General features: G+C 55.0%; 1 protein-coding gene across 1 annotated transcript; it reads right to left on the bottom strand.

Moving 5' to 3' along the window:
* Nucleotides 1-18,450: 18,450 nt before the first annotated feature.
* LOC140406273 (transgelin-2-like) lies at nucleotides 18,451-70,378 on the bottom strand (the record flags this gene model as incomplete). Its single annotated transcript, XM_072494383.1, has 3 exons — nucleotides 18,451-18,690; nucleotides 41,260-41,362; nucleotides 70,204-70,378. Coding segments are annotated over 3 exons (426 nt in total), but the record flags the coding sequence as incomplete, so codon positions are not given.
* Nucleotides 70,379-71,736: the final 1,358 nt, after the last annotated feature.

Here is a 71,736-nt window from a genome sequence, read left to right as displayed (position 1 = left end):
CTCTCTCTCTCAGGGAGATATCTGTACACTGACTGGTGTCTCTCAGTCCCTCTCTCTCAGGGAGATATCTGTACACTGACTGGTGTCTCTCAGTCCCTCTCTCAGGGAGATATCTGTACACTGACTGGTGTCTCTCAGTCCCTCTCTCAGGCAGATATCTGTACACTGACTGGTGTCTCTCAGTCCCTCTCTCTCAGGGCGATATCTGTACCCTGACTGGTGTCTCTCAGTCCCTCTTTCAGGGAGATATCTGTACACTGACTGGTGTCTCTCAGTCCCTCTCTCAGGGAGATATCCGTACACTGACTGGTGTCTCTCAGTCCCTCTCTCTCAGGGAGATATCGGTACACTGACTGGTGTCTCTCAGTCCCTCTCTCAGGGAGATATCTGTACACTGACTGGTGTCTCTCAGTCCCTCACTCTCAGGGAGATATCTGTACACTGACTGGTGTCTCTCAGTCCCTCTCTCTCAGGGAGATATCTGTACACTGACTGGTGTCTCTCAGTCTCTCTCTCTCAGTGAGATATCTGTACACTGACTGGAGTCTCTCAGTCCCTCTCTCAGGGAGATATCTGTACACTGACTGGTGTCTCTCAGTCCCTCTCTCTCAGGGAGATATCTGTACACTGACTGGTGTCTCTCAGTCCCTCTCTCAGGGAGATATCTGTACACTGACTGGTGTCTCTCAGTCTCTCTCTCAGGGTGATATCTGTACACTGACTGTTGTCTCTCCGTCTCTCTCTCAGGGTGATATCTGTACACTGACTGGTGTCTCTCTGTCTGTCTCTCTCTCAGGGAGATATCTGTACACTGACTGGTGTCTCTCAGTCCAACTCTCTCAGGGAGATATCTGTACACTGACTGTTGTCTCTCCGTCTCTCTCTCAGGGTGATATCTGTACACTGACTGGTGTCTCTCTGTCTGTCTCTCTCTCAGGGAGATATCTGTACACTGACTGGTGTCTCTCCGTCTCTCTCTCAGGGTGATATCTGTACACTGACTGGTGTCTCTCAGTCCCTCTCTCTCAGGGAGATATCTGTACACTGACTGGTGTCTCTCAGTCCCTCTCTCTCAGGGAGATATCTGTACACTGACTGGTGTCTCTCAGTCTCTCTCACAGGGAGATATCTGTACACTGACTGGTGTCTCTCAGTCCCTCTCTCTCAGGGAGATATCTGTGCACTGACTGGTGTCTCTCAGTCCCTCTCTCTCAGGGAGATATCTGTACACTGACTGGTGTCTCTCAGTCTCACTCTCAGGCAGCTATCTGTACACTTACTGGTGTCTCTCAGTCACTCTCTCTCAGGGAGATATCTGTACACTGACTGGTGTCTCTCAGTCTCACTCTCAGGGAGATATCTGTACACTGACTGGTGTCTCGCAGTCCCTCTCTCTCAGGGAGATATCTGCACACTGACTGTTGTCTCTCAGTCCCTCTCTCAGGGAGATATCTGTACACTGACTGGTGTCTCTCAGTCCCTCTCTCAGGCAGATATCTGTACACTGACTGGTGTCTCTCAGTCCCTCTCTCTCAGGGAGATATCTGTACACTGACTGGTGTCTCTCAGTCCCTCTCTCAGGGAGATATCTGTACACTGACTGGTGTCTCTCAGTCCCTCTCTCAGGGAGATATCTGTACACTGACTGGTGTCTCTCAGTCCCTCTCTCTCAGGGAGATATCCGTACACTGACTGGTGTCTCTCAGTCCCTCTCTCTCAGGGAGATATCTGTACACTGACTGGTGTCTCTCAGTCCCTCTCTCAGGGAGATATCTGTACACTGACTGGCGTCTCTCAGTCCCTCACTCTCAGGGAGATATCTGTACACTGACTGGTGTCTCTCAGTCCCTCTCTCTCAGGGAGATATCTGTACACTGACTGGTGTCTCTCAGTCTCTCTCTCTCAGGGAGATATCTGTACACTGACTGGTGTCTCTCAGTCCCTCTCTCAGGGAGATATCTGTACACTGACACGTGTCTCTCAGTCCCTCTCTCTCAGGGAGATATCTGTACACTGACTGGTGACTCTCAGTCTCTCTCTCTCAGGGAGATATCTGTACACTGACTGGTGTCTCTCAGTCGCTCTCACAGGGAGATATCTGTACACTGACTGGTGTCTCTCAGTTCCTCTCTCTCAGGGAGATAACTGTACACTGACTGGTGTCTCTCAGTCCCTCTCTCTCAGGGAGATAACTGTACACTGACTGGTGTCTCTCTCTCGCTCTCTCAGGGAGATAACTGTACACTGACTGGTGTCTCTCAGTTCCTCTCTCTCAGGGAGATATCTGTACACTGACTGGTGTCTCTCAGTCCCTCTCTCTCAGGGAGATAACTGTACACTGACTGGTGTCTCTCAGTCCCTCTCAGGGAGATAACTGTACGCTGACTGGTGTCTCTCAGTCCCTCTCTCTCAGGGAGATATCTGTACACTGACTGGTGTTTCTCAGTTCCTCTCTCAGGGAGATAACTGTGCACTGACTGGTGTCTCTCAGTCCCTCACTCTCAGGGAGATATCTGTACACTGACTGGTGTCTCTCAGTCTCTCTCTCAGGAAGATATCTGTACACTGACTGGTCTCTCTCAGTCCCTCTCTCTCAGGGAGATATCCGTACACTGACTGGTGTCTCTCAGTCCTTCTCTCAGGGAGATATCTGTACTCTGACTGGTGTCTCTCATTCCCCCTCTCTCACGGAGATATCTGTACACTGACTGGTGTCTCTCAGTCCCTCTCTCTCAGGGAGATATCTGTACACTGACTGCTGTCTCTCAGTCTCTCTCTCAGGGAGATATCTGCACTCTGACTGGTGTCTCTCATTCCCCCTCTCTCACGGAGATATCTGTACACTGACTGGTGTCTCTCAGTCACTCTCTCAGGGAGATATCTGTACACTGACTGCTGTCTCTCAGTCTCTCTCTCAGGAAGATATCTGCACTCTGACTGGTGTCTCTCATTCCCCCTCTCTCACGGAGATATCTGTACACTGACTGGTGTCTCTCAGTCCCTCTCTCTCAGGGAGATATCTGTACAGTGACTGGTGTCTCTCAGTCACTCTCTCAGGGAGATATCTGTACACTGACTGCTGTCTCTCAGTCTCTCTCTCAGGGAGATATCTGTACTCTGACTGGTGTCTCTCATTCCCTCTCTCAGGGAGATATCTGTACACTGACTGCTGTCTCTCAGTCTCTCTCTCAGGGAGATATCTGCACTCTGACTGGTGTCTCTCATTCCCCCTCTCTCACGGAGATATCTGTACACTGACTGGTGTCTCTCAGTTCCTCTCTCAGGGAGATAACTGTGCACTGACTGGTGTCTCTCAGTCCCTCACTCTCAGGGAGATATCTGTACACTGACTGGTGTCTCTCAGTCTCTCTCTCAGGAAGATATCTGTACACTGACTGGTCTCTCTCAGTCCCTCTCTCTCAGGGAGATATCCGTACACTGACTGGTGTCTCTCAGTCCTTCTCTCAGGGAGATATCTGTACTCTGACTGGTGTCTCTCATTCCCCCTCTCTCACGGAGATATCTGTACACTGACTGGTGTCTCTCAGTCCCTCTCTCTCAATGAGATATCTGTACACTGACTGCTGTCTCTCAGTCTCTCTCTCAGGGAGATATCTGCACTCTGACTGGTGTCTCTCATTCCCCCTCTCTCACGGAGATATCTGTACACTGACTGGTGTCTCTCAGTCACTCTCTCAGGGAGATATCTGTACACTGACTGCTGTCTCTCAGTCTCTCTCTCAGGGAGATATCTGCACTCTGACTGGTGTCTCTCATTCCCCCTCTCTCACGGAGATATCTGTACACTGACTGGTGTCTCTCAGTCCCTCTCTCTCAGGGAGATATCTGTACAGTGACTGGTGTCTCTCAGTCACTCTCTCAGGGAGATATCTGTACACTGACTGCTGTCTCTCAGTCTCTCTCTCAGGGAGATATCTGTACTCTGACTGGTGTCTCTCATTCCCCCTCTCTCACGGAGATATCTGTACACTGACTGCTGTCTCTCAGTCTCTCTCTCAGGGAGATGTCAGTACACTGACTGGTGTCTCTCATTCCCCCTCTCTCAGGGAGATATCTGTACACTGACTGGTGTCTCTCAGTCCCTCTCTCAGGGAGATATCTGTACACTGACTGCTGTCTCTCAGTCCCTCTCTCAGGGAGATATCTGTACACTGACTGGTGTCTCTCAGTCTCTCTCTCTCAGGGAGATATCTGTACACTGACTGGTGTCCCTCAGTCCCTCTCTCTCAGGGAGATATCCGTACACTGACTGGTGTCTCTCAGTCCCTCTCTCTCAGGGAGATATCTGTACACTGACTGGTGTCTCTCAGTCCCTCTCTCAGGGAGATATCTGTACACTGACTGGTGTCTCTCAGTCCCTCTCTCTCAGGGAGATATCTGTACACTGACTGGTGTCTCTCAGTCCCTCTCTCAGGGAGATATCTGTACACTGACTGGTGTCTCTCAGTCTCTCTCTCAGGGTGATATCTGTACACTGACTGTTGTCTCTCCGTCTCTCTCTCAGGGTGATATCTGTACACTGACTGGTGTCTCTCTGTCTGTCTCTCTCTCTCTCTCAGGGAGATATCTGTACACTGACTGGTGTCTCTCAGTCCCTCTCTCTCAGGGAGATATCTGTACACTGACTGGTGTCTCTCAGTCCCTCTCTCAGGGAGATATCTGTACACTGACTGGTGTCTCTCAGTCCCTCTCTCAGGCAGATATCTGTACACTGACTGGTGTCTCTCAGTCCCTCTCTCTCAGGGCGATATCTGTACCCTGACTGGTGTCTCTCAGTCCCTCTTTCAGGGAGATATCTGTACACTGACTGGTGTCTCTCAGTCCCTCTCTCTCAGGGAGATATCGGTACACTGACTGGTGTCTCTCAGTCCCTCTCTCAGGGAGATATCTGTACACTGACTGGTGTCTCTCAGTCCCATCTCTCAGGGAGATATCTGTACACTGACTGGTGTCTCTCAGTCCCTCTCTCTCAGGGAGATATCTGTACACTGACTGGTGTCTCTCAGTCTCTCTCTCTCAGTGAGATATCTGTACACTGACTGGAGTCTCTCAGTCCCTCTCTCAGGGAGATATCTGTACACTGACTGGTGTCTCTCAGTCCCTCTCTCTCAGGGAGATATCTGTACACTGACTGGAGTCTCTCAATCCCTCTCTCAGGGAGATATCTGTACACTGACTGGTGTCTCTCAGTCTCTCTCTCAGGGTGATATCTGTACACTGACTGTTGTCTCTCCGTCTCTCTCTCAGGGTGATATCTGTACACTGACTGGTGTCTCTCTGTCTGTCTCTCTCTCAGGGAGATATCTGTACACTGACTGGTGTCTCTCAGTCCAACTCTCTCAGGGAGATATCTGTACACTGACTGTTGTCTCTCCGTCTCTCTCTCAGGGTGATATCTGTACACTGACTGGTGTCTCTCTGTCTGTCTCTCTCTCAGGGAGATATCTGTACACTGACTGGTGTCTCTCCGTCTCTCTCTCAGGGTGATATCTGTACACTGACTGGTGTCTCTCAGTCCCTCTCTCTCAGGGAGATATCTGTACACTGACTGGTGTCTCTCAGTCCCTCTCTCTCAGGGAGATATCTGTACACTGACTGGTGTCTCTCAGTCTCTCTCACAGGGAGATATCTGTACACTGACTGGTGTCTCTCAGTCCCTCTCTCTCAGGGAGATATCTGTGCACTGACTGGTGTCTCTCAGTCCCTCTCTCTCAGGGAGATATCTGTACACTGACTGGTGTCTCTCAGTCTCACTCTCAGGCAGCTATCTGTACACTTACTGGTGTCTCTCAGTCACTCTCTCTCAGGGAGATATCTGTACACTGACTGGTGTCTCTCAGTCTCACTCTCAGGGAGATATCTGTACACTGACTGGTGTCTCGCAGTCCCTCTCTCTCAGGGAGATATCTGTACACTGACTGTTGTCTCTCAGTCCCTCTCTCAGGGAGATATCTGTACACTGACTGGTGTCTCTCAGTCCCTCTCTCAGGCAGATATCTGTACACTGACTGGTGTCTCTCAGTCCCTCTCTCTCAGGGAGATATCTGTACACTGACTGGTGTCTCTCAGTCCCTCTCTCAGGGAGATATCTGTACACTGACTGGTGTCTCTCAGTCCCTCTCTCAGGGAGATATCTGTACACTGACTGGTGTCTCTCAGTCCCTCTCTCTCAGGGAGATATCCGTACACTGACTGGTGTCTCTCAGTCCCTCTCTCTCAGGGAGATATCTGTACACTGACTGGTGTCTCTCAGTCCCTCTCTCAGGGAGATATCAGTACACTGACTGGCGTCTCTCAGTCCCTCACTCTCAGGGAGATATCTGTACACTGACTGGTGTCTCTCAGTCCCTCTCTCTCAGGGAGATATCTGTACACTGACTGGTGTCTCTCAGTCTCTCTCTCTCAGGGAGATATCTGTACACTGACTGGTGTCTCTCAGTCCCTCTCTCAGGGAGATATCTGTACACTGACACGTGTCTCTCAGTCCCTCTCTCTCAGGGAGATATCTGTACACTGACTGGTGACTCTCAGTCTCTCTCTCTCAGGGAGATATCTGTACACTGACTGCTGTCTCTCAGTCTCTCTCTCAGGGAGATATCTGCACTCTGACTGGTGTCTGTCATTCCCCCTCTCTCACGGAGATATCTGTACACTGACTGGTGTCTCTCAGTTCCTCTCTCAGGGAGATAACTGTGCACTGACTGGTGTCTCTCAGTCCCTCACTCTCAGGGAGATATCTGTACACTGACTGGTGTCTCTCAGTCTCTCTCTCAGGAAGATATCTGTACACTGACTGGTCTCTCTCAGTCCCTCTCTCTCAGGGAGATATCCGTACACTGACTGGTGTCTCTCAGTCCTTCTCTCAGGGAGATATCTGTACTCTGACTGGTGTCTCTCATTCCCCCTCTCTCACGGAGATATCTGTACACTGACTGGTGTCTCTCAGTCCCTCTCTCTCAATGAGATATCTGTACACTGACTGCTGTCTCTCAGTCTCTCTCTCAGGGAGATATCTGCACTCTGACTGGTGTCTCTCATTCCCCCTCTCTCACGGAGATATCTGTACACAGACTGGTGTCTCTCAGTCACTCTCTCAGGGAGATATCTGTACACTGACTGCTGTCTCTCAGTCTCTCTCTCAGGGAGATATCTGCACTCTGACTGGTGTCTCTCATTCCCCCTCTCTCACGGAGATATCTGTACACTGACTGGTGTCTCTCAGTCCCTCTCTCTCAGGGAGATATCTGTACAGTGACTGGTGTCTCTCAGTCACTCTCTCAGGGAGATATCTGTACACTGACTGCTGTCTCTCAGTCTCTCTCTCAGGGAGATATCTGTACTCTGACTGGTGTCTCTCATTCCCCCTCTCTCACGGAGATATCTGTACACTGACTGCTGTCTCTCAGTCTCTCTCTCAGGGAGATGTCAGTACACTGACTGGTGTCTCTCATTCCCCCTCTCTCAGGGAGATATCTGTACACTGACTGATGTCTCTCAGTCCCTCTCTCAGGGAGATATCTGTACACTGACTGCTGTCTCTCAGTCCCTCTCTCAGGGAGATATCTGTACACTGACTGGTGTCTCTCAGTCTCTCTCTCTCAGGGAGATATCTGTACACTGACTGGTGTCCCTCAGTCCCTCTCTCTCAGGGAGATATCCGTACACTGACTGGTGTCTCTCAGTCCCTCTCTCTCAGGGAGATATCTGTACACTGACTGGTGTCTCTCAGTCCCTCTCTCAGGGAGATATCTGTACACTGACTGGTGTCTCTCAGTCCCTCTCTCTCAGGGAGATATCTGTACACTGACTGGTGTCTCTCAGTCCCTCTCTCAGGGAGATATCTGTACACTGACTGGTGTCTCTCAGTCTCTCTCTCAGGGTGATATCTGTACACTGACTGTTGTCTCTCCGTCTCTCTCTCAGGGTGATATCTGTACACTGACTGGTGTCTCTCTGTCTGTCTCTCTCTCTCTCTCAGGGAGATATCTGTACACTGACTGGTGTCTCTCAGTCCCTCTCTCTCAGGGAGATATCTGTACACTGACTGGTGTCTCTCAGTCCCTCTCTCAGGGAGATATCTGTACACTGACTGGTGTCTCTCAGTCCCTCTCTCAGGCAGATATCTGTACACTGACTGGTGTCTCTCAGTCCCTCTCTCTCAGGGCGATATCTGTACCCTGACTGGTGTCTCTCAGTCCCTCTTTCAGGGAGATATCTGTACACTGACTGGTGTCTCTCAGTCCCTCTCTCAGGGAGATATCTGTACACTGACTGGTGTCTCTCAGTCCCTCTCTCTCAGGGAGATATCCGTACACTGACTGGTGTCTCTCAGTCCCTCTCTCTCAGGGAGATATCGGTACACTGACTGGTGTCTCTCAGTCCCTCTCTCAGGGAGATATCTGTACACTGACTGGTGTCTCTCAGTCCCTCACTCTCAGGGAGATATCTGTACACTGACTGGTGTCTCTCAGTCCCTCTCTCTCAGGGAGATATCTGTACACTGACTGGTGTCTCTCAGTCTCTCTCTCTCAGTGAGATATCTGTACACTGACTGGAGTCTCTCAGTCCCTCTCTCAGGGAGATATCTGTACACTGACTGGTGTCTCTCAGTCCCTCTCTCTCAGGGAGATATCTGTACACTGACTGGAGTCTCTCAGTCCCTCTCTCAGGGAGATATCTGTACACTGACTGGTGTCTCTCAGTCTCTCTCTCTTAGGGTGATATCTGTACACTGACTGTTGTCTCTCCGTCTCTCTCTCAGGGTGATATCTGTACACTGACTGGTGTCTCTCTGTCTGTCTCTCTCTCAGGGAGATATCTGTACACTGACTGGTGTCTCTCAGTCCAACTCTCTCAGGGAGATATCTGTACACTGACTGTTGTCTCTCCGTCTCTCTCTCAGGGTGATATCTGTACACTGACTGGTGTCTCTCTGTCTGTCTCTCTCTCAGGGAGATATCTGTACACTGACTGGTGTCACTCCGTCTCTCTCTCAGGGTGATATCTGTACACTGACTGGTGTCTCTCAGTCCCTCTCTCTCAGGGAGATATCTGTACACTGACTGGTGTCTCTCAGTCCCTCTCTCTCAGGGAGATATCTGTACACTGACTGGTGTCTCTCAGTCTCTCTCACAGGGAGATATCTGTACACTGACTGGTGTCTCTCAGTCCCTCTCTCTCAGGGAGATATCTGTGCACTGACTGGTGTCTCTCAGTCCCTCTCTCTCAGGGAGATATCTGTACACTGACTGGTGTCTCTCAGTCTCACTCTCAGGCAGCTATCTGTACACTTACTGGTGTCTCTCAGTCACTCTCTCTCAGGGAGATATCTGTACACTGACTGGTGTCTCTCAGTCTCACTCTCAGGGAGATATCTGTACACTGACTGGTGTCTCGCAGTCCCTCTCTCTCAGGGAGATATCTGTACACTGACTGTTGTCTCTCAGTCCCTCTCTCAGGGAGATATCTGTACACTGACTGGTGTCTCTCAGTCCCTCTCTCAGGCAGATATCTGTACACTGACTGGTGTCTCTCAGTCCCTCTCTCTCAGGGAGATATCTGTACACTGACTGGTGTCTCTCAGTCCCTCTCTCAGGGAGATATCTGTACACTGACTGGTGTCTCTCAGTCCCTCTCTCAGGGAGATATCTGTACACTGACTGGTGTCTCTCAGTCCCTCTCTCTCAGGGAGATATCCGTACACTGACTGGTGTCTCTCAGTCCCTCTCTCTCAGGGAGATATCTGTACACTGACTGGTGTCTCTCAGTCCCTCTCTCAGGGAGATATCTGTACACTGACTGGCGTCTCTCAGTCCCTCACTCTCAGGGAGATATCTGTACACTGACTGGTGTCTCTCAGTCCCTCTCTCTCAGGGAGATATCTGTACACTGACTGGTGTCTCTCAGTCTCTCTCTCTCAGGGAGATATCTGTACACTGACTGGTGTCTCTCAGTCCCTCTCTCAGGGAGATATCTGTACACTGACACGTGTCTCTCAGTCCCTCTCTCTCAGGGAGATATCTGTACACTGACTGGTGACTCTCAGTCTCTCTCTCTCAGGGAGATATCTGTACACTGACTGGTGTCTCTCAGTCGCTCTCACAGGGAGATATCTGTACACTGACTGGTGTCTCTCAGTTCCTCTCTCTCAGGGAGATAACTGTACACTGACTGGTGTCTCTCAGTCCCTCTCTCTCAGGGAGATAACTGTACACTGACTGGTGTCTCTCTCTCGCTCTCTCAGGGAGATAACTGTACACTGACTGGTGTCTCTCAGTTCCTCTCTCTCAGGGAGATATCTGTACACTGACTGGTGTCTCTCAGTCCCTCTCTCTCAGGGAGATAACTGTACACTGACTGGTGTCTCTCAGTCCCTCTCTCTCAGGGAGATAACTGTACGCTGACTGGTGTCTCTCAGTCCCTCTCTCTCAGGGAGATATCTGTACACTGACTGGTGTTTCTCAGTTCCTCTCTCAGGGAGATAACTGTGCACTGACTGGTGTCTCTCAGTCCCTCACTCTCAGGGAGATATCTGTACACTGACTGGTGTCTCTCAGTCTCTCTCTCAGGAAGATATCTGTACACTGACTGGTCTCTCTCAGTCCCTCTCTCTCAGGGAGATATCCGTACACTGACTGGTGTCTCTCAGTCCTTCTCTCAGGGAGATATCTGTACTCTGACTGGTGTCTCTCATTCCCCCTCTCTCACGGAGATATCTGTACACTGACTGGTGTCTCTCAGTCCCTCTCTCTCAGGGAGATATCTGTACACTGACTGCTGTCTCTCAGTCTCTCTCTCAGGGAGATATCTGCACTCTGACTGGTGTCTCTCATTCCCCCTCTCTCACGGAGATATCTGTACACTGACTGGTGTCTCTCAGTCACTCTCTCAGGGAGATATCTGTACACTGACTGCTGTCTCTCAGTCTCTCTCAGGGAGATATCTGCACTCTGACTGGTGTCTCTCATTCCCCCTCTCTCACGGAGATATCTGTACACTGACTGGTGTCTCTCAGTCCCTCTCTCTCAGGGAGATATCTGTACAGTGACTGGTGTCTCTCAGTCACTCTCTCAGGGAGATATCTGTACACTGACTGCTGTCTCTCAGTCTCTCTCTCAGGGAGATATCTGTACTCTGACTGGTGTCTCTCATTCCCTCTCTCAGGGAGATATCTGTACACTGACTGCTGTCTCTCAGTCTCTCTCTCAGGGAGATATCTGCACTCTGACTGGTGTCTCTCATTCCCCCTCTCTCACGGAGATATCTGTACACTGACTGGTGTCTCTCAGTCCCTCTCTCTCAGGGAGATAACTGTACACTGACTGGTGTCTCTCAGTCCCTCTCTCTCAGGGAGATAACTGTACGCTGACTGGTGTCTCTCAGTCCCTCTCTCTCAGGGAGATATCTGTACACTGACTGGTGTCTCTCAGTCACTCTCTCAGGGAGATATCTGTACACTGACTGCTGTCTCTCAGTCTCTCTCTCAGGGAGATATCTGCACTCTGACTGGTGTCTCTCATTCCCCCTCTCTCACGGAGATATCTGTACACTGACTGGTGTCTCTCAGTCCCACTCTCTCAGGGAGATATCTGTACACTGACTGCTGTCTCTCAGTCTCTCTCTCAGGGAGATATCTGTACACTGACTGGTGTCTCTCAGTCCCTCTCTCTCAGGGAGATATCTGTACACTGACTGCTGTCTCTCAGTCCCTCTCTCTCAGGGAGATATCTGTACACTGACTGGTGTCTCTCAGTCCCTCTCTCTCAGTGAGATATCTGTACACTGACTGCTGTCTCTCAGTCTCTCTCTCAGGGAGATGTCAGTACACTGACTGGTGTCTCTCATTCCCCCTCTCTCAGGGAGATATCTGTACACTGACTGATGTCTCTCAGTCCCTCTCTCAGGGAGATATCTGTACACTGACTGCTGTCTCTCAGTCCCTCTCTCAGGGAGATATCTGTACACTGACTGGTGTCTCTCAGTCTCTCTCTCTCAGGGAGATATCTGTACACTGACTGGTGTCCCTCAGTCCCTCTCTCTCAGGGAGATATCCGTACACTGACTGGTGTCTCTCAGTCCCTCTCTCTCAGGGAGATATCTGTACACTGACTGGTGTCTCTCAGTCCCTCTCTCAGGGAGATATCTGTACACTGACTGGTGTCTCTCAGTCCCTCTCTCTCAGGGAGATATCTGTACACTGACTGGTGTCTCTCAGTCCCTCTCTCAGGGAGATATCTGTACACTGACTGGTGTCTCTCAGTCTCTCTCTCAGGGTGATATCTGTACACTGACTGTTGTCTCTCCGTCTCTCTCTCAGGGTGATATCTGTACACTGACTGGTGTCTCTCTGTCTGTCTCTCTCTCTCTCTCAGGGAGATATCTGTACACTGACTGGTGTCTCTCAGTCCCTCTCTCTCAGGGAGATATCTGTACACTGACTGGTGTCTCTCAGTCCCTCTCTCAGGGAGATATCTGTACACTGACTGGTGTCTCTCAGTCCCTCTCTCAGGCAGATATCTGTACACTGACTGGTGTCTCTCAGTCCCTCTCTCTCAGGGCGATATCTGTACCCTGACTGGTGTCTCTCAGTCCCTCTTTCAGGGAGATATCTGTACACTGACTGGTGTCTCTCAGTCCCTCTCTCAGGGAGATATCTGTACACTGACTGGTGTCTCTCAGTCCCTCTCTCTCAGGGAGATATCCGTACACTGACTGGTGTCTCTCAGTCCCTCTCTCTCAGGGAGATATCGGTACACTGACTGGTGTCTCTCAGTCCCTCTCTCAGGGAGATATCTGTACACTGACTGGTGTCTCTCAGTCCCTCACTCTCAGGGAGATATCTGTACACTGACTGGTGTCTCTCAGTCCCTCTCTCTCAGGGAGATATCTGTACACTGACTGGTGTCTCTCAGTCTCTCTCTCTCAGTGAGATATCTGTACACTGACTGGAGTCTCTCAGTCCCTCTCTCAGGGAGATATCTGTACACTGACTGGTGTCTCTCAGTCCCTCTCTCTCAGGGAGATATCTGTACACTGACTGGAGTCTCTCAGTCCCTCTCTCAGGGAGATATCTGTACACTGACTGGTGTCTCTCAGTCTCTCTCTCTTAGGGTGATATCTGTACACTGACTGTTGTCTCTCCGTCTCTCTCTCAGGGTGATATCTGTACACTGACTGGTGTCTCTCTGTCTGTCTCTCTCTCAGGGAGATATCTGTACACTGACTGGTGTCTCTCAGTCCAACTCTCTCAGGGAGATATCTGTACACTGACTGTTGTCTCTCCGTCTCTCTCTCAGGGTGATATCTGTACACTGACTGGTGTCTCTCTGTCTGTCTCTCTCTCAGGGAGATATCTGTACACTGACTGGTGTCACTCCGTCTCTCTCTCAGGGTGATATCTGTACACTGACTGGTGTCTCTCAGTCCCTCTCTCTCAGGGAGATATCTGTACACTGACTGGTGTCTCTCAGTCCCTCTCTCTCAGGGAGATATCTGTACACTGACTGGTGTCTCTCAGTCTCTCTCACAGGGAGATATCTGTACACTGACTGGTGTCTCTCAGTCCCTCTCTCTCAGGGAGATATCTGTGCACTGACTGGTGTCTCTCAGTCCCTCTCTCTCAGGGAGATATCTGTACACTGACTGGTGTCTCTCAGTCTCACTCTCAGGCAGCTATCTGTACACTTACTGGTGTCTCTCAGTCACTCTCTCTCAGGGAGATATCTGTACACTGACTGGTGTCTCTCAGTCTCACTCTCAGGGAGATATCTGTACACTGACTGGTGTCTCGCAGTCCCTCTCTCTCAGGGAGATATCTGTACACTGACTGTTGTCTCTCAGTCCCTCTCTCAGGGAGATATCTGTACACTGACTGGTGTCTCTCAGTCCCTCTCTCAGGCAGATATCTGTACACTGACTGGTGTCTCTCAGTCCCTCTCTCTCAGGGAGATATCTGTACACTGACTGGTGTCTCTCAGTCCCTCTCTCAGGGAGATATCTGTACACTGACTGGTGTCTCTCAGTCCCTCTCTCAGGGAGATATCTGTACACTGACTGGTGTCTCTCAGTCCCTCTCTCTCAGGGAGATATCCGTACACTGACTGGTGTCTCTCAGTCCCTCTCTCTCAGGGAGATATCTGTACACTGACTGGTGTCTCTCAGTCCCTCTCTCAGGGAGATATCTGTACACTGACTGGCGTCTCTCAGTCCCTCACTCTCAGGGAGATATCTGTACACTGACTGGTGTCTCTCAGTCCCTCTCTCTCAGGGAGATATCTGTACACTGACTGGTGTCTCTCAGTCTCTCTCTCTCAGGGAGATATCTGTACACTGACTGGTGTCTCTCAGTCCCTCTCTCAGGGAGATATCTGTACACTGACACGTGTCTCTCAGTCCCTCTCTCTCAGGGAGATATCTGTACACTGACTGGTGACTCTCAGTCTCTCTCTCTCAGGGAGATATCTGTACACTGACTGGTGTCTCTCAGTCGCTCTCACAGGGAGATATCTGTACACTGACTGGTGTCTCTCAGTTCCTCTCTCTCAGGGAGATAACTGTACACTGACTGGTGTCTCTCAGTCCCTCTCTCTCAGGGAGATAACTGTACACTGACTGGTGTCTCTCTCTCGCTCTCTCAGGGAGATAACTGTACACTGACTGGTGTCTCTCAGTTCCTCTCTCTCAGGGAGATATCTGTACACTGACTGGTGTCTCTCAGTCCCTCTCTCTCAGGGAGATAACTGTACACTGACTGGTGTCTCTCAGTCCCTCTCTCTCAGGGAGATAACTGTACGCTGACTGGTGTCTCTCAGTCCCTCTCTCTCAGGGAGATATCTGTACACTGACTGGTGTTTCTCAGTTCCTCTCTCAGGGAGATAACTGTGCACTGACTGGTGTCTCTCAGTCCCTCACTCTCAGGGAGATATCTGTACACTGACTGGTGTCTCTCAGTCTCTCTCTCAGGAAGATATCTGTACACTGACTGGTCTCTCTCAGTCCCTCTCTCTCAGGGAGATATCCGTACACTGACTGGTGTCTCTCAGTCCTTCTCTCAGGGAGATATCTGTACTCTGACTGGTGTCTCTCATTCCCCCTCTCTCACGGAGATATCTGTACACTGACTGGTGTCTCTCAGTCCCTCTCTCTCAGGGAGATATCTGTACACTGACTGCTGTCTCTCAGTCTCTCTCTCAGGGAGATATCTGCACTCTGACTGGTGTCTCTCATTCCCCCTCTCTCACGGAGATATCTGTACACTGACTGGTGTCTCTCAGTCACTCTCTCAGGGAGATATCTGTACACTGACTGCTGTCTCTCAGTCTCTCTCAGGGAGATATCTGCACTCTGACTGGTGTCTCTCATTCCCCCTCTCTCACGGAGATATCTGTACACTGACTGGTGTCTCTCAGTCCCTCTCTCTCAGGGAGATATCTGTACAGTGACTGGTGTCTCTCAGTCACTCTCTCAGGGAGATATCTGTACACTGACTGCTGTCTCTCAGTCTCTCTCTCAGGGAGATATCTGTACTCTGACTGGTGTCTCTCATTCCCTCTCTCAGGGAGATATCTGTACACTGACTGCTGTCTCTCAGTCTCTCTCTCAGGGAGATATCTGCACTCTGACTGGTGTCTCTCATTCCCCCTCTCTCACGGAGATATCTGTACACTGACTGGTGTCTCTCAGTCCCTCTCTCTCAGGGAGATAACTGTACACTGACTGGTGTCTCTCAGTCCCTCTCTCTCAGGGAGATAACTGTACGCTGACTGGTGTCTCTCAGTCCCTCTCTCTCAGGGAGATATCTGTACACTGACTGGTGTCTCTCAGTCACTCTCTCAGGGAGATATCTGTACACTGACTGCTGTCTCTCAGTCTCTCTCTCAGGGAGATATCTGCACTCTGACTGGTGTCTCTCATTCCCCCTCTCTCACGGAGATATCTGTACACTGACTGGTGTCTCTCAGTCCCACTCTCTCAGGGAGATATCTGTACACTGACTGCTGTCTCTCAGTCTCTCTCTCAGGGAGATATCTGTACACTGACTGGTGTCTCTCAGTCCCTCTCTCTCAGGGAGATATCTGTACACTGACTGCTGTCTCTCAGTCCCTCTCTCTCAGGGAGATATCTGTACACTGACTGGTGTCTCTCAGTCCCTCTCTCTCAGTGAGATATCTGTACACTGACTGGTGTCTCTCAGTCCCTCTCTCTCAGTGAGCTATCTGTACACCGACTGGTGTCTCTCAGTCTCCCTCTCTCAGGGAGATATCTGTACACTGACTGGTGTCTCTCAGTCTCTCTCTCAGGGAGATATCTGCACACTGACTGGTGTCTCTCAGTCCTTCTCTCTCAGGGAGATATCTGTACACTGACTGGTGTCTGTCAGTCACTCTCTCTCTCAGGGAGATATCTGTAACTGACTGGTGTCTCTCAGTCCCTCTCTCTCAGGGAGATATCTGTACACTGACTGGTGTCTCTCAGTCCCTCTCCCTCAGGGAGATATCTGTACACTGACTGGTGTCTCTCAGTCCCTCTCTCTCAGGGAGATATCTGTACACTGACTGGTGTCTCTCAGTCCCTCTCTCTCAGGGAGATATCTGTACACTGACTGGTGTCTCTCAGTCTCTCTCGCTCAGGGAGTTATCTGTGCACTGACTGGTGTCTCTCAGTCCCATCTCTCAGGGAGATATCTGTACACTGACTGGTGTCTCTCAGTCCCTCTCTCTCAGGGAGATATCTGTACACTGACTGGTGTCTCTCAGTCCCTCTCTCTCAGGGAGATATCTGTACACTGACTGGTGTCTCTCAGTCCCTCTCTCTCAGGGAGATATCTGTACACTGACTGGGGTCTCTCAGTCCCTCTCTCTCAGGGAGATATCTGTACACTGACTGGTGTCTCTCAGTCCCTCTCTCTCAGGGAGATATCTGTACACTGACAGGTGTCTCTCGGTCCCTCTCTCTCGCTCAGGGAGATATCTGTACACTGACTGGTGTCTCTCAGACCCTCTCTCTCAGGGAGATATCTGTACACTGACTGGTGTCTCTCAGTCCCTCTCTCAGGGAGATATCTGTACACTGACTGGTGTCTCTCAGTCCCTCTCTCTCAGGGAGATATCTGTACACTGACTGGTGTCTCTCAGTCCCTCTCTCTCAGGGAGATATCTCTACACTGACTGGTGTCTCTCAGTCCCCCTCTCAGGGAGATATCTGTGCACTGACTGGTGTCTCTCAGTCCCTCTCCCTCAGGGAGATATCTGTACACTGACTGGTGTCTCTCAGTCCCTCTCTCTCAGGGAGATATCTGTACACTGACTGGTGTCTCTCAGTCCCTCTCTCTCAGGGAGATATCTGTACACTGACTGGGGTCTCTCAGTCCCTCTCTCTCAGGGAGATATCTGTACACTGACTGGTGTCTCTCAGTCCCTCTCTCTCAGGGAGATATCTGTACACTGACAGGTGTCTCTCGGTCCCTCTCTCTCGCTCAGGGAGATATCTGTACACTGACAGGTGTCTCTCGGTCCCTCTCTCTCGCTCAGGGGGATATCTGTACACTGACTGGTGTCTCTCAGTCCCATCTCTCAGGGAGATATCTGTACACTGACTGGTGTCTCTCAGTCTCTCTCTCTCTGGGAGATATCTGTACACTGACTGGTGTCTCTCAGTCCCTCTCTCAGGGAGATATCTGTACACTGACTGGTGTCTCTCAGTCCCTCTCTCTCAGGGAGATATCTGTACACTGACTGCTGTCTCTCAGTCTCTATCTCAGGGAGTTATCTGTACACTGACTGGTGCCTCTCAGTCTCTCTCTCAGGGTGATATCTGTACACTGACTGGTGTCTCTCAGTCCCTCTCTCTCAGGGAGATATCTGTACACTGACTGGTGCCTCTCAGTCTCTCTCTCAGGGTGATATCTGTACACTGACTGGTGTCTCTCAGTCTCTCTCTCAGGGTGATATCTGTACACTGACTGGTGTCTCTCAGTCCCTCTCTCAGGGAGATATCTGTACGCTGACTGGTGTCTCTCAGTCTCGCTCTCTCAGGGAGATATCTGTACACTGACTGGTGTCTCTCAGTCCCTCTCACTCAGAGAGATATCTGTACACTGACTGGTGTCTCTCAGTCCCTCTCTCTCAGGGAGATATCTGTACGCTGACTGGTGTCTCTCAGTCTCGCTCTCTCAGGGAGATATCTGTACACTGACTGGTGTCTCTCAGTCTCACTCTCAGGGAGATATCTGTACACTGACTGGTGTCCCTCAGTTCCTCTCTCTCTGGGAGATATCTGTACACTGACTGGTGTCTCTCAGTCCCTCTCTCTCAGGGAGATATCTGTACACTGACTGGTGTCTCTCAGTCCCTCTCTCTCAGGGAGATATCTGTACACTGACTGGTGTCTCTCAGTCCCTCTCTCTCAGAAAACAAGCACACAGATGCAGAATCAATACAGAAGGTTTTTGTTTAATGAAAAGATCTTGTGCCATCCCCCATTCACAAACCACACAATTGTCATGGAGTCCGTGACGGCCGCATCTAATTTCTCTTGATCTGTCGGCTTAGTCCAGCGGGGGTCATGCCCGCCTGCGAGGCTCCCTGATTCGTTCCCATCTGCAGCCCAATGATGGACTGCCCCTGCCGCATCTGTTCGTCGGTGAAGGAGCGAGGGTTCTGTGCAGCTTTCCTGGTTTAAAAGCAAAGTGAGCCAACTGGTGTCAGATAAAATTACCCGTCTCTCTCAAACCCCCCCCCCCCCCGGCTTTGCACAGTGCCCATCGCCCAAGACAGGTACAGCACAGTGTTAGATACAGAGTAAAGCTCCCTCTACACTGTCCCCATCAAACACTCCCAGGACAGGTACAGCACGGGGTTAGATACAGAGTAAAGCTCCCTCTACACTGTCCCCATCAAACACTCCCAGGACAGGTACAGCACGGGGTTAGATACAGAGTAAAGCTCCCTCTACACTGTCCCCATCAAACACTCCAAGGACAGGTACAGCACGGGGTTAGATACAGAGTAAAGCTCCCTCTACACTGTCCCCATCAAACACTCCCAGGACAGGTACAGCACGGGGTTAGATACAGAGTAAAGCTCCCTCTACACTGTCCCCATCAAACACTCCCAGGACAGGTACAGCATGGGTTAGATACAGAGTAAAGCTCCCTCTACACTGTCCCCATCAAACACTCCAAGGACAGGTACAGCACGGGGTTAGATACAGAGTAAAGCTCCCTCTACACTGTCCCCATCAAACACTCCCAGGACAGGTACAGCATGGGTTAGATACAGAGTAAAGCTCCCTCTACACTGTCCCCATCAAACACTCCCAGGACAGGTACAGCACAGGGTTAGATACAGAGTAAAGCTCCCTCTACACTGTCCCCATCAAACACTCCCAGGACAGGTACAGCACGGGGTTAGACACAGAGTAAAGCTCCCTCTACACTGTCCCCTTCAAACATTCCCAGGACAGGTACAGCACGGAGTTAGATACAGAGTAAAGCTCCCACTACGCTGTCCCCATCAAACACTCCCAGGACAGGTACAGCACGGGGCTAGATACGGAGTAAAGCTTCCACTACACTGTCCCCATCAAACACTCCCGGGACAGGTACAGCACTGGGTTAGATACAAAGTAAAGCTCCCACTACACTGTCCCCATTCAAACACTCCCGGGACAGGTACAGCACGGGGTTAGATACAGAGTCAAGCTCTCACTACGCTGTCCCCATCAAACACTCCCAGGACAGGTACAGCACGGGGTTAGATACAGAGTAAAGCTCCCTCTACACTGTCCCCATCAAACACTCCCAGGACAGGTACAGCACGGGGTTAGATACAGAGTAAAGCTCCCACTATGCTGTCCCCAACAAACGCTCCCAGGACAGGTACAGCACGGGGTTAGATACAGAGTAAAGCTCCCTCTAAACTCTCCCCATCAAACACTCCCAGGACAGGTACTGCACAGGGTTAGATACAGAGTCAAGCTCCCACTACGCTGTCCCCATCAAACACTCCCAGGACAGGTACAGCACGGGGTTAGATACAGAGTAAAGCACCCTCTACACTGTCCCCATCAAACACTCCCAGGACAGGTACAGCACGGGGTTAGATACAGAGTAAAGCTCCCACTATGCTGTCCCCAACAAACGCTCCCAGGACAGGTACAGCACGGGGTTAGATACAGAGTAAAGCTCCCTCTACACTGTCCTCATCAAACACTCCCAGGATAAGTACAGCACGGGGTTAGATACAGAGTAAATCTCCCTCTACAGTGTCCTCATCAAACAGTCCCAGGTCAGGTACAGCACATGGTTAGATACAGAGTAAAGCTTCCTCTACACTGTCCCCATCAAACACTCCCAGGACAGGTACTGCACTGGGTTAGATACAGAGTAAAGCTCCGTCTACAATGTCCCCATCAAACACTCCCAGGACAGGTACAGCACAGGGTTAGATACAGAGTAAAGCTCCCTCTACACTGTCCCCATCAAACACTCCCAGGACAGGTGCAGCACAGGGTTAGGTACAGAGTAAAGCTCCCTCTCCACTGTCCCCATCAAACACTCCCAGGACAGCTACAGCACGGGGTTAGATACAAAGAAAAGCTCCCACTACGCTGTCCCCATCAAACACTCCCAGGACAGGTACAGCACCGGGTTAGACACAGAGTAAAGCACTCTCTACACTGTCCCCACCAAACACTCCCAGGACAGGTATAGTACGGGGTTAAATACAGAGTAAAGCCTCCTCTATACTGTCCCCATCAAACACTCCCAGTACAGGTACAGTACATGGTTAGATACAGAGTATAGCTCCCTCTGCACTTTCCCCATCAAACACTCCCAGGACAGGTACAGCACGGGGTTAGATACAGAGTAAATCTCCCTCTACACTGTCCTCATCAAACAGTCCCAAGTCAGGTACAGCACATGGTTAGATACAGAGTAAAGCTTCCTCTACTCTGTCCCCATCAAACACTCCCAGGACAGGTACAGCATGGGGTTTGATACAGTGTAAGGCTCCCTCTACACTCCCCATCAAACAATCCCAGGACAGGGACAGTACGGGGTTAGATACAGAGTAAAACTCCCTCTACACTGTCCCCATCAAACACTCCCAGGACAGGTACTGCACAGGGTTAGATACAGAGTAAAGCTCCGTCTACAATGTCCCCATCAAACACTCCCAGGACAGGTACAGCACAGGGTTAGATACAGAGTAAAGCTCCCTCTACACTGACCCCATCAAACACTCCCAGGACAGGTGCAGCACAGGGTTAGGTACAGAGTAAAGCTCCCTCTCCACTGTCCCCATCAAACACTCCCAGGACAGCTACAGCACGGGGTTAGATACAAAGAAAAGCTCCCACTACGCTGTCCCCATCAAACACTCCCAGGACAGGTACAGCACCGGGTTAGACACAGAGTAAAGCACTCTCTACACTGTCCCCATCAAACACTCCCAGGACAGGTACAGCACACAGTTAGAAACAGAGTAAAGCTCCCTCTACACTGTCCCCATCAAACACTCCCAGGACAGGTACAGCACGGGTTTAGACACAGAGTAAAGCACTCTCTACACTGTCCCCATCAAACATTCTCAGTACAGGTACAGTACATGGTTAGATACAGAGTAAAGCTCCCTCAACACTGTCCCCACCAAACACTCCCAGGACAGGTATAGCACGGGGTTAAATACAGAGTAAAGCCTCCTCTACACTGTCCCCATCAAACACTCCCAGTACAGGTACAGTACATGGTTAGATGCAGAGTATAGCTCCCTCTGCACTTTCCCCATCAAACACTCCCAGGACAGGTACAGCACGGGGTTAGATACAGAGTAAAGCTCCCTCAACACTGTCCCCATCAAACACTCCCAGGACAGGTACAGCATGGGGTTAGATACAGAGTAAAGCTCCCTCTACACTGTCCCCATCAAACACTCCCAGGACAGGTACAGCACGGGGTTAGATACAGAGTAAGGCTCCCTCTACACTGTTGCCATCAAACAATCCCAGGACAGGTACAGCACGGTGTTGGATACAGAGTAAAGCTCCCTCTACACTGTCCCCATCAAACACTCCCAGGACAGGTACAGCACGAGGTTAGATACAGAGTAAAGCTCCCTCTACCCGGTCCCCTTCAAACACTCCCAGGACAGGTACAGCATGGGTTAGATACAGAGTAAAGCTCCCTCTACACTGTCCTCATCAAACACTCCCAGGACAGGTACAGCACAGTGTTAGATACAGAGTAAAGCTCCCTCTACACTGTCCCCATCAAACACTCCCAGGATAGGTACAGCACAGGGTTAGATACAGAGTAAACCTCCCAATACACTGTCCCTATCAAACACTCCCAGGACAGGTACAGCACGGAGTTAGATACAGAGTAAAGCTCCCTCTACACTGACCCCATCAAACACTCCCAGGATAGGTACAGCACAGGGTTAGATACAGAGTAAAGCTCCCTCTACACTGTCCCCATCAAACACTCCCAGGACAGGTACAGCACGGGTTAGATACAGAGTAAAGCTCCCTCTATACTGTCCCCATCAAACACTCCGAGGAAAGGTACAGCACGAGGTTAGATACAGAGTAAAGCTACCTCTGCACTGACCCCATCAAACACTCCCAGTACAGGTACAACACAGGGTTACATACAGAGTAAAGCTCCCACTACGCTGTCCCCATCAAACACTCCCAGGACAGGTACAGCACGGGGCTAGATACGGAGTAAAGCTTCCACTACACTGTCCCCATCAAACACTCCCGGGACAGGTACAGCACTGGGTTAGATACAAAGTAAAGCTCCCACTACACTGTCCCCATTCAAACACTCCCAGGACTGGTACAGCACGGGGTTAGATACAGAGTCAAGCTCGCACTACGCTGTCCCCATCAAACACTCCCGGGACAGGTACAGCACGGGGTTAGATACAAAGTAAAGCTCCCACTACACTGTCTCCATCAAACACTCCCAGGACTGGTCCAGCACAGGGTTAGATACAGAGTCAAGCTCCCACTACGCTGTCCCCATCAAACACTCCCAGGACAGGTACAGCACGGGGTTAGAGACAGAGTAAAGCTCCCTCTACACTGTCCCCATCAAACACTCCCAGGACAGGTACAGCACGGGGTTAGATACAGAGTAAAGCTCCCACTATGCTGTCCCCAACAAACGCTCCCAGGACAGGTACAGCACGGGGTTAGATACAGAGTAAAGCTCCCTCTATACTATCCCAATCAAACACTCCCAGGGCAGGTACAGCACGGGGTTAGATACAGAGTAAATCTCCCTCTAAACTCTCCCCATCAAACACTCCCAGGACAGGTACTGCACAGGGTTAGATACACAGTAAAGTTCCCTCTACAATGTCTCCATCAAACACTCGCAGGACAGGTACAGCATGGGTTAGATACAGAGTAAAGCTCCCTCTACACTGTCCTCATCAAACACTCCCAGGACAGGTACAGCACAGGGTTAGATACAGAGTAAATCACCCTCTGCACTGTCCCCATCAAACACTCCCAGGATAAGTACAGCACGGGGTTAGATACAGAGCAAATCTCCCTCTACACTGTCCCCATCAAACACTCCCAGGACAGGTGCAGCACAGGGTTAGGTACAGAGTAAAGCTCCGTCTACAATGTCCCCATCAAACACTCCCAGGACAGGTACAGCACAGGGTTAGATACAGAGTGAAGCTCCCTCTACACTGTCCCCATCAAACACTCCCAGGACAGGTGCAGCACAGGGTTAGATACAGAGTAAAGCTCCCTCTCCACTGTCCCCATCAAACAATCCCAGGACAGCTACAGCACGGGGTTAGATACAAAGAAAAGCTCCCACTACGCTGTCCCCATCAAACACTCCCAGGACAGGTACAGCACCGGGTTTGACACAGAGTAAAGCACTCTCTACACTGTCCCCATCAAACATTCTCAGGACAGGTACAGTACATGGTTTAGATACAGAGTAAAGCTCCCTGAACACTGTTCCCACCAAACACTCCCAGGACAGGTATAGCACGGGGTTAAATACAGAGTAAAGCCTCCGCTACACTGTCCCCATCAAACACTCCCAGTACAGGTACAGTACATGGTTAGATACAGAGTATAGCTCCCTCTGTACTTTCCCCATCAAACACTCCCAGGACAGGTACAGCACGGGGTTAGATACACAGTAAAGTTTCCTCTACACTGTCCCCATCAAACACTCCCAGGACAGGTACAGCATGGGGTTTGATACAGTGTAAGGCTCCCTCTACACTCCCCATCAAACAATCCCAGGACAGGGACAGTACGGGGTTAGATACAGAGTAAAACTCCCTCTACACTGTCCCCATCAAACACTCCCAGGACAGGTACTGCACAGGGTTAGATACAGAGTAAAGCTCCGTCTACAATGTCCCCATCAAACACTCCCAGGACAGGTACAGCACAGGGTTAGATACAGAGTAAAGCTCCCTCTACACTGTCCCCATCAAACACTCCCAGGTCAGGTACAGCACACAGTTAGAAACAGAGTAAAACTCCCTCTACACTGTCCCCATCAAACACTCCCAGGACAGGTACAGCACGGGGTTAGATACAGATTAAAGCTCCCTCTACACTGTCCCCATCAAACATTCTCAGTACAGGTACAGTACATGGTTAGATACAGAGTAAAGCTCCCTCAACACTGTCCCCACCAAACACTCCCAGGACAGGTATAGCACGGGGTTAAATACAGAGTAAAGCCTCCTCTACACTGTCCCCATCAAACACTCCCAGTACAGGTACAGTACATGGTTAGATACAGAGTATAGCTCCCTCTGCACTTTGCCCATCAAACACTCCCAGGACAGGTACAGCACGGGGTTAGATACAGAGTAAAGCTCTCTCAACACTGTCCCCATCAAACACTCCCAGGACAGGTACAGCACGGGGTTAGATACAAAGTAAAGCTCCCTCAACACTGAACCCATCAAACAATCCCAGGACAGGTACAGCACGGTGTTGGATACAGAGTAAAGCTCCCTCTACACTGTCCCCGTCAAACAATCCCAGGACAGCTACAGCACCGGGTTAGATACAGAGTAAAGCTCCCTCGACACGGTCCCCATCAAAACTCCCAGAACAGGTACAGCATAGGGTTAGATACAGAATAAAGCTCCCTCGACACTGTCCCCGTCAAACAATCCCAGGATAGGTACAGCACGGGGTTAGATACAGAGTAAAGCTCTCTCTTCACTGTTCCCATCAAACACTCCCAGGACAGGTACAGCACGGGGTTAGATACAGAGTAAAGCTCCCTCAACACTATGCCCATCAAACACTCCCAGGACAGGTACAGCACAGGGTTAGATACAGAGTAAAACTCACTCGACACTGTCCCCATCGAACAATCCCAGGACAGGTACAGTACAGGGTTAGATACAGAGTAATGCTCCCTTCACACTGTCCCCATCAAACACTCCCAGGACAGGTACAGCACGGGGTTGATGCAGCGTAAAGCTCCCTCTACACTGTCCCCATCAAACACTCCCAGGACAGGGTCAGTACGGGGTTAGATACAGAGTAAAACTCCCTCTACACTGTCCCCATCAAACACTCCCAGGACAGGTACAGCACAGGGTTAGATACAGAGTAAAGCTCCCTCTACAATGTCTCCATCAAACACTCGCAGGACACGTACAGCATGGGTTAGATACTGAGTAAAGCTCCCTCTACACTGTCCTCATCAAACACTCCCAGGACAGGTACAGCACAGGGTTAGATACAGAGTAAATCTCCCTCTACACTGTCCCCATCAAACACTCCCAGGACAAGTGCAGCACAGGGTTAGACACAGAGTAAAGGTCCCTCTACACTTATTCCATCAAACACTCCCAGGACAGGTACAGCATGGGTTCGATACAGAGTAAAGCTCCCTCTACACTGTCCCCATCAAAACTCCAAGGACAGGTACAGCATGGGTTAGATACAGAGTAAAGCTGCCTCTACACTGTCCCCATCAAACAATCTCAGGACAGGTACAGTACAGGGTTAGATACAGAGTAAAGCTCCCTCAACACTGTCCCCATCAAACACTCCCAGGACAGGTACAGCATGGGGTTAGACACAGGGTAAAGCTCCTTCGACACTGTCCATATCAAACACTCCCAGGACAGGTACAGCATGGGGTTAGATACAGAGTAAAGCTCCCTCTAAACTGTCCCCATCAAACACTCCCAACACAGGAACAGCACGGGGTTACATACACCGGAAAGCTCCCTCTAAACTGTCCCAATCAAACACTCCCAGGACAGGTACAGCACCGGGTTAGATACAGAGTAAAGCTCCCTCTAAACTCTCCCCATCAAACAATCCCAGGACAGGTACAGCACGGGGTAGAAGCAGCGTAAAGCTCCCTCTACACTGTCCCCATCAAACACTCCCAGGACAGGTACAGCACGGGGTTAGATACAGAGTAAAGCTCCCACTATGCTCTCCCCAACAAACGCTCCCAGGACAGGTACAGCACGGGTTTAGATACAGAGTAAAGCTCCCTCTATACTCTCCCAATCAAACACTCCCAGGGCAGGTACAGCACGGGGTTAGATACAGAGTAAAGCTCCCTCTAAACTCTCCCCATCAAACACTCCCAGGACAGGTACTGCACAGGGTTAGATACACAGTAAAGTTCCCTCTACAATGTCTCCATCAAACACTCGCAGGACAGGTACAGCATGGGTTAGATACAGAGTAAAGCTCCCTCTACACTGTCCTCATCAAACACTCCCAGGACAGGTACAGCACAGGGTTAGATACAGAGTAAATCACCCTCTACACTGTCCCCATCAAACACTCGCAGGATAAGTACAGCACGGGGTTAGATACAGAGTAAATCTCCCTCTACACTGTCCTCATCAAACAGTCCCAGGTCAGGTACAGCACATGGTTAGATACAGAGTAAAGCTTCCTCTACACTGTCCCCATCAAACACTCCCAGGACAGGTACTGCACAGGGTTAGATACAGATTAAAGCTCCGTCTACAATGTCCCCATCAAACACTCCCAGGACAGGTACAGCACAGGGTTAGATACTGAGTAAAGCTCCCTCAACACTATGCCCATCAAACACTCCCAGGACAGGTACAGCACGGGGTTAGATACAGAGTAAAGCTCCCTCAACACTATGCCCATCAAACACTCCCAGGACAGGTACAGCACGGGGTTCGATACAGAGTAAAGCTCCCTCTACACGGTCCCCATCAAACACTCCCAGGACAGGTACAGCACAGGGTTAGATACAGAGTAAAACTCACTCGACACTGTCCCCATCGAACAATCCCAGGACAGGTACAGTACAGGGTTAGATACAGAGTAATGCTCCCTTCACACTGTCCCCATCAAACACTCCCAGGACAGGTACAGCACGGGGTTGATGCAGCGTAAAGCTCCCTCTACACTGTCCCCATCAAACACTCCCAGGACAGGGTCAGTACGGGGTTAGATACAGAGTAAAACTCCCTCTACACTGTCCCCATCAAACACTCCCAGGACAGGTACAGCACAGGGTTAGATACAGAGTAAAGCTCCCTCTACAATGTCTCCATCAAACACTCGCAGGACACGTACAGCATGGGTTAGATACAGAGTAAATCTCCCTCTACACTGTCCCCATCAAACACTCCCAGGACAAGTGCAGCACAGGGTTAGACACAGAGTAAAGGTCCCTCTACACTTATTCCATCAAACACTCCCAGGACAGGTACAGCATGGGTTCGATACAGAGTAAAGCTCCCTCTACACTGTCCCCATCAAAACTCCAAGGACAGGTACAGCATGGGTTAGATACAGAGTAAAGCTGCCTCTACACTGTCCGCATCAAACAATCTCAGGACAGGTACAGTACAGGGTTAGATACAGAGTAAAGCTCCCTCGACACTGTCCCCATCAAACACTCCCAGGACAGGTACAGCATGGGGTTAGACACAGGGTAAAGCTCCTTCGACACTGTCCCCATCAAACACTCCCAGGACAGGTACAGCATGGGGTTAGATACAGAGTAAAGCTCCCTCTAAACTGTCCCCATCAAACACTCCCAACACAGGAACAGCACGGGGTTACATACACCGGAAAGCTCCCTCTAAACTGTCCCAATCAAACACTCCCAGGACAGGTACAGCACGGGGTTAGATACAGAGTAAAGCTCCCTCTAAACTCTCCCCATCAAACAATCCCAGGACAGGTACAGCACGGGGTAGAAGCAGCGTAAAGCTCCCTCTACACTGTCCCCATCAAACACTCCCAGGACAGGTACAGCACGGGGTTAGATACAGAGTAAAGCTCCCACTATGCTCTCCCCAACAAACGCTCCCAGGACAGGTACAGCACGGGGTTAGATACAGAGTAAAGCTCCCTCTATACTCTCCCAATCAAACACTCCCAGGGCAGGTACAGCACGGGGTTAGATACAGAGTAAAGCTCCCTCTAAACTCTCCCCATCAAACACTCCCAGGACAGGTACTGCACAGGGTTAGATACACAGTAAAGTTCCCTCTACAATGTCTCCATCAAACACTCGCAGGACAGGTACAGCATGGGTTAGATACAGAGTAAAGCTCCCTCTACACTGTCCTCATCAAACACTCCCAGGACAGGTACAGCACAGGGTTAGATACAGAGTAAATCACCCTCTACACTGTCCCCATCAAACACTCCCAGGATAAGTACAGCACGGGGTTAGATACAGAGTAAATCTCCCTCTACACTGTCCTCATCAAACAGTCCCAGGTCAGGTACAGCACATGGTTAGATACAGAGTAAAGCTTCCTCTACACTGTCCCCATCAAACATTCCCAGGACAGGTACTGCACAGGGTTAGATACAGAGTAAAGCTCCCTCAACACTATGCCCATCAAACACTCCCAGGACAGGTACAGCACGGGGTTAGATACAGAGTAAAGCTCCCTCAACACTATGCCCAGCAAACACTCCCAGGACAGGTACAGCACGGGGTTCGATACAGAGTAAAGCTCCCTCTACACGGTCCCCATCAAACACTCCCAGGACAGGTACAGCACAGGGTTAGATACAGAGTAAAACTCACTCGACACTGTCCCCATCGAACAATCCCAGGACAGGTACAGTACAGGGTTAGATACAGAGTAATGCTCCCTTCACACTGTCCCCATCAAACACTCCCAGGACAGGTACAGCACGGGGTTGATGCAGCGTAAAGCTCCCTCTACACTGTCCCCATCAAACACTCCCAGGACAGGGTCAGTACGGGGTTAGATACAGAGTAAAACTCCCTCTACACTGTCCCCATCAAACACTCCCAGGACAGGTACAGCACAGGGTTAGATACAGAGTAAAGCTCCCTCTACAATGTCTCCATCAAACACTCGCAGGACACGTACAGCATGGGTTAGATACAGAGTAAATCTCCCTCTACACTGTCCCCATCAAACACTCCCAGGACAAGTGCAGCACAGGGTTAGACACAGAGTAAAGGTCCCTCTACACTTATTCCATCAAACACTCCCAGGACAGGTACAGCATGGGTTCGATACAGAGTAAAGCTCCCTCTACACTGTCCCCATCAAAACTCCAAGGACAGGTACAGCATGGGTTAGATACAGAGTAAAGCTGCCTCTACACTGTCCCCATCAAACACTCCCAGGACAGGTACAGCATGGGGTTAGACACAGGGTAAAGCTCCTTCGACACTGTCCCCATCAAACACTCCCAGGACAGGTACAGCATGGGGTTAGATACAGAGTAAAGCTCCCTCTAAACTGTCCCCATCAAACACTCCCAACACAGGAACAGCACGGGGTTACATACACCGGTAAGCTCCCTCTAAACTGTCCCAATCAAACACTCCCAGGACAGGTACAGCACGGGGTTAGATACAGAGTAAAGCTCCCTCTAAACTCTCCCCATCAAACAATCCCAGGACAGGTACAGCACGGGGTAGAAGCAGCGTAAAGCTCCCTCTACACTGTCCCCATCAAACACTCCCAGGACAGGTACAGCACGGGGTTAGATACAGAGTAAAGCTCCCACTATGCTCTCCCCATCAAACACTCCCAGGACAGGTACTGCACAGGGTTAGATACACAGTAAAGTTCCCTCTACAATGTCTCCATCAAACACTCGCAGGACAGGTACAGCATGGTTTAGATACAGAGTAAAGCTCCCTCTACACTGTCCTCATCAAACACTCCCAGGACAGGTACAGCACAGGGTTAGATACAGAGTAAATCACCCTCTACACTGTCCCCATCAAACACTCCCAGGATAAGTACAGCACGGGGTTAGATACAGAGTAAATCTCCCTCTACACTGTCCCCATCAAACACTCCCAGGACAGGTGCAGCACAGGGTTAGGTACAGAGTAAAGCTCCCTCTCCACTGTCCCCATCAAACACTCCCAGGACAGCTACAGCACGGGGTTAGATACAAAGAAAAGCTCCCACTACGCTGTCCCCATCAAACACTCCCTGGACAGGTACAGCACCAGGTTTGACACAGCGTAAAGCTCCCTCTACACTGTCCCCATCAAACACTCCCAGGACAGGGTCAGTACGGGGTTAGATACAGAGTAAAACTCCCTCTACACTGTCCCCATCAAACACTCCCAGGACAGGTACAGCACAGGGTTAGATACAGAGTAAAGCTCCCTCTACAATGTCTCCATCAAACACTCGCAGGACACGTACAGCATGGGTTAGATACTGAGTAAAGCTCCCTCTACACTGTCCTCATCAAACACTCCCAGGACAGGTACAGCACAGGGTTAGATACAGAGTAAATCTCCCTCTACACTGTCCCCATCAAACACTCCCAGGACAAGTGCAGCACAGGGTTAGACACAGAGTAAAGGTCCCTCTACACTTATTCCATCAAACACTCCCAGGACAGGTACAGCATGGGTTCGATACAGAGTAAAGCTCCCTCTACACTGTCCCCATCAAAACTCCAAGGACAGGTACAGCATGGGTTAGATACAGAGTAAAGCTGCCTCTACACTGTCCCCATCAAACAATCTCAGGACAGGTACAGTACAGGGTTAGATACAGAGTAAAGCTCCCTCAACACTGTCCCCATCAAACACTCCCAGGACAGGTACAGCATGGGGTTAGACACAGGGTAAAGCTCCTTCGACACTGTCCATATCAAACACTCCCAGGACAGGTACAGCATGGGGTTAGATACAGAGTAAAGCTCCCTCTAAACTGTCCCCATCAAACACTCCCAACACAGGAACAGCACGGGGTTACATACACCGGAAAGCTCCCTCTAAACTGTCCCAATCAAACACTCCCAGGACAGGTACAGCACCGGGTTAGATACAGAGTAAAGCTCCCTCTAAACTCTCCCCATCAAACAATCCCAGGACAGGTACAGCACGGGGTAGAAGCAGCGTAAAGCTCCCTCTACACTGTCCCCATCAAACACTCCCAGGACAGGTACAGCACGGGGTTAGATACAGAGTAAAGCTCCCACTATGCTCTCCCCAACAAACGCTCCCAGGACAGGTACAGCACGGGTTTAGATACAGAGTAAAGCTCCCTCTATACTCTCCCAATCAAACACTCCCAGGGCAGGTACAGCACGGGGTTAGATACAGAGTAAAGCTCCCTCTAAACTCTCCCCATCAAACACTCCCAGGACAGGTACTGCACAGGGTTAGATACACAGTAAAGTTCCCTCTACAATGTCTCCATCAAACACTCGCAGGACAGGTACAGCATGGGTTAGATACAGAGTAAAGCTCCCTCTACACTGTCCTCATCAAACACTCCCAGGACAGGTACAGCACAGGGTTAGATACAGAGTAAATCACCCTCTACACTGTCCCCATCAAACACTCCCAGGATAAGTACAGCACGGGGTTAGATACAGAGTAAATCTCCCTCTACACTGTCCTCATCAAACAGTCCCAGGTCAGGTACAGCACATGGTTAGATACAGAGTAAAGCTTCCTCTACACTGTCCCCATCAAACACTCCCAGGACAGGTACTGCACAGGGTTAGATACAGATTAAAGCTCCGTCTACAATGTCCCCATCAAACACTCCCAGGACAGGTACAGCACAGGGTTAGATACTGAGTAAAGCTCCCTCAACACTATGCCCATCAAACACTCCCAGGACAGGTACAGCACGGGGTTAGATACAGAGTAAAGCTCCCTCAACACTATGCCCATCAAACACTCCCAGGACAGGTACAGCACGGGGTTCGATACAGAGTAAAGCTCCCTCTACACGGTCCCCATCAAACACTCCCAGGACAGGTACAGCACAGGGTTAGATACAGAGTAAAACTCACTCGACACTGTCCCCATCGAACAATCCCAGGACAGGTACAGTACAGGGTTAGATACAGAGTAATGCTCCCTTCACACTGTCCCCATCAAACACTCCCAGGACAGGTACAGCACGGGGTTGATGCAGCGTAAAGCTCCCTCTACACTGTCCCCATCAAACACTCCCAGGACAGGGTCAGTACGGGGTTAGATACAGAGTAAAACTCCCTCTACACTGTCCCCATCAAACACTCCCAGGACAGGTACAGCACAGGGTTAGATACAGAGTAAAGCTCCCTCTACAATGTCTCCATCAAACACTCGCAGGACACGTACAGCATGGGTTAGATACAGAGTAAATCTCCCTCTACACTGTCCCCATCAAACACTCCCAGGACAAGTGCAGCACAGGGTTAGACACAGAGTAAAGGTCCCTCTACACTTATTCCATCAAACACTCCCAGGACAGGTACAGCATGGGTTCGATACAGAGTAAAGCTCCCTCTACACTGTCCCCATCAAAACTCCAAGGACAGGTACAGCATGGGTTAGATACAGAGTAAAGCTGCCTCTACACTGTCCGCATCAAACAATCTCAGGACAGGTACAGTACAGGGTTAGATACAGAGTAAAGCTCCCTCGACACTGTCCCCATCAAACACTCCCAGGACAGGTACAGCATGGGGTTAGACACAGGGTAAAGCTCCTTCGACACTGTCCCCATCAAACACTCCCAGGACAGGTACAGCATGGGGTTAGATACAGAGTAAAGCTCCCTCTAAACTGTCCCCATCAAACACTCCCAACACAGGAACAGCACGGGGTTACATACACCGGAAAGCTCCCTCTAAACTGTCCCAATCAAACACTCCCAGGACAGGTACAGCACGGGGTTAGATACAGAGTAAAGCTCCCTCTAAACTCTCCCCATCAAACAATCCCAGGACAGGTACAGCACGGGGTAGAAGCAGCGTAAAGCTCCCTCTACACTGTCCCCATCAAACACTCCCAGGACAGGTACAGCACGGGGTTAGATACAGAGTAAAGCTCCCACTATGCTCTCCCCAACAAACGCTCCCAGGACAGGTACAGCACGGGGTTAGATACAGAGTAAAGCTCCCTCTATACTCTCCCAATCAAACACTCCCAGGGCAGGTACAGCACGGGGTTAGATACAGAGTAAAGCTCCCTCTAAACTCTCCCCATCAAACACTCCCAGGACAGGTACTGCACAGGGTTAGATACACAGTAAAGTTCCCTCTACAATGTCTCCATCAAACACTCGCAGGACAGGTACAGCATGGGTTAGATACAGAGTAAAGCTCCCTCTACACTGTCCTCATCAAACACTCCCAGGACAGGTACAGCACAGGGTTAGATACAGAGTAAATCACCCTCTACACTGTCCCCATCAAACACTCCCAGGATAAGTACAGCACGGGGTTAGATACAGAGTAAATCTCCCTCTACACTGTCCTCATCAAACAGTCCCAGGTCAGGTACAGCACATGGTTAGATACAGAGTAAAGCTTCCTCTACACTGTCCCCATCAAACACTCCCAGGACAGGTACTGCACAGGGTTAGATACAGAGTAAAGCTCCCTCAACACTATGCCCATCAAACACTCCCAGGACAGGTACAGCACGGGGTTAGATACAGAGTAAAGCTCCCTCAACACTATGCCCAGCAAACACTCCCAGGACAGGTACAGCACGGGGTTCGATACAGAGTAAAGCTCCCTCTACACGGTCCCCATCAAACACTCCCAGGACAGGTACAGCACAGGGTTAGATACAGAGTAAAACTCACTCGACACTGTCCCCATCGAACAATCCCAGGACAGGTACAGTACAGGGTTAGATACAGAGTAATGCTCCCTTCACACTGTCCCCATCAAACACTCCCAGGACAGGTACAGCACGGGGTTGATGCAGCGTAAAGCTCCCTCTACACTGTCCCCATCAAACACTCCCAGGACAGGGTCAGTACGGGGTTAGATACAGAGTAAAACTCCCTCTACACTGTCCCCATCAAACACTCCCAGGACAGGTACAGCACAGGGTTAGATACAGAGTAAAGCTCCCTCTACAATGTCTCCATCAAACACTCGCAGGACACGTACAGCATGGGTTAGATACAGAGTAAATCTCCCTCTACACTGTCCCCATCAAACACTCCCAGGACAAGTGCAGCACAGGGTTAGACACAGAGTAAAGGTCCCTCTACACTTATTCCATCAAACACTCCCAGGACAGGTACAGCATGGGTTCGATACAGAGTAAAGCTCCCTCTACACTGTCCCCATCAAAACTCCAAGGACAGGTACAGCATGGGTTAGATACAGAGTAAAGCTGCCTCTACACTGTCCCCATCAAACAATCTCAGGACAGGTACAGTACAGGGTTAGATACAGAGTAAAGCTCCCTCGACACTGTCCCCATCAAACACTCCCAGGACAGGTACAGCATGGGGTTAGACACAGGGTAAAGCTCCTTCGACACTGTCCCCATCAAACACTCCCAGGACAGGTACAGCATGGGGTTAGATACAGAGTAAAGCTCCCTCTAAACTGTCCCCATCAAACACTCCCAACACAGGAACAGCACGGGGTTAGATACACCGGAAAGCTCCCTCTAAACTGTCCCAATCAAACACTCCCAGGACAGGTACAGCACGGGGTTAGATACAGAGTAAAGCTCCCTCTAAACTCTCCCCATCAAACAATCCCAGGACAGGTACAGCACGGGGTAGAAGCAGCGTAAAGCTCCCTCTACACTGTCCCCATCAAACACTCCCAGGACAGGTACAGCACGGGGTTAGATACAGAGTAAAGCTCCCACTATGCTCTCCCCATCAAACACTCCCAGGACAGGTACTGCACAGGGTTAGATACACAGTAAAGTTCCCTCTACAATGTCTCCATCAAACACTCGCAGGACAGGTACAGCATGGGTTAGATACAGAGTAAAGCTCCCTCTACACTGTCCTCATCAAACACTCCCAGGACAGGTACAGCACAGGGTTAGATACAGAGTAAATCACCCTCTACACTGTCCCCATCAAACACTCCCAGGATAAGTACAGCACGGGGTTAGATACAGAGTAAATCTCCCTCTACACTGTCCTCATCAAACAGTCCCAGGTCAGGTACAGCACATGGTTAGATACAGAGTAAAGCTTCCTCTACACTGTCCCCATCAAACACTCCCAGGACAGGTACTGCACAGGGTTAGATACAGATTAAAGCTCCGTCTACAATGTCCCCATCAAACACTCCCAGGACAGGTACAGCACAGGGTTAGATACTGAGTAAAGCTCCCTCTACACTGTCCCCATCAAACACTCCCAGGACAGGTGCAGCACAGGGTTAGGTACAGAGTAAAGCTCCCTCTCCACTGTCCCCATCAAACACTCCCAGGACAGCTACAGCACGGGGTTAGATACAAAGAAAAGCTCCCACTACGCTGTCCCCATCAAACACTCCCTGGACAGGTACAGCACCAGGTTTGACACAGAGTAAAGCACTCTCTACACTGTCCCCATCAAACACTCCCAGGACAGGTACAGCACGGGTTAGATACAGAGTAAAGCTCCCTCTATACTGTCCCCATCAAACACTCCGAGGAAAGGTACAGCACGAGGTTAGATACAGAGTAAAGCTACCTCTGCACTGACCCCATCAAACACTCCCAGTACAGGTACAACACAGGGTTACATACAGAGTAAAGCTCCCACTACGCTGTCCCCATCAAACACTCCCAGGACAGGTACAGCACGGGGCTAGATACGGAGTAAAGCTTCCACTACACTGTCCCCATCAAACACTCCCGGGACAGGTACAGCACGGGGTTAGATACAGAGTCAAGCTCCAACTCCGCTGTCCCCATCAAACACTCCCAGGACAGGTACAGCACGGGGTTAGAGACAGAGTAAAGCTCCCTCTACACTGTCCCCATCAAACACTCCCAGGACAGGTACAGCACGGGGTTAGATACAGAGTAAAGCTCCCACTATGCTGTCCCCAACAAACACTCCCAGGACAGGTGCAGCACAGGGTTAGGTACAGAGTAAAGCTCCCTCTCCACTGTCCCCATCAAACACTCCCAGGACAGCTACAGCACGGGGTTAGATACAAAGAAAAGCTCCCACTACGCTGTCCCCATCAAACACTCCCTGGACAGGTACAGCACCAGGTTTGACACAGAGTAAAGCACTCTCTACACTGTCCCCATCAAACACTCCCAGGACAGGTACAGCACGGGTTAGATACAGAGTAAAGCTCCCTCTATACTGTCCCCATCAAACACTCCGAGGAAAGGTACAGCACGAGGTTAGATACAGAGTAAAGCTACCTCTGCACTGACCCCATCAAACACTCCCAGTACAGGTACAACACAGGGTTACATACAGAGTAAAGCTCCCACTACGCTGTCCCCATCAAACACTCCCAGGACAGGTACAGCACGGGGCTAGATACGGAGTAAAGCTTCCACTACACTGTCCCCATCAAACACTCCCGGGACAGGTACAGCACGGGGTTAGATACAGAGTCAAGCTCCAACTCCGCTGTCCCCATCAAACACTCCCAGGACAGGTACAGCACGGGGTTAGAGACAGAGTAAAGCTCCCTCTACACTGTCCCCATCAAACACTCCCAGGACAGGTACAGCACGGGGTTAGATACAGAGTAAAGCTCCCACTATGCTGTCCCCAACAAACGCTCCCAGGACAGGTACAGCACGGGGTTAGATACAGAGTAAAGCTCCCTCTATACTATCCCAATCAAACACTCCCAGGGCAGGTACAGCACGGGGTTAGATACAGAGTAAAGCTCCCTCTAAACTCTCCCCATCAAACACTCCCAGGACAGGTACTGCACAGGGTTAGATACACAGTAAAGTTCCCTCTACAATGTCTCCATCAAACACTCGCAGGACAGGTACAGCATGGGTTAGATACAGAGTAAAGCTCCCTCTACACTGTCCTCATCAAACACTCCCAGGACAGGTACAGCACAGGGTTAGATACAGAGTAAATCACCCTCTACACTGTCCCCATCAAACACTCCCAGGATAAGTACAGCACGGGGTTAGATACAGAGTAAATCTCCCTCTACACTGTCCTCATCAAACAGTCCCAGGTCAGGTACAGCACATGGTTAGATACAGAGTAAAGCTTCCTCTACACTGTCCCCATCAAACACTCCCAGGACAGCTGCAGCACAGGGTTAGGTACAGAGTAAAGCTCCCTCTCCACTGTTCCCACCAAACACTCCCAGGACAGGTATAGCACGGGGTTAAATACAGAGTAAAGCCTCCGCTACACTGTCCCCATCAAACACTCCCAGTACAGGTACAGTACATGGTTAGATACAGAGTATAGCTCCCTCTGTACTTTCCCCATCAAACACTCCCAGGACAGGTACAGCACGGGGTTAGATACAGAGTAAAGCTTCCTCTACACTGTCCCCATCAAACACTCCCAGGACAGGTACAGCATGGGGTTTGATACAGTGTAAGGCTCCCTCTACACTCCCCATCAAACAATCCCAGGACAGGGACAGTACGGGGTTAGATACAGAGTAAAACTCCCTCTACACTGTCCCCATCAAACACTCCCAGGACAGGTACTGCACAGGGTTAGATACAGAGTAAAGCTCCGTCTACAATGTCCCCATCAAACACTCCCAGGACAGGTACAGCACAGGGTTAGATACAGAGTAAAGCTCCCTCTACACTGTCCCCATCAAACACTCCCAGGACAGGTGCAGCACAGGGTTAGGTACAGAGTAAAGCTCCCTCTCCACTGTCCCCATCAAACACTCCCAGGACAGGTACAGCACACAGTTAGAAACAGAGTAAAACTCCCTCTACACTGTCCCCATCAAACACTCCCAGGACAGGTACAGCACGGGGTTAGACACAGAGTAAAGCTCCCTCTACACTGTCCCCATCAAACACTCCCAGGACAGGTACAGCACGGGGTTAGATACAGAGTAAAGCTCCCTCAACACTGTCCCCACCAAACACTCCCAGGACAGGTATAGCACGGAGTTAAATACAGAGTAAAGCCTCCTCTACACTGTCCCCATCAAACACTCCCAGTACAGGTACAGTACATGGTTAGATACAGAGTATAGCTCCCTCTGCACTTTCCCCATCAAACACTCCCAGGACAGGTACAGCACGGGGTTAGATACAGAGTAAAGCTCTCTCAACACTGTCCCCACCAAACACTCCCAGGACAGGTACAGCACGGGGTTAGATACAAAGTAAAGCTCCCTCAACACTGAACCCATCAAACACTCCCAGGACAGGTACAGCACGGGGTTAGATACAGAGTAAGGCTCCCTCTACACTGTTGCCATCAAACAATCCCAGGACAGGTACAGCACGGTGTTGGATACAGAGTAAAGCTCCCTCTACACTGTCCCCGTCAAACAATCCCAGGACAGCTACAGCACCGGGTTAGATACAGAGTAAAGCTCCCTCGACACGGTCCCCATCAAAACTCCCAGAACAGGTACAGCATAGGGTTAGATACAGAATAAAGCTCCCTCGACACTGTCCCCGTCAAACAATCCCAGGATAGGTACAGCACGGGGTTAGATACAGAGTAAAGCTCTCTCTTCACTGTTCCCATCAAACACTCCCAGGACAGGTACAGCACGGGGTTCGATACAGAGTAAAGCTCCCTCTACACGGTCCCCATCAAACACTCCCAGGACAGGTACAGCACAGGGTTAGATACAGAGTAAAACTCACTCTACACTGTCCCCATCGAACAATCCCAGGACAGGTACAGTACAGGGTTAGATACAGAGTAATGCTCCCTTCACACTGTCCCCATCAAGCACTCCCAGGACAGGTACAGCACGGGGTTGATGCAGCGTAAAGCTCCCTCTACACTGTCCCCATCAAACACTCCCAGGACAGGGTCAGTACGGGGTTAGATACAGAGTAAAACTCCCTCTACACTGTCCCCATCAAACACTCCCAGGACAGGTACAGCACAGGGTTAGATACAGAGTAAAGCTCCCTCTACAATGTCTCCATCAAACACTCGCAGGACACGTACAGCATGGGTTAGATACAGAGTAAAGCTCCCTCTACACTGTCCTCACCAAACACTCCCAGGACAGGTACAGCACAGGGTTAGATACAGAGTAAATCTCCCTCTACACTGTCCCCATCAAACACTCCCAGGACAAGTACAGCACAGAGTTAGACACAGAGTAAAGGTCCCTCTACACTTATTCCATCAAACACTCCCAGGACAGGTACAGCATGGGTTCGATACAGAGTAAAGCTCCCTCTACACTGTCCCCATCAAAACTCCAAGGACAGGTACAGCATGGGTTAGATACAGAGTAAAGCTGCCTCTACACTGTCCCCATCAAACAATCTCAGGACAGGTACAGTACAGGGTTAGATACAGAGTAAAGCTCCCTCAACACTGTCCCCATCAAACACTCCCAGGACAGGTACAGCATGGGGTTAGACACAGGGTAAAGCTCCTTCGACACTGTCCCCATCAAACACTCCCAGGACAGGTACAGCATGGGGTTAGATACAGAGTAAAGCTCCCTCTAAACTGTCCCCATCAAACACTCCCAACACAGGAACAGCACGGGGTTACATACACCGGAAAGCTCCCTCTAAACTGTCCCAATCAAACACTCCCAGGACAGGTACAGCACGGGGTTAGATACAGAGTAAAGCTCCCTCTAAACTCTCCCCATCAAACACTCCCAGGACAGGTACAGCACGGGGTAGAAGCAGCGTAAAGCTCCCTCTACACTGTCCCCATCAAACACTCCTAGGACAGGGTCAGTACAGGGTTAGATACAGAGTAAAGCTCCCTCTACATTGTCCTCATCAAACCCTCCCAGGACAGGTACAGCATGGGTTTGATACAGAGTAAAGCTCCCTCTCCATTGTCCCCATCAAAATTCCAAGGACAGGTACAGCACAGCGTTAGACACAGAGTAAAACTCCTTCTACACTGTCCCCATCAAACACTCCCAGGACAGGTACTGCACAGGGTTAGATACAGAGTAAAGATCCCTCTGCAATGTCTCCATCAAACACTCGCAGGACAGGTACAGCATGGGTTAGATACAGAGTAAAGCTCCCTCTACACTGTCCTCATCAAACACTCCCAGGACAGGTACAGCACAGGGTTAGATACAGAGTAAAGCTCCCTCTACATTGTCCTCATCAAACACTCCCAGGACAGGTACAGCATGGGTTCGATACAGAGTAAAGCTCCCTCTACACTGTCCCCATCAAACAATCTCAGGACAGGTACAGTACAAGGTTAGATACAGAGTAAGGCTCCCTCTACACTGTCCCCATCAAACGCTCCCAACACAGGAACAGCACGGGGTTACATACAGCGGAAAGCTCCCTCTAAACTGTCCCCATCAAACACTCCCAGGATAGGTACAGCACTGGGTTAGATACAGAGTAAAGCTCCCTCTAAACTTTCCCCATCAAACACTCCCAGGACAGGTACAGCACGGGGTTAGATACAGAGTAAAGCTCCCTCTACAATTTCTCCATCAAACACTCGCAGGACAGGTACAGCATGGGTTAGATACAGAGTAAAGCTCCCTCTACACTGTCCCCATCAAACACTCCCAGGACAGGGTCAGTACGGGGTTAGATACAGAGTAAAACTCCCTCTACACTGTCCCCATCAAACACTCCCAGGACAGGTACTGCACAGGGTTAGATCCAGAGTAAAGCTCCCTCTACACTGTCCTCATCAAACACTCCCAGGACAGGTACAGCACAGGGTTAGATACAGAGTAAAGGTCCCTCTACACTGTCCCCATTCAAACACTCCCAGGACAGGTACAGCACAGGGTTAGGTACAGAGTAAAGGTCCCTCTACACTGTCCCCATTCAAACACTCCCGGGACAGGTCCCTTACATTTACTGATTTTTCAGAGACTCACCGTGGGAACCAACTGGGATCTCCTCGAAAGAAACCATCGTCTTTTGCAATTGATTTGCCTCCAAATGCCATCAGTGTTTGCTGAACAGCTGGTAAATTTTTAGCTGTAAAAATAAAAGAGAAGCATTTATTTCTGTCTGTTACTGCTCGTCAATAAACAGGACTTACCCAGCCCCTCTCGAGCCTGTTACACAGGAACAGGAGGAGCCCATTCAGCCCCTCTCGAGCCTGTTACACAGGAACAGGAGGAGCCCATTCAGCCCCTCTCGAGCCTGTTACACAGGAACAGGAGGAGCCCATTCAGCCCCTCTCGAGCCTGTTACACAGGAACAGGAGGAGCCCATTCAGCCCCTCTCGAGCCTGTTACACAGGAACAGGAGGAGCCCATTCAGCCCCTCTCGAGCCTGTTACACAGGAACAGGAGGAGCCCGTTCAGCCCCTCTCGAGCCTGTTACACAGGAACAGGAGGAGCCCATTCAGCCCCTTTCAAGCCTGTTACATAGGAACAGGAGGAGCCCATTCAGCCCCTTTCAAGCCTGTTAAACAGGAACAGGAGGAGCCCATTCAACCTCTCGAGTCTGTTATACAGGAAAGGAGGATCCCATTCAGCACCTTGAGTCTGTTACACAGGAACAGGAGGAGCCCATTCAGCCTCTCTAGCCTGTTACACAGGAACAGGAGGAACCCATTCAGCCCCTCGAGCCTGTTACACAGGAACAGGAGGAACCCATTCAGCCCCTCGAGCCTGTTACACAGGAACAGGAGGAGCCCATTCAGCCCCTCGAGCCTGTTACACAGGAACAGGAGGAGCCCATTCAGCCCCTCGAGCCTGTTACACAGGAACAGGAGGAGCCCATTCAGCCCCCTCCGAAGGATAGGGCAGACGCCGCGGAGGTCAGGAAACACCGGGCTCCACGCGGGGGATCTGGCAAATGTGAGTTCTTATTGCTTTACTGACTGACTCACCCCTCCCACTGACCACATGTCCATTCCCCCACAGGCCCTCCAGCCGACGGCACTGGCCCGTCCCGGGCGGCCCCCTCTCCTGTCTCCCAGGAGACCACCTCGGAGGAGAGCTCCGAGGATGCAACTGTTGCAGTCGCGAAACAGCTGTCACCCCCACCCTCCGCCAGCGCAGATACACACACCTCGGTGGGAAATGTTCCGGGACCCAATCTGGTGAGCACCACACTGCTGCTGATGCACATCAGGCGGAGGCAGGAACCCCCAGGAGAGACAGCAGTCGGAGAGCTGCTGGATCCCAGGGCCCAGCTGGGTCCCAGCCTGATGCTGAGCCTCTGGAACAGGGTTACCCGGAGCTGATGGGGACGATAGGGAGCGGCCGGGACATCCAGAGGGAGACGCAGCAACACCCCAGCAGATCCATAGCCGATTGGAGGAGTCCCAGAGGCTATGGGCGCCGGCAGTGAGTGGCACCGAGGCCAACACTGCCAGGGTGGCGACCGCAGGGGAGAGCCTGGTGCACGAGGTCGGCACCATGAGTGAAGGTGTCCAGGGCGCCGCGCAGTCGGTGACGGCCATGGCTGAGGGTCTCGGCAGAATGTCCGCCTCGCTGGGGGATGTGACCCAGTACCAGGCCGACCTTGCTGAGGTTCTGCGGGACACGTCCCGCTCTCAGACGGGAATGGCCGAGGGGCTGCGGAGCTTGTCCCAGTCGCAGGTGGGCATTGCTGAGGGACTGCAGAGCATGGCCCAGCCGCCGAGGAGCATCGGCGCGGGCGTCGACACGATGGTGCGGACCATGGGGACCCACCGGGGCTGGCAGAGCCAGATGATGCAGGGGCAGCCGGGGCTCGAACCCGCCGTGCCCCTCCGCCCCACGGTGAACCCCCAGGACCCAGTGGGCACCGAGCGGGAGGAGGTGACACTGAGAGCCAACCCAGACTCGTCCCATCGGGCGGCGATAGGGCCCCCAGCCCTCCCGAGTTCCACTCCGCTGATGGGGCTTGGGGTCAGCACTCGGGACAGGGCGGCACGGCTGCGCGTGTGCCGTCGGCAAGTGAGCCCGGCCCCAGAGGACGCCCACCAGGGGCATCGAAGGCCACGGGGCGAGGTAAGCAGCTGGCTGCCTCCAGCTCAGATGTGCGTCCTGGGGACGCACCTAGACGTAGCGGTAGAGGTCGGAGGGCAAAGGATGTTGAGCACCATTGAGGGCGGTGGGGATGGGGGGGGCGGCACTATCGGGAATGGGATGTCGTGCAGCACATTAAACAACTTTTTTTACAAACATGACGTCTCTGTCACTTTCTTACCTAATACGGGCTGACCCCCGGATCTTTTGCCTATCTCTCCAGGCAACCTCCCCCGCTCCCCGTGGCACTCGCCCCACATGCCGGCCATGGTCGTGTCCCAGGAGCTGTGTCCCATCCCCTGGGTGTTCGGATATTGGCTGCTGCGTGTGTGATGTTGCCTCTCACACTGTCCAGCCATCAAGGTGCGATCGGAATGCTAGCCAGTGACCCCCACCTGCGACGTGGCCCGTCCACCCACGGGAATCGACTTGGCATCTGCAAAGTGCTCCCTCAGCCGCGATTGCCCACTCCCTATTAGCGGCAGCCTTCAGCCGTGCAGCCTGAGGCCCCGGGGTTGTGGGTGATCAGTACGGCAGGCGGGCGGGGACAAGGGTTGCCCCCGGAATGGTGTTGGCATCCAGGGGTTGGCATGGTGGTGCCACGAGCCCCCCCCGCCCCCACCCTCCCATGGCGGCCTACCCCCTGCAGAGGATCCCCCCACCCCCGGGTGAGGGCCCCCCGCCGAGTACCGGGATGGCAAGCCCCGCACCGCCGGGCTTTCTGCCCGTGAGCAAAGATGGCTGCTCACCTCCTCGGCTCCCCACCCTTCTGCCAAGTTCACATTTTTCAAAAGGAGTACCGGTCAGCACCAGAGGAGGCCGCTGGGTGTGGGGTGGCTCCGTTAATTGTCTAGAAATGAGGCTGAATTAGTGCTAATTGGTTTCTCGCCACGCTACGGCAAGGCCCTGATTTCGCTTGGTACAGCGGGCTGGTCGCACTGCAAACTGTTTGGCGCCTGGTACGCTTCTTGATTTTGGCTTTCCCGCTATTCACTGGCCTCGTTACGCCCTAGCGCGAGCGTTACGAGAGCGGAGGATCGCGCCCACAGTCACTCCTCGTATGATAGTCCCGCCGTCCCAGGAATCAGCCGGGTAAACCTTCGCTCCACAGCAAGGACATCCTTCCTCAGATAAGGACGGAGAACTGCGCACAATACCCCAGGTGTGGCCTCACCAATGCCCGACACAATAACAGTAAAACATCCCTGATCCTATACTCAAATCCTCTCACTATGAAGGCCAACCATTTCCCGTCTTTACCGCTGCTGTACCTGATCGCTTACTTTCAGGACTGATACACGAGGACACCAAGGTCTCGCTGAGTAACCACCTCTCTCATTTTACAACCATTCAAATAATAATCTGCCTTCCTATTTTTGCGACCAAAGCGCATAACCTCACATTTATGCACATTATACTGCCATGCATATGCCCACTCACTCAGCCTCTCCAAATCCCACTGATCCATCTCTGCATCCTCCTCACAGCTCACCCTCTCACCAACTTTGTATCATCTGCAAATTTGGAGATAATACATTTAGTTCCCTCGGCTAAATCACTAATATATAATATGAACAGTTGGGGTCCGAGCACAGATCCCTGTGGTACCTCACTAGTCACTGCCTGCTATCAGAAATAGAACATTTATTCCAACTTTTTGCTTCCAGTCTGCTAACCAGTTCTCTATCCATCTCAAGACACTACCTGTAACCCCATGCGCTTTAACTTTACATAGCAATCTGCTATGTGAGACCTTGTCGAAAGCCTTCTGAAAGTCTAAATAAACCGCAACCACCGGTTCTCCCTGGTCAACACTACTAGTTACATCTTCAAAGCAGTTCCCTGTTTTCTCTCTGCCTCCGTTTCTGAATAGCAGGGGTATATTAGTTGCCCTCCAGGGGCGGCGCAGTGGTTAGCACTGCTGCATCACAGCATCGAGGACCTGGGTTCGATCCTGGCCCTGGGTCACTGTCCGTGTGGAGTTTGCACATTCTCCCCGTGCCTGCGTGGGTCTCACCCCCACAACCCAAAGATGCGCAGGTTACGTGGATTGGCCAAGCCCCTTAATTGGGGAAAAAAAAATGAATTGGGTACTTCAAATTAAAAAATAAAATATATTCGCGGCCCTCCAATCTGTAGGAACCATTCCAGAGTCCAAAGAATTTTGGAAAATGATCACCAATGGATCTACTATTTCTAGGGCCACTTCCTTAAATACTCTGGGATGAAGATTAAGAAGCCCTGGAGATTTATCCCGCTTCAATCATATTCATTTCCCCAAAACCATTTCTCTATTAATACTAATTTCCTTCAGCTCCTCACTAAATGTTATGTTTCTCAGAACTTTCATGTCTTTCACACAAGCAAAGTACAAATTTAGTTCCTCAGCCATTTCTTTGTTCCCTGTTATAAAGTCTCCCATTTCTAACTGTAAGGGGCCTACATTAGTTTTTAATTAATCTGTTTCTCTTTACATACCTATAGAAACTTATACAGTCAGTTTTTAGGTTCCCCGCTAGCGTACTTTTCAAATTGTATTTTCCCTTCTCAATCAATCCCTTGGTCCGCCTCTGCTTAATTTTAGCCTGTTTCCAATCCTCAGGTCTATTGTTTTTTGTTGCTCATTTGAAAGCCTCTTCTTTGAATCTAATACTATCTCTAAATTCCCCTGTAAGCTATGGTTTGGCCACAGTTCCCTTTCTACTCTTGAGCCAAATAGGAATAAACAACTTTTGGAGTTCGCCGATTTGCTCCTTGATTGCCTTCCATTGTCTGTCCGTGCCCTGTAAAGCTATGTCCTACTCATAACTCTGGAAAGATGAATTGTACTCAGTGTGGAACCTTCTGGAGCTAACGCTTCTTTTAAAAATAATAGAGAAAATGATGCGTTGCCCAGGGTTATCTGATTTGGTTTGTTGATTCATAATCACCCCGCTATCTGGAGAGGATGAAGAGATGTCGTGACCATCTCCGCAGGCCACCCACCAGACTTGGTTGTCTTGTGCCAAGGCAAAGGCAATGATTGTCTTAACCTTTCGCCCCCACCCTCAAAAAAAAAAAACAGGGTTACTGCCTTCAAACAAAGCCCCAGGTTGTGGTTCGCCAACTATGGTGATTGTTCCTTTAAGGGCGACACAGCAGAGTAAGGGTCACCTCGCCTGGGTGACCAATCGGGACTCAGAGTGTGGAATCGCCCCATGGTGAGAGAGGCTCCGAGGCACAGGCATTTTGGGAGCTAGCTACAGCCATGTGGCTGCTGTACAATTCTCAGTAATAAATAACCTTTGTGTTCACTAATGAAGTCTGCAAAAGTACATTGTTACATCTGGCGACGAGGATGAATTATCCTGATGCTGCCTCTGACCCGACACCTATGAGTGTCCTGTTTCAATTGAAGTCATCAAAAAAAAAGTACTCACCAGAATACCTCTCTTTGGCCCAATAGACCCATTTGCCTCCTCCACAGCGGACTGGGCGCAATATGTTGAGCACCTTGGGTATTATTTCCAAGCATACGAAATAGGGGAGGAGGCGAAACCCAAAGCAATTCTCTGACCTATAACCACAGAGTCATAGAATTTTACAGCACAGAAACCCGCCCTTCGGCCCATCCTGTCTGTGCTGGCCATCAAGCGCCAATCTACTAAGGCGAAAGGTTTCTCCCTATCTGCCCTATCTATGCCCTTCATCATTCTGTGCACTTCAGCCTTCTCTGCTCTAAGGAGAACAATCCCAGTCTATCCAGCCTCTCCACATAGCTGAAACGCTCCAGCCCAGCAACATCCTGGTGAATCTCCTCAGCACCCTCTGTCGTGCAATCACATCCTTCCTATAGTGAGGTGACCACAACTGCGCAGAGTTCTCCAGCTGTGGCCGAACCAGAGTTTTATACAGCTGCTTCATAACCTTCTGGCTCTTATATTCTATGCCTTTGCTAATAAAGGCTAATAATCCGATATGCCTTCTTAACCACCTTACCTACCTGTCCTGCTGCCTTCAGAGACCTACGGACATGCACCCTAAGGGCGACACGGTAGCACCGTGGTTAGCACTATTGATTCACAGCGGCAGGGACCCGGGTTCGATTCCCGGCTTGGGTCACTGTCTGTGCGGAATCCGCACGTTCTCCCCATGTCTGCGCGGGTTTCCTCCGGGTGCTCCGGTTTCCTCCCACAAGTCCCGAAAGACGCGCTGTTAGGTGAATTGGACATTCTGAATTCTCCCTCAGTGTACCCGAACAGGCGCCGGAATGTGGCGACTAGGGAATTTTCCCAGTAACTTCATTGCAGTGTAATGTAAGCCCACTTGTGACACTAATCAAGATTATTATTATAGATCCCACTGTGGCTGAACGGCCACCTAAGATGGCGTCCTGCAAAGGATGCTGGGAAATGTAGCCAAGTAAAGGACAAGCAGGCTGCAGTTTAAATAAACATTGATGAGCAAGCTACAGCCTAGACGTCACAATACACAGGAAAAAGGCTGGCCATCCCAGGAACACTAGAACTATCCTGTTTAGCAGACACAGTGACACTCATACTCCTTATTTGAAAAGCCGACATGCCCCCAACACCTGCAGGCATGGCCTTTGAGGGCCCACCCCGAAATTGGTGTGGCAGCCCCTGATTGGACTTGATCGATCAGGGTGATCGAGCCCTGATCAACTGAGTATACGAGCCAGGGCCCGCCCAAAAGGGGGCAAAGACCTCTGAAGGTAAAGGGTGCCGCACCACCTGAGAATCTCTGCAGCAGCGTGCAACAGAACACCACAACGGAGATCTTCACCGGCCACGGCGAAGAGGATCATCACGCCACCAAACAGAATGAAGACCACAGCCAGAGCCTCAGACCAGACCGAGGTCCGGACATCGAGGACGACAGAGACCAGATCACGGTTAAAGGCCAACATCTGTATGGGTACTTGTCAGACACTCAAAGTCAAGATTTGGTGTTGCACTTTAACGTTCTGGGGTATAATTTAAACTGATAAGTGTGATCGATTGCTAACCAGTGTGAATAAAGACTATTGATTTGAAATGAAGTCGACTTGTCCACCGAACACGGGTTAAAGACACACTGTGCGCAACATCTCTGATCCTCTGTACCGTTCATTGTGTATTCCCTTGTCTTGCTCGTCCTCCCAAAATACATTACCCCTCGCTTTTCAGGGTTAAGTTGTATTTGCCATTGTTATGGCCGTCTAACCAGCCCGTCAATATCATCCTGTAATCTGAGGCTTTCCTCCTCGTTGTTTACCACACCACCAATTTTGGTGTAATTTGGAACCCCACATTTCTGTTGAGATCATTAATGTACACTACAAACGGCAAGGGACCCCGTACCGATCCCTGGGGAACACCACTGGACACTGGTTTCCACCCACAAAAAACAATCTTCGACCGTTACCTCCTGTCACTGAGCCAATTTTGGATCCAATTTGCCAAATTGCTCTGGGCCCCATGGGCTCTTACCTCCTTGATCAGTCTCCCCTGCAAGGCCTTGTCAAACCTTATTTGCAGTCGTACAGCCCTAAGCACACCCGACTGCATAATCATTTCCCGAGCTTGTGATTTAGTGAAGGCTCAGTTACAACCTCAATCCTCAGTCGTATTCAAGAGATTCAACTTTAATTCGAGCATGATTTACATTGCTAAACTCCAACAATTATCAGTGTTTTGTGATTTTGGGAGCCCCCCTTAAATGACATGTTACAGGATAGATTAGTCTGTGGCGGAGCCCCATCAGCTAAGCGGCCACGCAGAAATGGCTGGAAACCTGCTTTTGGACCTTTTTATTCAAGGCATATTCATTGAAACAAACAACGGCAGAAGAAAAATCATACATTATAAATAACCAAAATCCACTCCCCCCCCCTGCTCCCCCAATATCGCCCCCTTCTCCCATCATGCCTTCCCCAGTTAACCCCTCCCCCCCCTAGTTCCTTCCCCCCCACACTTTGCAGACATAGAACATAGAACAATACAGCGCAGTACAGGCCCTTCGGCCCACGATGTTGCACCGAAACAAAAGCCACCTAATCTACACTATGCCATTGTGCCATTATCATCCATATGACCTCTCAAACCTCCTTATAGAAGTCAATAAATGGCTTCTACCTCCGAGTGAACCCATCCACCGACCCCCTCAAGATGAACCTGACCTCTAGCCTCAGGAATTCTGCCAAGTGGCTCACCCACGCACCCGCCTTTGGTGGCTCCAAGTCCCCCCACCCAAGCAAAATCCGTCTCTGGGCTATCAGGGAGACATCCTAAGCACCATTACCGACGGCTCTATCGCCAAAGAAAGAACAATGGGGAGAGCGGGCACCCCTGCCTCGTCCCCCGATGCAAACCAAAATATCCCAAACTCACTCGGTTCGTCTGCACACTTGCGACTGATGCCTTGTACAGCAACCGGACCCAGTCCACAAACCCCTGCCCGAATCCAACTCGCCCCAGCACCTCCCACAGATATTCCCATTCCACCCGGTCAAACGCCTTCTCCGTATCCATTGCCACTGCCACCTCCACCTCCAGCCCCTCCGGGGCCATTATAATTACAATGGGTAGCCTTCTAACATTCGCTGGCAACTGCCTCCCTTTCCCGAAACACGTTTGATCCTCGCCTATTACCCCTGGGACACAGTTCTCGATTTGCGAAGCCAACTGGCATTACCCAGCCAGTTCAGTTGTTGGAATGGGCAGCGCCTACAGTCCCCGTATTGAAACCGGACAAGACCATCTGCATTTGCGGCAATTTAAACTAACAGTTAATCAGGTGCCAAGCTGGATAAATGTCCACTTGCGAGAACTGACAGTTTCCGAGGAAATGAAATTCACAGCACTCATCCCAGCATTTCTAAGATGAAGAAGCTTGCTAGGGGTTATTAGTGGTGGCCTGGTATTAATGCTGCTATTGAGAAGCTAGTCAAGCACTTTCAATGGTGCCAACTGCAACAAAGGTGTACCCATGGGAATGGCCAGGCCGGCCAGGGGTGCGAATCCATATCAATTATGTTGGTCCATTCCTGGGCACAATATTTTTGATGGACATTATTGAGGTCAAGTCACCTACATCACAGGCTATCATCAGAAGATTCCGGCAATGATTTTCAACTCACAGATTACCTGAAGTCATGGTATCGGACAATGCATCAATATTCCCACGAGCTGAAGTTTCAAAACTTCACCCCTCTCAATGGTATGAAGCATATTAGACCTGTGCCTTATCACCCAGCATCAATCAGACTAGCTGAGAGAGTGTCCAAAGTTTCAAGTCTGGCCTAAAAAAAATGTCAGGATGAACCTCAGGGTCCAAAATCTCACGGTTCCTCCTTAGCTATCGTACCTCTCCTCATGCAACAACGGGAGTTCCACCCGCAGAATCGCTGTCATCCCACAATGAGACTGAACCCCGTGTGACCAAAGTTTCCAGGGAGGGTCGAAGCCAGCCAAAGTAATCAGAAAGGAAGCCATGGATCACATCGTACAGCAATGTCATTTACGATAAATGAAGCTGTATCCTCGATAAACTTCGGTCGTGGATCAAGTTGGATCCCTGGAATTGTTGGGTGGGATTCTCTCAGCCCGCGCCGGTTCGGAGGATCAGTGGGCCGGGTGCGATTCGCGCGCCGCCGCCCCGACGCAGGTCCACCAACTCTCCGGTCACCGGAGAGTCGGCGCAATTGGTGCCGGGATGAGCCGAGCCGCCAAGAAAGCCCGAGTCCCGCCAACGCCGTTCACGTGTGATCTTACCCGGCGGGACCTCAGCGTCCATCCTGTCGGGGGCGGCCTGGTGGTGGGGGAGAGGCGGTCCGACCCTGGGGGGGGGCCCTCCTCCGTGGCCTGGCCCGCGAACGGGGCCTACCGATCGGCAGGCTGGCCTCTTTTACTCCGCGCTGGCCGCTGTAGCCCTACGCATGTTGCGTCGGGGACGGCACGGAGAAGGAAGCCAGCATGCATGGGCGAGTTCGTGCCGGTCGCAGCGCGCATGGGCGAGTTCGTGCCGGTCGCAGCGCGCATGGGCGAGTTCGTGCCGGTCGCAGCGCGCATGGGCGAGTTTGTGCCGGTCACAGCGCGCATGGGCGAGTTCGTGCCGGTCGCAGTGAGCATGGGCGAGTTCGTGCTGGTCGCAGCGCGCATGGGCGAGTTTGTGCCGGTCACAGCGCGCATGGGCGAGTTTGTGCCGGTCGCAGTGAGCATGGGCGAGTTCGTGCTGGTCGCAGTGCGCATGGGCGAGTTCGTGCCGGTCACAGCGCGCATGGGCGAGTTTGTGCCGGTCACAGCGCGCATGGGCGAGTTCGTGCCGGTCGCAGTGAGCATGGGCGAGTTCGTGCTGGTCGCAGTGCGCATGGGCGAGTTCGTGCCGGTCGCAGTGCGCATGGGCGAGTTCGTGCCGGTCGCAGTGCGCATGGGCGAGTTCATGCCGGTCGCAGTGCGCATGGGCGAGTTCGTGCCGATCGCAGCGCGCATGGGCGAGTTTGTGCCGGTCGCAGCGCGCATGGGCGAGTTCGTGCCGGTCGCAGTGCGCATGGGCGAGTTCGTGCCGGTCGCAGCGCGCATGGGCGAGTTCGTGCCGGTCGCAGTGCGCATGGGCGAGTTCATGCCGGTCGCAGTGAGCATGGGCGAGTTTGTGCCGGTCGCAGTGAGCATGGGCGAGTTTGTGCCGGTCGCAGTGAGCATGGGCGAGTTTGTGCCGGTCGCAGTGAGCATGGGCGAGTTCGTGCCGGACGCAGCGCGCATGGGCGAGTTCGTGCCGGTCGCAGCGCGCATGGGCGAGTTCGTGCCGGTCGCAGCGCGCATGGGCGAGTTTGTGCCGGTCGCAGCGCGCATGGGCGAGTTCGTGCCGGTCGCAGCGCGCATGGGCGAGTTCGTGCCGGTCGCAGTGAGCATGGGCGAGTTCGTGCCGGTCGCAGCGCGCATGGGCGAGTTCGTGCCGGTCGCAGCGCGCATGGGCGAGTTCGTGCCGGTCGCAGTGAGCATGGGCGAGTTCGTGCCGGTCGCAGTGCGCATGGGCGAGTTCGTGCCGGTCACAGTGCGCATGGGCGAGTTCGTGCCGGTCACAGTGCGCATGGGCGAGTTCGTGCCGGTCGCAGTGAGCATGGGCGAGTTCGTGCCGGTCGCAGTGCGCATGGGCGAGTTCGTGCCGGTCGCAGTGAGCATGGGCGAGTTCGTGCCGGTCGCAGCGCGCATGGGCGAGTTCGTGCCGGTCGCAGTGCGCATGGGCGAGTTCGTGCCGGTCACAGTGAGCATGGGCGAGTTCGTGCCGGTCGCAGCGCGCTTGGGCGAGTTCGTGCCGGTCGCAGTGAGCATGGGCGAGTTCGTGCCGCTCGCAGTGCGCATGGGCGAGTTTGTGCCGGTCGCAGTGAGCATGGGCGAGTTCGTGCCGGTCACAGTGAGCATGGGCGAGTTCGTGCCGGTCGCAGTGAGCATGGGTGAGTTCGTGCCGGTCACAGTGAGCAGGGGCGAGTTCGTGCCGGTCGCAGTGAGCATGGGCGAGTTCGTGCCGGTAGCAGTGCGCATGGGCGAGTTCGTGCCGGTCGCAGCGCGCTTGGGCGAGTTCGTGCCGGTCGCAGTGCGCATGGGCGAGTTCGTGCCGGTCGCAGTGCGCTTGGGCGAGTTCGTGCTGGTCGCAGTGAGCATGGGCGAGTTCGTGCCAGTCGCAGTGAGCATGGGCGAGTTCGTGCCGGTCGCAGTGCGCATGGGCGAGTTCGTGCCGGTCGCAGTGAGCATGGGCGAGTTCGTGCCGGTCGCAGCGCGCTTGGGCGAGTTCGTGCCGGTCGCAGTGCGCTTGGGCGAGTTTGTGCCGGTCGCAGTGCGCATGGGCGAGTTCGTGCCGGTCGCAGCGCGCTTGGGCGAGTTCGTGCTGGTCAGAGTGCGCATGGGCGAGTTCGTGCCGGTCGCAGTGAGCATGGGCGAGTTCGTGCCGGTCGCAGTGCGCATGGGCGAGTTCGTGCCAGTCGCAGCGCGCTTGGGCGAGTTCGTGCCGGTCACAGTGCGCATGGGCGAGTTCGTGCCGGTCGCAGCGCGCTTGGGCGAGTTCGTGCTGGTCGGAGTGCGCATGGGCGAGTTCGTGCCGGTCGCAGTGCGCATGGGCGAGTTCGTGCCGGTCGCAGTGCGCATGGGCGAGTTCGTGCCGGTCGCAGTGCGCATGGGCGAGTTTGTGCCAGTCGCAGTGCGCATGGGCGAGTTCGTGCCGGTCCCAGTGCGCATGGGCGAGTTCGTGCCGGTCGCAGTGCGCATGGGCGAGTTCGTGCCGGTCGCAGCGCGCATGGGCGAGTTCGTGCCGGTCGCAGTGAGCATGGGCGAGTTCGTGCCGGTCGCAGCGGGCATGGGCGAGTTTGTGCCGGTCACAGTGCGCATGGGCGAGTTCGTGCCGGTTGCAGTGCGCATGGCCGAGTTCGTGCCGGTCGCAGTGCGCATGGGCGAGTTCGTGCCGGTCGCAGTGCGCATGGGCGAGTTCGTGCCGGTCGCAGTGAGCATGGGCGAGTTCGTGCCGGTCGCAGTGAGCATGGGCGAGTTCGTGCCGGTCGCAGTGCGCATGGGCGAGTTCATGCCGGTCGCAGTGCGCATGGGCGCGTTCGTGCCGGTCGCAGCGCGCATGGGCGAGTTCGTGCCGGTCGCAGTGCGCATGGGCGAGTTTGTGCGGGTCACAGTGCGCATGTGCGAGTTCGTGCCGGACGCAGCGCGCATGGGCGAGTTTGTGCCGGTCGCAGTGAGCATGGGCGAGTTCGTGCCGGTTGCAGTGCGCATGGGCGAGTTCGTGCCGGTTGCAGTGCGCATGGGCGAGTTCGTGCCGGTTGCAGTGCGCATGGGCGAGTTCGTGCCGGTCGCAGTGCGCATGGCCGAGTTCGTGCTGGTCGCAGTGAGCATGGGCGAGTTTGTGCCGGTCACAGTGCGCATGGGCGAGTTCGTGCCGGTTGCAGTGCGCATGGGCGAGTTCGTGCCGGTTGCAGTGCGCATGGGCGAGTTCGTGCCGGTCGCAGTGCGCATGGCCGAGTTCGTGCTGGTCGCAGTGAGCATGGGCGAGTTTGTGCCGGTCACAGTGCGCATGGGCGAGTTCGTGCCGGTCGCAGTGCGCTTGGGCGAGTTCGTGCCGGTCGCAGTGCGCATGGCCGAGTTCGTGCCGGTCGCAGTGCGCATGGGCGAGTTCGTGCCGGTCGCAGTGCGCATGGGCGAGTTCGTGCCAGTCGCAGTGCGCATGGGCGAGTTCGTGCCGGTCACAGCGCGCATGGGCGAGTTCGTGCCGGTCGCAGTGCGCATGAGCGAGTTCATGCCGGTCGCAGTGCGCATGGGTGAGTTCGTGCCGGTCGCAGTGCGCATGGGCGAGTTCGTGCCGGTCGCAGCGCGCATGGGCGCGTTCGTGCCGGTCGCAGTGCGCATGTGCGAGTTCGTGCCGGTCGCAGCGCGCATGGGCGAGTTCGTGCCGGTCGCAGTGCGCTTGGGCGAGTTCGTGCTGGTCGGAGTGCGCATGGGCGAGTTCGTGCCAGTCGCAGTGCGCATGGGCGAGTTCGTGCCGGTCGCAGCGCGCATGGGCGGGTTCGTGCCGGTGCGGCGCGCATGGGCGAGTTCGTGCCGGTCGCAGTGCGCATGGGCGAGTTCGTGCCGGTCGCAGCGCGCTTGGGCGAGTTCGTGCCGGTCGCAGTGTGCATGGGCGAGTTCGTGCCTGTCGCAGTGCGCTTGGGCGAGTTCGTGCTGGTCGGAGTGCGCATGGGCGAGTTCGTGCCAGTCGCAGTGCGCATGGGCGAGTTCGTGCCGGTCACAGTGAGCATGGGCGAGTTTGTGCCGGTCGCAGTGCGCATGGGCGAGTTCGTGCCGGTCGCAGCGCGCATGGGCGAGTTCGTGCCAGTCGCAGTGCGCATGGGCGAGTTCGTGCCGGTCGCAGTGCGCATGGGCGAGTTCGTGCCGGTCGCAGCGCGCATGGGCGAGTTCGTGCCGGTCGCAGTGCGCATGGGCGAGTTCGTGCCAGTCGCAGCGCGCATGGGCGAGTTCGTGCCAGTCGCAGTGCGCATGGGCGAGTTTGTGCCGGTCACAGTGCGCATGGGCGAGTTTGTGCCGGTCACAGTGCGCATGGGCGAGTTCGTGCCGGTGCGGCTCGCATGGGCGAGTTCGTGCCGGTCGCAGTGCGCATGGGCGAGTTCGTGCCAGTCGCAGTGAGCATGGGCGAGTTCGTGCCAGTCGCAGTGAGCATGGGCGAGTTCGTGCCGGTCACAGTGCGCATAGGCGAGTTTGTGCCGGTCGCAGCGCGCATAGGCGAGTTCGTGCCGGTCGCAGTGCGCATGGGCGAGATCGTGCCGGTCGCAGCGCGCATGGGCGAGTTCGTGCCGGTCGCAGCGCGCATGGGCGAGTTCGTGCCAGTCGCAGTGCGCATGGGCGAGTTCGTGCCGGTCGCAGTGCACATGGGCGAGTTCGTGCCGGTCGCAGCGCGCATGGGCGAGTTCGTGCCAGTCGCAGTGCGCATGGGTGAGTTCGTGCCGGTCGCAGTGCGCATGGGCGAGTTCGTGCCGGTCGCAGTGCGCATGGGCGAGTTCGTGCCGGTCGCAGTGAGCATGGCCGAGTTCGTGCCGGTCACAGTGAGCATGGGCGAGTTCGTGCCGGTCGCAGTGCACATGGGTGAGTTCGTGCCGGTCGCAGCGCGCATGGGCGAGTTCGTGCCGGTCACAGTGAGCATGGGCGAGTTCGTGCCAGTCGCAGTGAGCATGGGCGAGTTCGTGCCGGTCGCAGCGCGCATGGGCGAGTTCGTGCCGGTCGCAGTGCGCATGGGCGAGTTCGTGCCAGTCGCAGTGAGCATGGGCGAGTTTGTGCCAGTCGCAGTGAGCATGGGCGAGTTAGTGCCGGTCACAGTGCGCATGGGCGAGTTCGTGCCGGTCGCAGTGAGCATGGGCGAGTTAGTGCCGGTCGCAGTGCGCATGGGCGAGTTCGTGCCAGTCGCAGTGAGCATGGGCGAGTTTGTGCCAGTCGCAGTGAGCATGGGCGAGTTCGTGCCGGTCGCAGCGCGCATGGGCGAGTTCGTGCCGGTCGCAGTGCGCATGGGCGAGTTCGTGCCGGTCGCAGTGCGCATAGGCGAGTTCGTGCCGGTGCGGCGCGCATGGGCGAGTTCGTGCCGGTCGCAGCGCGCATGGGCGAGTTCGTGCCAGTCGCAGTGCGCATGGGCGAGTTCGTGCCGGTCGCAGTGCGCATGGGCGAGTTTGTGCCGGTCGCAGCGCGCATGGGCGAGTTCGTGCCAGTCGCAGTGCGCATGGCCGAGTTCGTGCTGGTCGCAGTGAGCATGGGCGAGTTTGTGCCGGTCACAGTGCGCATGGGCGAGTTCGTGCCGGTTGCAGTGCGCATGGGCGAGTTCGTGCCGGTCGCAGCGCGCATGGGCGAGTTCGTGCCAGTCGCAGTGCGCATGGGCGAGTTCGTGCCGGTCGCAGTGCGCATGGGCGAGTTCGTGCCGGTCGCAGCGCGCATGGGCGAGTTCGTGCCGGTCGCAGCGCGCATGGGCAAGTTCGTGCCGGTCGCAGCGCGCATGGGCGAGTTCGTGCCGGTCGCAGTGCACATGGGCGAGTTCGTGCCAGTCGCAGTGAGCATGGGCGAGTTCGCGCGCATGGGCGAGTTCGTGCCGGTCGCAGTGCGCATGGGCGAGTTCGTGCTGGTCGCAGCGCGCATGGGCGAGTTCGTGCCGGTCGCAGTGAGCATGGGCGAGTTCGTGCCGGTCGCAGTGAGCATGGGCGAGTTCGTGCCGGTCACAGTGAGCATGGGCGAGTTCGTGCCGGTCACAGTGCGCATGGGCGAGTTCGTGCCGGTCGCAGTGAGCATGGGCGTGTTCGTGCCGATCGCAGTGCGCATGGGCGAGTTCGTGCCGGTCGCAGTGAGCATGGGCGAGTTCGTGCCGGTCGCAGTGAGCATGGGCGAGTTCGTGCCGGTCGCGGTGAGCATGGGCGAGTTCGTGCCGTTCACAGTGAGCATGGGCGAGTTCGTGCCGATCGCAGTGCGCATGGGCGAGTTCGTGCCGGTCGCAGTGAGCATGGGCGAGTTCGTGCTGGTAGCAGTGAGCATGGGCGAGTTCGTGCCGGTCGCAGTGAGCATGGGCGAGTTCGTGCCGTTCACAGTGCGCATGGGCGAGTTCGTGCTGGTCGCAGTGAGCATGGGCGAGTTTGTGCCGGTCGCAGTGAGCATGGGCGAGTTCGTGCCGGTCGCAGTGAGCATGGGCGAGTTCGTGCCGGTCGCAGTGCGCATGGGCGAGTTCGTGCCGGTCGCAGTGCGCATGGGCGAGTTCGTGCCGGTCGCAGTGAGCAAGGGCGAGTTCGTGCCGGTCGCAGTGCGCATGGGCGAGTTCGTGCCGATCGCAGTGCGCATGGGCGAGTTCGTGCCGGTCGCAGTGCGCATGGGCGAGTTCGTGCCGGTCGCAGCGCGCATGGGCGAGTTCGTGCTGGTCGCAGTGAGCATGGGCGAGTTCGTGCTGGTCGCAGCGCGCATGGGCGAGTTCGTGCCGGTCGCAGTGCGCATGGGTGAGTTTGTGCCGGTCGCAGTGCGCATGGGCGAGTTCGTGCTGGTCGCAGTGAGCATGGGCGAGTTCGTGCTGGTCGCAGTGAGCATGGGCGAGTTCGTGCTGGTCGCAGTGCGCATGGGCGAGTTCGCGCTGGTCGCAGTGCGCATGGGCGAGTTCGTGCCGGTCGCAGTGCGCATGGGCGAGTTCGTGCTGGTCGCAGGGAGCATGGGCGAGTTCGTGCCGGTCGCAGTGAGCATGGGCGAGTTCGTGCCAGTCGCAGTGCGCATGGGCGAGTTCGTGCCGGTCGCTGTGTGCATGGGCGAGTTCGTGCCGGTCGCAGTGAGCATGGGCGAGTTCGTGCCAGTCGCAGTGAGGATGGGCGAGTTTGTGCCGGTCGCAGTGAGCATGGGCGAGTTCGTGCCGGTCGCAGTGAGCATGGGCGAGTTCGTGCCGGTCGCAGCGCGCATGGGCGAGTTCGTGCCGGTCACAGTGAGCATGGGCGAGTTCGTGCCGGTCGCAGTGAGCATGGGCGAGTTCGTGCCGGTCGCAGTGAGCATGGGCGAGTTCGTGCCGGTCGCAGTGAGCATGGGCGAGGTCGTGCCGGTCGCAGTGCGCATGGGCGAGTTCGTGCCGGTAGCAGTGCGCATGGGCGAGTTCGTGCCGGTCGCAGTGCGCATGGGCGAGTTCGTGCCGGTCGCATTGCGCATGGGTGAGTTCGTGCCGGTCGCAGCGCGCATGGGCGAGTTCGTGCCGGTCGCAGCGCGCATGGGCGAGTTCGTGCCGGTCGCAGTGAGCATGGGCGAGTTCGTGCCGGTCGCAGTGCGCATGGGCGAGTTCGTGCCGGTCACAGTGAGCAGGGGCGAGTTCGTGCCGGTCGCAGTGAGCATGGGCGGGTTCGTGCCGGTCGCAGTGCGCATGGGCGAGTTCGTGCCGGTTGCAGCGCGCTTGGGCGAGTTCGTGCCGGTCACAGTGAGCATGGGCGAGTTCGTGCCGGTCGCAGTGAGCATGGGCGAGTTCGTGCCGGTCGCAGTGCGCATGGGCGAGTTCGTGCCGGTCACAGTAAGCAGGGGCGAGTTCGTGCCGGTCGCAGTGAGCATGGGCGAGTTCGTGCCGGTCGCAATGCGCATGGGCGAGTTCGTGCCGGTCGCAGCGCGCTTGGGCGAGTTCGTGCCGTTCACAGTGAGCATGGGCGAGTTCGTGCCGGTCGCAGTGCGCATGGGCGAGTTCGTGCAGGTCGCAGTGAGCATGGGCGAGTTCGTGCCGGTCGCAGTGCGCATGGGCGAGGTCGTGCCGGTCGCAGTGCGCATGGGCGAGTTCGCGCCGGTCACAGTGAGCATGGGCGAGTTCGTGCCGGTCGCAGTGCGCATGGGCGAGTTCGTGCAGGTCGCAGTGAGCATGGGCGAGTTCGTGCCGGTCGCACTGCGCATGGGTGAGTTCGTGCCGGTCGCAGTGCGCATGGGCGAGTTCGCGCCGGTCGCAGTGAGCATGGGCGTGTTCGTGCCGGTCGCAGTGAGCATCGGCGAGTTCGTGCCGGTCACAGTGCGCATGGGCGAATTCGTGCCAGTCGCAGTGAGCATGGGCGAGTTCGTGCCGGTCGCAGTGAGCATGGGCGAGTTCGTGCCGGTCGCTGTGTGCATGGGCGAGTTCGTGCCGGTCACAGTGCGCATGGGCGAATTCGTGCCAGTCGCAGTGAGCATGGGCGAGTTCGTGCCAGTCACAGTGAGCATGGGCGAGTTCGTGCCGGTCGCAGTGCGCATGGGCGAGTTCGTGCCAGTCGCAGTGCGCATGGGTGAGTTCGTGCCGGTCACAGTGAGCATGGGCGAGTTCGTGCCGGTCGCAGCGCGCATGGGCGAGTTCGTGCCGGTCGCAGTGAGCATGGGCGAGTTCGTGCTGGTCGGAGTGCGCATGGGCGAGTTCGTGCCAGTCGCAGTGCGCATGGGCGAGTTCGTGCCGGTCGCAGCGCGCATGGGCGGGTTCGTGCCGGTGCGGCGCGCATGGGCGAGTTCGTGCCGGTCGCAGTGCGCATGGGCGAGTTCGTGCCGGTCGCAGCGCGCTTGGGCGAGTTCGTGCCGGTCGCAGTGTGCATGGGCGAGTTCGTGCCTGTCGCAGTGCGCTTGGGCGAGTTCGTGCTGGTCGGAGTGCGCATGGGCGAGTTCGTGCCAGTCGCAGTGCGCATGGGCGAGTTCGTGCCGGTCACAGTGAGCATGGGCGAGTTTGTGCCGGTCGCAGTGCGCATGGGCGAGTTCGTGCCGGTCGCAGCGCGCATGGGCGAGTTCGTGCCAGTCGCAGTGCGCATGGGCGAGTTCGTGCCGGTCGCAGTGCGCATGGGCGAGTTCGTGCCGGTCGCAGCGCGCATGGGCGAGTTCGTGCCGGTCGCAGTGCGCATGGGCGAGTTCGTGCCAGTCGCAGCGCGCATGGGCGAGTTCGTGCCAGTCGCAGTGCGCATGGGCGAGTTTGTGCCGGTCACAGTGCGCATGGGCGAGTTTGTGCCGGTCACAGTGCGCATGGGCGAGTTCGTGCCGGTGCGGCTCGCATGGGCGAGTTCGTGCCGGTCGCAGTGCGCATGGGCGAGTTCGTGCCAGTCGCAGTGAGCATGGGCGAGTTCGTGCCAGTCGCAGTGAGCATGGGCGAGTTCGTGCCGGTCACAGTGCGCATAGGCGAGTTTGTGCCGGTCGCAGCGCGCATAGGCGAGTTCGTGCCGGTCGCAGTGCGCATGGGCGAGATCGTGCCGGTCGCAGCGCGCATGGGCGAGTTCGTGCCGGTCGCAGCGCGCATGGGCGAGTTCGTGCCAGTCGCAGTGCGCATGGGCGAGTTCGTGCCGGTCGCAGTGCACATGGGCGAGTTCGTGCCGGTCGCAGCGCGCATGGGCGAGTTCGTGCCAGTCGCAGTGCGCATGGGTGAGTTCGTGCCGGTCGCAGTGCGCATGGGCGAGTTCGTGCCGGTCGCAGTGCGCATGGGCGAGTTCGTGCCGGTCGCAGTGAGCATGGCCGAGTTCGTGCCGGTCACAGTGAGCATGGGCGAGTTCGTGCCGGTCGCAGTGCACATGGGTGAGTTCGTGCCGGTCGCAGCGCGCATGGGCGAGTTCGTGCCGGTCACAGTGAGCATGGGCGAGTTCGTGCCAGTCGCAGTGAGCATGGGCGAGTTCGTGCCGGTCGCAGCGCGCATGGGCGAGTTCGTGCCGGTCGCAGTGCGCATGGGCGAGTTCGTGCCAGTCGCAGTGAGCATGGGCGAGTTTGTGCCAGTCGCAGTGAGCATGGGCGAGTTAGTGCCGGTCACAGTGCGCATGGGCGAGTTCGTGCCAGTCGCAGTGCGCATGGGCGAGTTCGTGCCGGTCGCAGCGCGCATGGGCGGGTTCGTGCCGGTGCGGCGCGCATGGGCGAGTTCGTGCCGGTCGCAGTGCGCATGGGCGAGTTCGTGCCGGTCGCAGCGCGCTTGGGCGAGTTCGTGCCGGTCGCAGTGTGCATGGGCGAGTTCGTGCCTGTCGCAGTGCGCTTGGGCGAGTTCGTGCTGGTCGGAGTGCGCATGGGCGAGTTCGTGCCAGTCGCAGTGCGCATGGGCGAGTTCGTGCCGGTCACAGTGAGCATGGGCGAGTTTGTGCCGGTCGCAGTGCGCATGGGCGAGTTCGTGCCGGTCGCAGCGCGCATGGGCGAGTTCGTGCCAGTCGCAGTGCGCATGGGCGAGTTCGTGCCGGTCGCAGTGCGCATGGGCGAGTTCGTGCCGGTCGCAGCGCGCATGGGCGAGTTCGTGCCGGTCGCAGTGCGCATGGGCGAGTTCGTGCCAGTCGCAGCGCGCATGGGCGAGTTCGTGCCAGTCGCAGTGCGCATGGGCGAGTTTGTGCCGGTCACAGTGCGCATGGGCGAGTTTGTGCCGGTCACAGTGCGCATGGGCGAGTTCGTGCCGGTGCGGCTCGCATGGGCGAGTTCGTGCCGGTCGCAGTGCGCATGGGCGAGTTCGTGCCAGTCGCAGTGAGCATGGGCGAGTTCGTGCCAGTCGCAGTGAGCATGGGCGAGTTCGTGCCGGTCACAGTGCGCATAGGCGAGTTTGTGCCGGTCGCAGCGCGCATAGGCGAGTTCGTGCCGGTCGCAGTGCGCATGGGCGAGATCGTGCCGGTCGCAGCGCGCATGGGCGAGTTCGTGCCGGTCGCAGCGCGCATGGGCGAGTTCGTGCCAGTCGCAGTGCGCATGGGCGAGTTCGTGCCGGTCGCAGTGCACATGGGCGAGTTCGTGCCGGTCGCAGCGCGCATGGGCGAGTTCGTGCCAGTCGCAGTGCGCATGGGTGAGTTCGTGCCGGTCGCAGTGCGCATGGGCGAGTTCGTGCCGGTCGCAGTGCGCATGGGCGAGTTCGTGCCGGTCGCAGTGAGCATGGCCGAGTTCGTGCCGGTCACAGTGAGCATGGGCGAGTTCGTGCCGGTCGCAGTGCACATGGGTGAGTTCGTGCCGGTCGCAGCGCGCATGGGCGAGTTCGTGCCGGTCACAGTGAGCATGGGCGAGTTCGTGCCAGTCGCAGTGAGCATGGGCGAGTTCGTGCCGGTCGCAGCGCGCATGGGCGAGTTCGTGCCGGTCGCAGTGCGCATGGGCGAGTTCGTGCCAGTCGCAGTGAGCATGGGCGAGTTTGTGCCAGTCGCAGTGAGCATGGGCGAGTTAGTGCCGGTCACAGTGCGCATGGGCGAGTTCGTGCCGGTCGCAGTGAGCATGGGCGAGTTAGTGCCGGTCGCAGTGCGCATGGGCGAGTTCGTGCCAGTCGCAGTGAGCATGGGCGAGTTTGTGCCAGTCGCAGTGAGCATGGGCGAGTTCGTGCCGGTCGCAGCGCGCATGGGCGAGTTCGTGCCGGTCGCAGTGCGCATGGGCGAGTTCGTGCCGGTCGCAGTGCGCATAGGCGAGTTCGTGCCGGTGCGGCGCGCATGGGCGAGTTCGTGCCGGTCGCAGCGCGCATGGGCGAGTTCGTGCCAGTCGCAGTGCGCATGGGCGAGTTCGTGCCGGTCGCAGTGCGCATGGGCGAGTTTGTGCCGGTCGCAGCGCGCATGGGCGAGTTCGTGCCAGTCGCAGTGCGCATGGCCGAGTTCGTGCTGGTCGCAGTGAGCATGGGCGAGTTTGTGCCGGTCACAGTGCGCATGGGCGAGTTCGTGCCGGTTGCAGTGCGCATGGGCGAGTTCGTGCCGGTCGCAGCGCGCATGGGCGAGTTCGTGCCAGTCGCAGTGCGCATGGGCGAGTTCGTGCCGGTCGCAGTGCGCATGGGCGAGTTCGTGCCGGTCGCAGCGCGCATGGGCGAGTTCGTGCCGGTCGCAGCGCGCATGGGCAAGTTCGTGCCGGTCGCAGCGCGCATGGGCGAGTTCGTGCCGGTCGCAGTGCACATGGGCGAGTTCGTGCCAGTCGCAGTGAGCATGGGCGAGTTCGCGCGCATGGGCGAGTTCGTGCCGGTCGCAGTGCGCATGGGCGAGTTCGTGCTGGTCGCAGCGCGCATGGGCGAGTTCGTGCCGGTCGCAGTGAGCATGGGCGAGTTCGTGCCGGTCGCAGTGAGCATGGGCGAGTTCGTGCCGGTCACAGTGAGCATGGGCGAGTTCGTGCCGGTCACAGTGCGCATGGGCGAGTTCGTGCCGGTCGCAGTGAGCATGGGCGTGTTCGTGCCGATCGCAGTGCGCATGGGCGAGTTCGTGCCGGTCGCAGTGAGCATGGGCGAGTTCGTGCCGGTCGCAGTGAGCATGGGCGAGTTCGTGCCGGTCGCGGTGAGCATGGGCGAGTTCGTGCCGTTCACAGTGAGCATGGGCGAGTTCGTGCCGATCGCAGTGCGCATGGGCGAGTTCGTGCCGGTCGCAGTGAGCATGGGCGAGTTCGTGCTGGTAGCAGTGAGCATGGGCGAGTTCGTGCCGGTCGCAGTGAGCATGGGCGAGTTCGTGCCGTTCACAGTGCGCATGGGCGAGTTCGTGCTGGTCGCAGTGAGCATGGGCGAGTTTGTGCCGGTCGCAGTGAGCATGGGCGAGTTCGTGCCGGTCGCAGTGAGCATGGGCGAGTTCGTGCCGGTCGCAGTGCGCATGGGCGAGTTCGTGCCGGTCGCAGTGCGCATGGGCGAGTTCGTGCCGGTCGCAGTGAGCAAGGGCGAGTTCGTGCCGGTCGCAGTGCGCATGGGCGAGTTCGTGCCGATCGCAGTGCGCATGGGCGAGTTCGTGCCGGTCGCAGTGCGCATGGGCGAGTTCGTGCCGGTCGCAGCGCGCATGGGCGAGTTCGTGCTGGTCGCAGTGAGCATGGGCGAGTTCGTGCTGGTCGCAGCGCGCATGGGCGAGTTCGTGCCGGTCGCAGTGCGCATGGGTGAGTTTGTGCCGGTCGCAGTGCGCATGGGCGAGTTCGTGCTGGTCGCAGTGAGCATGGGCGAGTTCGTGCTGGTCGCAGTGAGCATGGGCGAGTTCGTGCTGGTCGCAGTGCGCATGGGCGAGTTCGTGCTGGTCGCAGTGCGCATGGGCGAGTTCGTGCCGGTCGCAGTGCGCATGGGCGAGTTCGTGCTGGTCGCAGGGAGCATGGGCGAGTTCGTGCCGGTCGCAGTGAGCATGGGCGAGTTCGTGCCAGTCGCAGTGCGCATGGGCGAGTTCGTGCCGGTCGCTGTGTGCATGGGCGAGTTCGTGCCGGTCGCAGTGAGCATGGGCGAGTTCGTGCCAGTCGCAGTGAGGATGGGCGAGTTTGTGCCGGTCGCAGTGAGCATGGGCGAGTTCGTGCCGGTCGCAGTGAGCATGGGCGAGTTCGTGCCGGTCGCAGCGCGCATGGGCGAGTTCGTGCCGGTCACAGTGAGCATGGGCGAGTTCGTGCCGGTCGCAGTGAGCATGGGCGAGTTCGTGCCGGTCGCAGTGAGCATGGGCGAGTTCGTGCCGGTCGCAGTGAGCATGGGCGAGGTCGTGCCGGTCGCAGTGCGCATGGGCGAGTTCGTGCCGGTAGCAGTGCGCATGGGCGAGTTCGTGCCGGTCGCAGTGCGCATGGGCGAGTTCGTGCCGGTCGCACTGCGCATGGGTGAGTTCGTGCCGGTCGCAGCGCGCATGGGCGAGTTCGTGCCGGTCGCAGCGCGCATGGGCGAGTTCGTGCCGGTCGCAGTGAGCATGGGCGAGTTCGTGCCGGTCGCAGTGCGCATGGGCGAGTTCGTGCCGGTCACAGTGAGCAGGGGCGAGTTCGTGCCGGTCGCAGTGAGCATGGGCGGGTTCGTGCCGGTCGCAGTGCGCATGGGCGAGTTCGTGCCGGTTGCAGCGCGCTTGGGCGAGTTCGTGCCGGTCACAGTGAGCATGGGCGAGTTCGTGCCGGTCGCAGTGAGCATGGGCGAGTTCGTGCCGGTCGCAGTGCGCATGGGCGAGTTCGTGCCGGTCACAGTAAGCAGGGGCGAGTTCGTGCCGGTCGCAGTGAGCATGGGCGAGTTCGTGCCGGTCGCAATGCGCATGGGCGAGTTCGTGCCGGTCGCAGCGCGCTTGGGCGAGTTCGTGCCGTTCACAGTGAGCATGGGCGAGTTCGTGCCGGTCGCAGTGCGCATGGGCGAGTTCGTGCAGGTCGCAGTGAGCATGGGCGAGTTCGTGCCGGTCGCAGTGCGCATGGGCGAGGTCGTGCCGGTCGCAGTGCGCATGGGCGAGTTCGCGCCGGTCACAGTGAGCATGGGCGAGTTCGTGCCGGTCGCAGTGCGCATGGGCGAGTTCGTGCAGGTCGCAGTGAGCATGGGCGAGTTCGTGCCGGTCGCACTGCGCATGGGTGAGTTCGTGCCGGTCGCAGTGCGCATGGGCGAGTTCGCGCCGGTCGCAGTGAGCATGGGCGTGTTCGTGCCGGTCGCAGTGAGCATCGGCGAGTTCGTGCCGGTCACAGTGCGCATGGGCGAATTCGTGCCAGTCGCAGTGAGCATGGGCGAGTTCGTGCCGGTCGCAGTGAGCATGGGCGAGTTCGTGCCGGTCGCAGTGAGCATGGGCGAGTTCGTGCCGGTCGCTGTGTGCATGGGCGAGTTCGTGCCGGTCACAGTGCGCATGGGCGAATTCGTGCCAGTCGCAGTGAGCATGGGCGAGTTCGTGCCAGTCACAGTGAGCATGGGCGAGTTCGTGCCGGTCGCAGTGCGCATGGGCGAGTTCGTGCCAGTCGCAGTGCGCATGGGTGAGTTCGTGCCGGTCACAGTGAGCATGGGCGAGTTCGTGCCGGTCGCAGCGCGCATGGGCGAGTTCGTGCCGGTCGCAGTGAGCATGGGCGAGTTCGTGCCGGTCGCAGTGAGCATGGGCGAGTTCGTGCCGGTCGCAGTGCGCATGGGCGAGTTCGTGCCGGTCGCAGTGCGCATGGGCGAGTTCGTGCAGGTCGCAGTGAGCATGGGCGAGTTTGTGCCGGTCGCAGTGCGCATGGGCGAGGTCGTGCCGGTCGCAGTGCGCATGGGCGAGTTCGCGCCGGTCACAGTGAGCATGGGCGAGTTCGTGCCGGTCGCAGTGCGCATGGGCGAGTTCGTGCAGGTCGCAGTGAGCATGGGCGAGTTCGTGCCGGTCGCACTGCGCATGGGTGAGTTCGTGCCGGTCGCAGTGCGCATGGGCGAGTTCGCGCCGGTCGCAGTGAGCATGGGCGTGTTCGTGCCGGTCGCAGTGAGCATCGGCGAGTTCGTGCCGGTCACAGTGCGCATGGGCGAATTCGTGCCAGTCGCAGTGAGCATGGGCGAGTTCGTGCCGGTCGCAGTGAGCATGGGCGAGTTCGTGCCGGTCGCAGTGAGCATGGGCGAGTTCGTGCCGGTCGCTGTGTGCATGGGCGAGTTCGTGCCGGTCACAGTGCGCATGGGCGAATTCGTGCCAGTCGCAGTGAGCATGGGCGAGTTCGTGCCAGTCACAGTGAGCATGGGCGAGTTCGTGCCGGTCGCAGTGCGCATGGGCGAGTTCGTGCCAGTCGCAGTGCGCATGGGTGAGTTCGTGCCGGTCACAGTGAGCATGGGCGAGTTCGTGCCGGTCGCAGCGCGCATGGGCGAGTTCGTGCCGGTCGCAGTGAGCATGGGCGAGTTCGTGCCGGTCGCAGTGAGCATGGGCGAGTTCGTGCCGGTCGCAGTGCGCATGGGCGAGTTCGTGCCGGTCGCAGTGAGCATGGGCGAGTTCGTGCCGGTCGCAGCGCGCATGGGCGAATTCGTGCCGGTCGCAGCGCGCATGAGCGAGTTCGTGCCAGTCGCAGTGCGCATGGGCGAGTTCGTGCCAGTCGCAGTGAGCATGGGCGAGTTCGTGCCGGTCGCAGAGCGCATGGGCGAGTTCGTGCCGGTCGCAGCGCGCATGGACGAGTTCGCGCCGGTCGCAGCGAGCATGAGCGAGTTCATGCCAGTCGCAGTGCGCATGGGCGAGTTCGTGCCGGTCGCAGTGCGCATGGGCGAGTTCGTGCCGGTCGCAGCGCGCATGGGCGAGTTCGTGCCGGTCGCAGTGCGCATAGGCGAGTTCGTGCCGGTCGCAGTGCACATGGGCGAGTTCGTGCCGGCCGCAGTGCGCATGGGCGAGTTCGTGCCGGTCGCAGTGCGCATGGGCGAGTTCGTGCCGGTCGCAGTGCGCATGGGCGAGTTCGTGCCGATCGCAGTGCACATGGGCGAGTTCGTGCCGGCCGCAGTGCGCATGGGCGAGTTCGTGCCGGTCGCAGTGCGCATGGGCGAGTTCGTGCCGGTCGCAGTGCGCATGGGCGAGTTCGTGCCGGTCCCAGCTCCATGCCATCCAGCACAAAGCAGCCCTGCTTGATTGCTTCCACAAGCATTCAGCCCCTCCACCCCGACGCACAGTGGCAGCCGTGCGCACCATCTACAAGATGCACTGCAGGAACTCACCGAGGTTCCTCAGGCAGCACCTTCCAAACCCACGACCACTACCTACTAGACGAACCTCAGCACCTGGAAGATCCTCCCCCAGCCACACACCATCCTGACTTGGAAATAGATCGTCGTTCCTTCACTGTCGCTGCGTCAAAATCCTGGAATCGCCTCTCTGACAGCACTGTGTGTGTACCTACATCAGATGGACTACTGCGGTTGAAGAAGGCAGCACTCCACCACCTTCGCAAGGGACTTAACCGGGTCAGCGATGTGCCGATCCACTGAATGAACCTGACTCTTCCACCTCTCCCCCCCTCACCTCACGTTGGACTAGCATTACTCCGTACTACAGCTTGTTTCTGTGGGACTCATTTATATTCTGATTTCTTATCTGTCTGACTGCAGGGGCGAGATTCTCCGACTCCCCCCGCCGGGTCGGAGAATCGCCGGGGGCTGCCGTGAATCCCGCCCCCGCCGGTTGCCGAAGTCTCCGGCAACGGATATTCGGCGGGGGCGGGAATCGCGCCGCGCTGGTTGGCGGACCCCCCCGTGCTATTCTCCGGCCCGGATCGGCCAAAGTCCCGCCGCTAAAATGCCTGTCCCGCCGGCGTGGATTAAACCACCTATTGAACGGCGGGACAAGGCGGCGTGGGCGGGCTCCGGGGTCCTGGGGGGGGCGTCGGGGCGATCTGGCCCCGGGGGGTGCCCCCACGGTGGCCTGGCTCGCGATTGGAGCCCACCGATCCGCGGGCGGGCCTGTGCCGTGGGGGCACTCTTTCCCTTCCGCCTCCGCCACGGTCTCCACCATGGCAGAGGCAGAAGAGACTCTTCCCACTGCGCATGCGCGGGAAACTGTCGGCGGCCGCTGACGCTCCCGCGCATGCGCCGCCCGGGGATGTCATTTCCGCCAGCTGGCGGGGCGGAAATCCCTCCGGCGCCGGCCTAGCCCCTCAATGTTGGGGCTCGGCCCCCAAAGATGCGGAGCATTCCGCACCTTTGGGGCGGCGCGATGCCCGACTGATTTGCGCCGTTTTGGGTGCCAGTCGGCGGACATCGCGCCGTTTCCGGAGAATTTCGCCCCAGGTCTCCATTCATTTCGCAAATCTCGCGACATCAACTTACAATGATATTTTAGAATTTAAAAATAGCCCCTGACATGACTCAAGCTTGGATGGGCAAAATTCCTCGCTCATGCTCAGCGCACCTACAGACAAGTGTGCAGACGGGTTTCGTTGGCCATCTTGCATTGGCAGGGGAGAGTTTTAAAACACTTTTTTAAGAGCACCCAATTATTTTCCAATTAAGGGGCAATTCGGCGTGGCCAATCCACCCCCCCCTGCACATCTTTGGGTTGTGGGGGCGAGACCCACGCAGACACGGGGAGAATGGACAGTGACCCGGGGCCAGGATCGAACCGGGGTCCTCGGCGGCGTGGGGCAGCAGTGCTAACCACTGGGCCACCGTGCCGCCTGCAGAAAGACACGGCAACAGCAGAGAGGGCAACAATTCTCCCCAAGGGCAATGAGTGCTGGTTCAGCGAACACAGCTGGAAGGATCGGCCATTGTGTTGGTTTTCAGGAGCCCGCGGCAGTGCAGCAAACTGATCTTTTGGTAAGAACCCAGCAAACAAACAACTTTGCGATCTGCAGAAAGTCTCAACCCTTCGAGGAATCCTGGAAGGGCTTTGGCTACTGAATTTTCCCGTCTACCTTGGCCGTGAAAAGGCCTTCTTCACCCAGCCTGCAGCATTTGTATTGCAGGGCGTGCCAATCGTGCGAATTACAGATTTCCTTTTTTTTTTAGAATTGATAAAAGTGCGCCGTTCTCTTTAACTGTATTTTCTTTGTTTGTGCATGTGTGCGTGTGTGGCCAGCTGAGTGACATCGCGTTAGATTTCTGGCCTGTGTGAATGAACACTCCCCTTTATTTAAACCCATCGCAACCTTGCTGCTGGTTTTCAGATTGTCCCCATCCTTCCAGACGTTCAAAAAACGTACAACTCTTCCTTTCGAAAAGCACACTGATAACGGGCGGTGGGTTTCAGTCATTCTTTCCCACACTGTCCATGCCACACAGGGATGGGAGGCCATTCAGCCCCTCTCGAACCTGTTGCACAGGAACAGAGGAGGTAATTCAGACATTCTTGAGGCTGTTACCCAGGAACAGAAGGATGCCATTCTTCCCCCTCCCAAGCCTGTTACACACGGACAGAGGGAGGCCATTCAGCCCCTCTTGGATCTGCTATGCAGGAACCAAAGAAGGCCATGCATTCCCTCTCGAGCCTCTAACACAGGAAAAGGAGGGAGCCTTTCAGTCTCTCTCTGGCCTCCTCCAGCTCCTGTAAACAGGAAGATCAGTCAAACAAGATTGAACCCCAGGGACGGCACAGTGGCCCAGTGGTTAGCACTGCAGCCTCACGGCGCCGAGGACCCGGGGTCGATCCCGACCCCGGGTCACTGTCTGTGTGGGTCCCACTCCCAAAGATGTGCAGGGTAGGTGAATTGGCCACGCTAAATTGCCCCTCAATTGGAAAAAAGAATTGGGTGCTCTAAATTTATAAGAAAAAGACTGAACCCCAGACACTGGGCACTGGAAGATCTCAGTCTCTGCCTGTCACGTGCTCACCTTCCCACAGATCCACAGTCTGGAAGAGGTCCGTTGTGGTCAGACCATAGTCTGTCAGTGCCTTGAGGAACTGGGAGATCTGCTCCATCTGAGTGAACGCTCGTTCAGAAGTCTGGATCTTCTTAATGGGGCGTCTATCCGAGGGACTGAGGCTGTTGGCCAGGTGGCACAAGACCTGCAGGGGGTGAAGAGACGGAGAATATTAGAAAGAGATACGGAGGGAGAGCGGACAAACAGGCTTTGTCTTGAAAACACCACTTCCCAATTCCTCCAACAGCTCTCTGCTGCCTGGGAAATAGGATTTCCACAATCCTTGGCTCTACTGGTGGCAATAGAGGAACAGTCTTTGCACAGGTATCCATCCCTAATTTAGAGTGTCCGCCCATTGCCCCTCCCCCCAAACCCCCCAGGCAGGTCAGAAAAGGAGGCATGGATGAGCAGATCGAGGCAAATGGACATCAATCCCTCAGTCGGCAAATGTCTTCCAAGTCCAAACACTGCTTGCCTACACCAGAAAACTTAAAACCCAAAGAGACCCAAACCCTCAACCTTCCAATACCAAATTCCCCATTCCTAACTTCCCATTCCCAATTTCCCTCTTCCACTCCCCACTCCCACATCCCCACCCCCAACTCCCCACACCCAACTCCGCATCCCCAACTCCCCATTCCCACTCAACACCCAGCACTCAACTTCCCACTCCCAACTCCCTCAACCCACTCCCAAATCCCCACCCCCAATCCCACCAACTCCCCAATATCCCATTCCCAATTCCCCAACTTCCCACTCCCAACTCCCTTAACCCACTCCCAAATCCCCACTCCCCAATCACACCAGCCCCCCAACTTCCCACTCCCAACTCCCCAACTTCCCACTCCCAACTCCCTCAACCCACTCCCAAATCCCCACTCCCCAATCCCACCAGCTCCCCAACTTCCCACTCCCAACTCCCCAACTTCCCACTCCCAACTCCCTCAACCCACTCCCAAATCCCCACCCCCAATCCCACCAACTCCCCAATATCCCATTCCCAATTCCCCAACTTCCCACTCCCAACTCCCTCAACCCACTCCCAAATCCCCACTCCCCAATCCCACCAGCTCCCCAACTTCCCACTCCCAACTCCCCAACTTCCCACTCCCAACTCCCTCAACCCACTCCCAAATCCCCACCCCCAATCCCACCAACTCCCCAACATCCCACTCCCAACTTCCCATTCCCAACTCCACTCACCCACACCCAAATCTCCACCCCCAATCCCACCAACTCCCCAACATCCCACTCCCAACTTCCCATTCCCAACTCCACTCACCCACACCCAAATCCCCACTCCCCAATCCCACCAGCTCCCCAACTTCCCACTCCCATCTCCCCAACTTCCCATTCCCAACTCCCTCAACCCACTCCCAAATCCCTACTACCCAATCCCACCAGCTCCCCAATTTCCCACTCCCAGCTCCCCAACTTTCCACTCCCAACTCCCCAACTTCCCACTCCCAACTCCCTCAACCCACTCCCAAATCCCCACTCCCC

This window comes from Scyliorhinus torazame, unplaced genomic scaffold, assembly GCF_047496885.1.
Source record: "Scyliorhinus torazame isolate Kashiwa2021f unplaced genomic scaffold, sScyTor2.1 scaffold_398, whole genome shotgun sequence".
Taxonomy (NCBI): Eukaryota; Metazoa; Chordata; class Chondrichthyes; order Carcharhiniformes; family Scyliorhinidae; genus Scyliorhinus; species Scyliorhinus torazame.
The sequence above is the reverse complement of the archived record's forward strand: the minus strand, read 5'-3'. Positions and strand labels throughout refer to the sequence as shown.